Source organism: Artemia sp. Qi Xiang Cuo, chromosome 12 (assembly GCF_049724085.1).
Source record: "Artemia sp. Qi Xiang Cuo chromosome 12, ASM4972408v1, whole genome shotgun sequence".
In the NCBI taxonomy this organism is placed as follows: domain Eukaryota; kingdom Metazoa; phylum Arthropoda; class Branchiopoda; order Anostraca; family Artemiidae; genus Artemia; species Artemia sp. Qi Xiang Cuo.
In genome coordinates, this window is record NC_142805.1 from 44,696,492 (window position 1) to 44,768,580 (window position 72,089).

General features: G+C 34.9%; 1 protein-coding gene across 1 annotated transcript; it reads right to left on the reverse strand.

Moving 5' to 3' along the window:
• Positions 1-23,308: 23,308 nt before the first annotated feature.
• Positions 23,309-60,139, reverse strand: LOC148946169 (vacuolar protein sorting-associated protein 28 homolog). Its single transcript, XM_089097623.1, has 3 exons — positions 59,954-60,139; positions 42,561-42,743; positions 23,309-23,578 (listed from the first exon to the last, which is right to left on the reverse strand). The coding sequence occupies exons 1-3, from the start codon at positions 60,137-60,139 to the stop codon at positions 23,393-23,395; spliced, it is 555 nt and encodes a 184-aa protein (XP_088953749.1). The 3' UTR covers positions 23,309-23,392.
• Positions 60,140-72,089: the final 11,950 nt, after the last annotated feature.

Consider the following 72,089-nt stretch of genomic DNA (forward strand, 5'->3'; position numbering starts at 1 on the left):
GCCTGTGGTGAAAAACAGAAATAAATAATAATATATTGAAGCCTTATGGCTCTTTACTATAGGGATTGTGTTTCTTCTGATAACTACATTATGCAAAGTAGATACATAAATTGTATGCAAACTAAAATTGAAAAAAACGGATGGGTTTTAAAACAGAGAATGGAAAAATAATAGAAAAATGGCGTCATGTCACGTAAGGTTGGACCTTCTAACCCTAGCAAGCAAAGCAATTATATTGAAGTGATAGGAGAAAAGGCGATAGGAAAAGCTTCAAATTTCTGCTATTTTGTCCTGTACACAACAATTTTGCCCAAAAAGGACCAAAGTGACATTAAGACAAAAATAGGCAGCAGCAAATTACTTTTGAACTAGGTATGAGCTGTAAAGAAAAATAGTTTTTATTTCAAATGAAAGTAAAGAATAATATTAAAATATTAAAACTAATTAAGGCAGATCACTCCTGTACGGAGTGATGTTTTTCCGGGTTAAGTTTTAATTTCCATAGAGTAAAGAGCTAAACAAGTTTTCAGTTGAATCGAATATGGTCTTTGCTAGAAATGATAAGCTTGCGTGAAAAACCAAGCGCATATTACAAACATGAGTACTTTAGGGTGGCAAATTGGAACATTTCGTTGTTAAAATTTGTTACCTGAAGTGTTCCCCTCCCCCGTCGTGACTGCAGATAGTAAAATGGCAAAATACAAACCGTTCAATCTTGTCCTAGCTTCATGTCAGGGTTACCCATTACGGCTATTAAAACCACCAAAGACCAGAAAAATCAACAGGATATCTAGTCTTTTGCTGCGGTACCCACTTGGAGCCTAATATAGCTGAATCAAATATCCACAACTGGAATGACTACTTTAAAGAAGCTTGTACAAGGACAGATAAAGATGTAAATAAGGCTTTTGAAGAGCAGCACTTATTCTCTGATAATTTCAAGACTCAGAGCAAAACCGACTCATCACTACCCACTAAAACTAAAGCGCAATCCAGCCTAGCGCCATCAACTCTGACAACTACAGCAGCGTCAACTTTAAAGGAAATAATAAATGAAACCCAAGGGGAACTAATGAAAATTAATTCCAACCACATGAACGACACTTCTCGTGTCAAGTCAGACACAATGAAAGATCACCGAGCTTCAGAAATTGTCAGCGAAGATATTGTGAACGAAGTTAATTCTTTTTCTCTTGAATATAATGTCGAATTTGAAAAAATTGAAATAGCCCTTCGAAGACATAATTCAGTGAACTTGCTTGAAAATAAAATTTCTAAAATGGAACATAGGGTTGACCAGCTTGAGCAGGACACCTTACTTGATACCCTAATTTTCTATGGTGTGAAACCAAACCCCAATGTGGAATTGATGGACAATATTATTGAAGTGATAACACAAATAACGGGCTTGCAAGATTTAAAAAAATGGGCCTTTTAAAGGCTAATCGATTCCGCATGCCTTCTACTGAAACTGAGAATGTGAAAATTGCCCCCGTCCTAGAAAAATTTTCAAGCTTGGATATTACTCGAAAAGTGATTTTTTTATCAGGTGTATTTGTGTCTCAAAACCTAACTAAAAAGCGTTGCGATCTATTAAACGCGGCTTCTAGCACCTTTGGCGCAAGAAGTGTTTGGTCTGATGGTGTACAAGTTCTAGCCAAAGTTCCGGGTGAAACTCGTATACGTAAAATAAATCATTTGTATAAATGTATAAGTATGTGACTTAAATATTTTTCTTGATTTCTAAATGCCTTCCCCAGGTTACTACTTTTCAATTCTTTTTCATTTCATTTCATCTTTTATTATTTTTTGGTGCTCATGGTTCATTCCATTAATGCTTGCTGTGCAATTAGTTATTTATGTGTTTATAGTCCTATAGCAGGTTTTTCTTTTGTAATAGATTCAACTTAAGATTTGTTTTTTGTTCATCTGGTGACTTAAATGGACTCCAAGTAATACCTGCTTTTGTTTATATTAAATTTTAAAAAAAATTTGTTTTAACCGAAAGTAAGGAGTGACATTAAAACTTAAAACCTACAGAATTTACTCTGTACGTGAAAGGGCCTGTCCCCTCTTCAACGCCTCGTTCTTTACGCTAAATTTCAACTCTTTGTCACACCTCTACTTTTCAAAAAAATAAAAACTTTAGCGTAAAGAGCGAAGCATTGAGGAGGGGACAACCCCTTAACATACGGAATTTTTCTGTTCGTCTTAATTTTTAATGTTGCTTTTTACTTTCAGTGAATAAAACTTGTTTTTTTATTTCATTTCTGAACGTTTTTCAGCTAATGGAGGTTCGAATTTGGCTCACCATATATGAAAAATTAAAACAAAATTTGCATATTAATTTTGGTAGTTTATTATGTATAAGAAGGACTGCCCCCTCCTCAATACCTTGCTCTTTATGCTAAAGCTCATAGCACTTTTTGACAAAATTATTATTATAATTAAACGGCCCCCGTGTTTCAGTAGACGCTCTTAAATAAAATAGGACAAAAAGTCAAACTTTAGCGTAAAGAGCAAGATATTAAGGAAGGGGCAACACTTCATATATGAAATAATTTCTGTTCGTTTTTCAAATAATGCCGGTAGATCTGACTCACCCTTTATTAAATATACTCTTGCCCCTTACATCCAGCGTAAGGTTCACCCCACCCGTCAAATACCCTCCAGACAGTTCCATCCTCACTGAAAATCCCCCTCCCTGTAAAAGTACTTGCAGACGATTCAGCCTGAAAAAATCTCCTTAGCATTCTTTCATTCGAATAAGACTTTAACGTCTAATCAGTTTCTCGATCACTCCAGAAATGCCCCTTGCGCGGAATTATTTTTCAGAAATCAAAATACGCAAAAAAAGCCCCTTGATAATTTTCCCGGAATATCGCCACGTGAAGCATTTGGCAAAGAGAATGTAAGACAATAAAAAAGAATTTCGTACAGTAATTCTTTCAAATCCCCCTAGTGTAACATTTCCCCTGGAATATTCAGCCCAACCAGAAATGTCCCTCCCCAAGGATAGTTCTCTCTATAGAGATCCATGCTAAGCACAACCCCCCCCCCCCCAACACACACAAAAATATCTGTATACTTCCCAATAACACATTTTTTACGTAAACAATGGTCGAATTTTAGTACTTCCAAGCCTTTCCCCATGGACTGTGGGGGGTCATTTTACACTTAAAGACATAATTATCTTTTATTTATCATATTTGATCTTTCAACCATACTCAACAAAATGGCTGTCTCGAAGTTTTGACCAGATAACTTTGGGGAAAAAATAGGCGTGGGCAGGGGCCCAATCGCCCTCCAATCTTTTTGGTCACTTAAAAATGGCACTAGAAATTTTAATTTTAGTTCGAATGCACCCTCTCCTGATCTTCTAGGACGATTACTTCGACACAATCACCACTGTAAAAAAAAAAACAAAAAGAAAAAAAAAAACTCGCATCCACGATCTGTCTTCTGGTAAAAATTGCACAATTCCACATTTTTGCAGGTAGGAGCTTGAAACTTCTACATCAAGGTTTTCTGGTACACTGAACCTGAATGTGTGATTTTCATTAAGAATCCTTTGATTTTGGGGGATGTTTCCCCCTATTTCAAAAATCAGGCAAATTTTCTCAGGCTCATAACTTTTGACGGGTAACCCTAAGTTTGATGATTCTCATATATTTGGAATCAACATAATTAGCTGATTCTTTTGATGTATCTATCTCTGCGAATTCCAAAATAATCCTTTTAGTTTAATTAGTATCTTAAATAATTATGTGGTCCAGGCTAATCAAAATCCGATTAATATAAGCCTTATTTGTAATAGTAAATATTTTTGAGACTTGGGGGAAAGGAGGTTACCAATGGAAATTATTCTTTAACTGCACTCCAGCTTAACATTCTGGGTCTCTCCTCGTCAATAGATAACTTAAGACAAAATGTTTGGGATATAAAGCCTGATTTTGTTGGCTTATGTTGGCTTTTTGGATTCTGGCAATGAAATGCTATTGGATATGCAAGATGGCGAAATGAGGTCTTGCCATTTACATATCTTGTAATTTGTATTATTGTTTGCGGGATGACTTATCAAGGAATTTTGAAGGTGTTTTTGAATCAAAATTTATAGAAATTAGATCTAATGGTATTGATCTGATCATAGGCACTATTTTTCGTTTTCTTAGTGATGCCAACCCGTTGTTTCCTCGGAATCTTGAGGAAATAATTGACATAATACTGAAACGTCCGTGTTAGTATATCATAATGGTTGACTTTAAATTAAATTTGATGAATTCAAACTCTTCGGCTTCAGTTGATTTTCTTTCAACCATGTTTGCTGCAGGGAGTCTATCAACTACATCCATCCCCACACGAGTAACTAATTTTACAGCTTGTTTGATTGACAGTATCTTCTCTACGCTTAGCTAGAAGTAAAACTTAATTTTTGTTAGTGATATCTCCGATCATTTTCCAATATATTCTCGGTTCAGCTATAAACAGGGGAAGAGTAACCCCGCTCAAGTTTTTGATTCTTATTCTATTAGGTTTGATAAGAAAGAGTTATGTCTTCTTGGGTCTAAATTGGTGGATATGTCATGGAGCTTTTTTGATAATTAATGAAAAAAAACTTTTTGCGTAAAATAAGTTTTTCAAAAAAAAAAATAAAGAACTCCATTAAACCAAAAATGAACAAAAATAGAATCAAATAATCTACCGAACATACAACTACCACAAATCAGTATTAATAAATAAATGAAACCCAAAACAAACAGAAATTAAAATAAGTCCAACTAAAACCAGCAGATATTAATCTGAGTAGGGTTCTAAATTTTATGATTTCTAAGAGCCAGAATATAACTTGTACTTCACTGAAAAAAAAATCAAATGAATTTACTGAAAAAATGTGCATTTTCAGTTTAATATACATATGCTGATATTTATTCCTTAAAATCCAAAGTAATTTTTGATTTCTTAAACTTATAAAAATGAAAATATTTAAACATTTATGTCGTTGAAACTTCAAAAAGAGCTGATTTGATTGGAAATTCAAAGAGCTAGTGTCCTTTTTAAAAGTCGAAAGTGATTGGAGGGCAACTAACCCCCTCTCGCGCTCACCTTTTCCCCAAACACATCCAATCAAAATTTTTAGATAGCCATTTTTTCAACGTAGTTTAAACTTTTTAAAATTAGGTCTTTGAGGTGGACAACCCCCCCCCCCCCCCACAGCCCTCATGGCAAGAGTTATAAGTTATACCCTGGGGGCATATAAGGTTTTCATACAAAGTGTTGTCGTAAAAACTTCAAAAGGGGCTCTTTCGATTGGAAATTGAAATGGCTAGTGAACTTTTTAATGGTCGAAAGTGATTGGAAGGCAACTAACACCCCTTCCACAATCACCATTTCCCCAACCAAATCCAATCAAAATTTTGAGACAGGCATTTTGTTCAATGTAGTAGAAAGTTTAGGAAATTATATCTTTGAGCGGGAAACTCCCCCAACAGTCTTCAGGGCAAGGGTTATAAGGTATGCCCTTGGGGCATTAAAGGTTTTTATAGATAGCGTTGTCGTAGAAACTTGAAAAGGGCCCATTCAATTGGAAATTCGAAGGACTAGCGCTCTTTTTAATAGTCAAAAGTGATTGGAGGGCAACTAACCCCCCTCTCACGCCCACCTTTTCCCCAAACACATCCAATAAAAATTTTGATATAGCCATTTTTTGAACGTCGTTTAAAATTCTGAAAATTTTGTATTTGAGGAGGACAACCCCCCCCCCCACTGCTCTCAGGCCAAGGGTTATAAGTTATGCCCTGGGGGCATATAAGATTTTCATAGAAAGTGTTGTCGTAAAAACTTTAAACTGGGCTCATTCAATTGGAAACTGAAATCACTAGTGCCCTTTTTAATAGTTGAAAGTGATTGGAAGGCAACTAACACCCCTTCCACAATCACCATTTCCCCAACCAAATCCAATCAAAATTTTGAGACAGGCATTTTGTTCAATGTAGTAGAAAGTTTTGGAAATTATATCTTTGAGCGGGAAACTCCCCCAATAGTCTTCAGGGCAAGGGTTATAAGGTATGCCTTTGGGGCATATAAGGTTTTTACAGAAAGCTTTGTTGTAGAAACTTCAAAAAGGGCTCATTCAATTTGAAATTCAAAGGGCTAGTGCTCTTTTTAATAGTCAAAAGTGATTGGAGGGCAACTAACCCCCCTCTCACACCCACCATTTCCCTAAACAAGTCCAATCAAAGTTTGAGATAGCCATTTTGTTCAACGTAGTTGAACGTTTTGGAATTTAGGTTTTTAAGGATGACAACAACAACAACCCCCCCCCCCCACCTCCCTCCTGGCAAGGGTTGTAAGATATGCCATGGGGGCATAGAAGGTTCTTACAAAAGCTTTGTCGTAGAAACTTCAAAAAGGGCTTATTCGATTGGAAATTGAAACGGCTACTGCCCTTTTTAATAGTCGAAAGTAATTGGAGGATGACTAACCTTCTTCTGACGCCCAGCATTTCCCCAAACACATACAATCAAAATTTTGATATAGCCATTTTTTTCAATGTAGTTGAATGTTCTGGAATTTAGGTCTTTGAGGATGACAACCCCCACAACCCTCAGAGCAAGGGTTGTAAGCTATTCCCCGGGGGCATATAAGGTTTTTATAGAAAATTTTGTCGCAGAAACTTCAAAAAGGGCTCATTTGATTGGAAATTGAAAGGGTTAGTGCCTATTACAAAAGTCGAAAGGGAATGGACAGCAACTAACCCTCCTCTTATGGCCACCATTTCCCCCTACAAGTTCAATCGCAGTTTTGAGATAGCCATTTTGTTCAACGTAGAGAAAGTTCTCGAAATTATGTATTTGAGGATGACAAACCCCAGAGAGCCCCCAGGGCAAAGGTTGCAAGTTATGCCCTGAGGGCATATTATGTTTTTATAGATAGCGTTGTCGTAAAAACCTCAAAAGGGGCTCATTCAATTGGAAATTGAGATAACCATTTTGTTCAACGTAGTTGAAAGGTCTAGAGATTGTGTCTTTGAGGATGACATCCCTCCCCCCATGGCCCTCAGGACAAGGGTCGTAAGTTATACCTTTGAGGCATTTAACGTCTTTATAGAAATTTTTATCATAGAAGCTTCAAAAAGGGCTCATTTGATTGGAAATTGAAAGGACTAGCGCTTTTTTTATTAGTCGAAAGTGATCAGAGTGCAAATGTCTCCCTCCACGCCTATCATTTCCTCAAAAACTTCCAATCAAAATTCGATATAGTCATTTTGTTAAGCCTATCAGAAAGGTCTGTAAATTATGTCTTTGAGTATAAGAAATCCCTCCAGCCCCCTGGGCAAGGATTGGAAGTTTTGCCCTGGGGACATATAGGGTTTTTATAGAAAGTGTGGACATATAAACTTCAAAGGGGGCTCATTGAATCAGAGGACAGCAAATCATGAGGGTATATGAGACGCTCTAGTGTCCTTTTTAAGAGTCAAATTTATCAGAGGACAGCTAACTTCTCCACCCTACACACGCGTCATACGGTCCCGAAATGCGTCTAATAGAAATTTTGAGATAGCCCTTTTATTCAAAATAATCTAAATATCATATAACAAGGCTTTTGGGTAGAAACAAACCCCAGAGACTAGGGGCTAGGGTTGTAAGTTATGTCAAAGGGGTATTAAAGGTTTTTATGGAAGGGATGGTTGTTTAACTTCAAAAGTGGCTCACTCTTTCTCCCTGAAAAAGACTATGTCAATATAAAACAACCAGAAATTAATCAAAAAAGTTGTTTGCACAAAATAAGTTTTTCAAAAAAAAGTAAAGAACTCCATTAAACCAAAAATGAACAAAAATTGAATTAAATAATCTACCATGCATACAACTACCGCAAATCAGTATTAACAAATAAATAAAACCCAAAAGAATAAGAAATTAAAATAAGTCAAACTCAAAACGAACAGAAATTAATCTGTGTAGGGTTCGAATAAATATCAGCATATGTATAATAAACTGACAATGCACATTTTTTTCAGTAAATTCATTTGAATTTTTCACACTAGAACTCTTAATTTCCAATCGAATGACCCCATTTCGAAGTTTCTACGACGACCCCTTCCATATGAAGTGTCCTGCTCTAAAGGAAAAAAAGAATACATAGTACATTGTGCCAACATCGTTCTTATATGCCCTAAGGGCTTAATTTAAAACCCTTGCCCTGAGGATTGTGGGGGAATGTCCTCCTCAAAAACATATTTTCTATCATGAAATCAACTACGCTGAACGAACTGGCTATCTAAAAATTTAGATTCGATGTGTTTGGGAGAAGGAGAGGCGTGGAGGGGGGTTAGTTGCCCTCCAATCACTTTCGACTATTAAAAAGGGCACTAGCCACTCCAATTTCCAATCGAATTAGCCCATTTCGAAGTTTCTAAGACAACTCCTTCGATAAGAAGTGCCCAGCTGAAGAAAAAAAAATACATTGTGCCCACATCGTTCTTTACTTAGGCAGCGCTAGCGCACTGCCTATAAACCATATAAAAGACTATTCTTAATGTTTGTAAAGTATAACCTTCTAATCATTGGTCTAAAAGTATTGTTCCTCTAAACCCATGGATGACATCAAGACTTCCCAAAAGCTGAAGAAGGAAAAAAAATGTCTGGAAAGTTTATAAGTCCGCTACACTTTCAGCGAGTGCTGTTCCTTTTTGTCAATTCAAGATCTACCGGAATATATATAATTCCTTGTGTAGGAAAAACAAATCTGTCTATTATCTAAATAATTTTTCATTGCATAGCAATGACATTCGTAACACTTCGAAGATAATAAATCTTGTACTTAAACCCGGTTCTGAATCTAGTTCTGTACGTATTAATTTAAAAAAAAAAGTTTTCTCGAGGGATGTAAAGAGCGAAGTTGAAACTTAAAAGGGACAACAATTATTACTTCACAGCCTATTTAATACATATCAATAAAACTAGCGCAAATAAACCAACTAATTATGTTTCCCTGTGCTTTTAGGATTATACAAAATTAGCGCTTTACTGAAAACACAAAATAATATATGAGTTTTGGTACAGTAAAAGCAAACCAATCAAGGCCACTTTTTGCAAAATAAAAAAAACTATCAATCTATTTTAGGATCCATCCCTTTTAAGATAAAGCAACATTTAATTTTAGGATTTTGCTTCATTTTTTTTTTTACGTTTAATTCGGTTTCACAACTGCATAATTGCTCAGTTCAATGACTGAACGGTTTGCAAGAACAAGGGGAGTTCTGGACCATAAGTTTTACAGTGGTACTGTTTTACACTTCCAAGATTTTCCACTTAAGATGTGGCACCAAAAATGTTGTTTTCAGTGCTATTTCTCACTTACGAATGGTAGAATGGATAAAAAGATTGAAGATATGAGCAAAAGTTGTCAAATGAGCCATTAAACATCACTCTAAAAAGATCTGAAAGCCCACTAGCCCTAGCTTTTCCACTTGAGATATGGCACCAAAAGTGCAGTTTTTAGTGCTATTTGAAACTTGCGGATGGTGGAATTCATAGGAAGAACGTAAACATGAGCAAAATCTTTATATGAGCTATCAAACACCTATCTAAAATTTTCTGGTAACCCGCTAGCCCCACCCCTTGAGAAGCGGCAAAAGTGCTTTTTTCGTGCCATATGGCATTTGCACACGGCGGAATTTATATGAACCATATACATATGAGAAATAGCTTTTGAATGAGCTCTTAAGCCTCTCTCTATGATGTTCTATTATAAGGGGTTTATAAGTGACCTAAATACTTATAAAAGACCTAAATTGCTTAAAAGCGATAAAAAAAAGTTTAAAAGTGATATAAAGGGTTTAGAAGTGACCTAAAGTGTTATCAAAGATCTAAAATGCTTATAAGCGATCTAAAGAGTGTATAAGTGATATGAAGGATTAGAAGTGACCTTAAGCGTTATTAAATAAAAAAAAAAAGTTTTTTAAACTGAAAGTAAGGAGCGACATTAAAACTTAAAACGAACAGAAATTATTCCGTATATGAAAGGGGCTGTCCCCTCCTCAACGCCTCGCTCTTTACGCTAAATTTTTTTTTTGTTTTAAAAAATAAAGTTGTGAGACAGAGTCAAACTTTAGCGTAAAGAGCGAGGCGTTGAGGAAGGGACAGCACCTTTCATATACGGAATAATTTCTGTTCGTTTTAAGTTTTAATGTCGCTTCTTACTTTCAGTTTAAAAAACTTGTTTTTTTTATTTAATTTCTGATCGTTTTTTAGTTAATGCAGCTTTTATTTTGGCTCGCCGTCATTGAATAAGTAAACAAAATTTGCATAAAATTTTTACTTTTCTTTTGCTAAATGGCTGTCTCTAAATTTGGTTCTGACGTAATTTACAAATTAACTTACGTAACGAACTTCTATATTCGCATATTTTTCATCTGGCAAAAAATACAAAGTTGCAGATTTTTGCAGATATGAGCTTGAAACCTATGTTATAGGGTTTTCTGATACGCTGAATCTGACGGTGTGATTTTCATTAAAAATTTTTCACTTTTAGGGGATGTTTCCCCCCTCTTTAAAAAATCAGGTGAGTTTTCTGAGGCTCGTAGCCTTTGATGAGTAATACTAAACTTAATAAAATTCATATATTTAGAATCACCGTTATAAGCCCATTTTTTTGATACATTTATTGACATCAAAGTTCCGTTTTCAAAAGTTCCAACAACTAGTGAGCCGTATCGCTGGTTGTTTTTTTTTATTGTTTTTTTTATTACGTATATGTTATTACGTATATGAGGGGGTTCTACTCGTATTCAATAACACACTCTTTAAGTTAAAATTAAAAAAAAATTTTAATTCACAAACCCCTGAATCACAAAGGCCGTTTAATTAGAATAGATAGCTCTTTTGAAAGCACTAAAAAAAAACTGTAGCGTAAAGAGCGAAGTATTGACTTGGGGGAGAACCCCTCATATAAGTAATAATTTCTGTTCATTTTAAGTTCTAATGTTGCTTCTTACTTTCAGTTGAAAGTACTTGTTTTTTTTTAATTTGATTTTTGATCGTGTTTTAAATAATGCTTGGAAATCCGGAGCCCCCTTCATAGAAATGTCCCTTACCCCAAAGAAACATCCCCCACGGAAAGATTCTCCCGAGTAACCCCCGTCTCCAACCCCCCTCCCCCCCCCACCAGAAAAAAATTCTTCCTGAAAATGTCTGTATTCTTCCCAAGAACCAATACAATATGAAAGCAATGGGCAAAGTTCATAACTTGCAGCCCTTCCCCTGGGAACTGTGGGGGATTAAGTCATCGTAAAAGACATATTTATTAGATTTTTGACTATGCTAAACAAACCGGCAATCTCAAAATTTTAATTGGGCGATTTTGAGATAAAAATGAGCATGGGAGGGGTACTAGTTTCACCCCATTTTTTTTTGGTTATATAAAAAGGTAGATCGAACTTTTAATTTCGGTTGCAGTAATTCATACTTCATTATTCTATGATAACTGGGTCGATAAAAATAACCCTGGGAAAAAAAACAAAAAAACACACACCTGTGATCTTTCTTCTGGCAAAAAATGCAGAATTCCACATTTTTGTAGATAGGAGCTTGAAACCTCTACAGTAGGGTTCTTCGATACGCTGAATCTGATGGTGTGAATTTCAGTAAGGTTCTATAATCTTTAGGGGGTCTTTCCCCCTTTTTTTAAAAATCAGCCAACTTTTCTCAGGGGAGCCACGTTTGATGGGCAGAATTAAATTTGATGAAACTTATATTTTTAAAAACACAATTTAAACTTGATTCTTTTGGTGCACCTATTGATCCCGAAATTCCTTTTTTTAGACTTTTAGTTACTATTGAGCTGGGTTGCTCTTTACTTACAGTCCGTTACAACGAACTCTTTGATATTTTACCTAAACTTCCTATGAGTGATCTAAAGCGTTTATAAGTAATAGGAAGGGTTTAAACTAATCTAATGCGTTATGAAGGACCTAAAGTGCTTATAAGCGATCTGAAGCGTTTATAAGTGATATGAAGGGTTTAGAAGTTTATAAAAGACCTAAAGTACTTATGAGTGATCATAAACGTTTATAACTTATATAAAGTGTATATAAGAGATCTAAACCGTTATAAAGTATCTATAGTTTTAATGAGGCATCTAAATCGTTTATAAGTGATATAAAGGGTTTAGAAGTGACCTAAAGCGTTATAAAAGACCTAAAGTGCTTATGAATGATATAAATCATTTATAAGTGATGTAAAAGCTTGATAAGTGACCTAAAACGTAATGAAAGACATAAAGTGCTTATGAGTCTAAAGCGTTTACAATTGATATAAGTTTACCTAAAGCGTTATAATGGACCTAAATTGCTTATGAGTGATCTAAAGCGTTCATAAGTGATATAAACGGTTTAGAATTGACCTAAAGCGTTGTGAAAGTCGTAAAGTACTTATGAGTAATTTAAGGCATTTATATGTGATATAAAGGATTTACAAGTGACCTAAAGTGTTATAAAAGACCTAAAAGGATCATAAGCGAATAAAAGCGTTTAAAAGTGAAATGAAGGGCTTAGAAGTGACCTAAAGCGTTGTGAAAGTCGTAAAGTACTTATGAGTGATTTAAGGCATTTATATGTGATATAAAGGGATTAGAAGTGACTTATGTATGATTTAAAGCGTTTATGAGTCATATAAAGGATTTAGAAGTGACTTAAAGCGTTATAAAAGATCTACGGTGCTTATGAGCGATAGAAGCATTTATATTTTATATAAAGGGTTTAGAAGTTACCTAATGCATTATAAAGACCTAAACTTGTTATGAGCGATCTAAAGCGTTTATGAGTGATATAAAGGGTTTAGAAGTGACCTAAAGCGTTGTGAAAGTCGTAAAGTACTTATTAGTGATTTAAGGCATTTATATGTGATATAAAGGGATTAGAAGGGATTTATGTGTGATTTAAAGCGTTTATGAGCCAATTAAAGGATTTAGAAGTGACCTAAAGCGTTATAAAAGATCTACGGTGCTTATGAGTGATAGAAGCATTTATATTTTATATAAAGGGTTTAGAAGTTACCTAATGTATTATACATACCTAAACTTGTTATGAGCGATCTAAAGCGTTTATGAGTGATATAAAGGGTTTAGAAGTGACCTAATGCATTATAAACAACTAAAATTTATATAATTGATTTAAATCGTTTATAAGCGATATAATGGGTTTAGAAGTCAACTAAAGCGCTGTAAAAGACCTTTTACAGTTATAAAATATCTATAAGTCTTATGAGTGATCTAAATCGTTTATAAGTGATATAAAGGGTTTAGAAGTGACCTAAAGGATTATAAAAGACCTAAAGTGCTTATGAGCGATCTAAAAAGTTTATAAGTAATATCAAGGGTTTAGAAGAGACCTAAAGTGTTATAATAGAGCTAATGTACTTATGAGCGATCTAAAGCGTTTATAAGAGAATAAAAGGATTAAGAGTGATCTAAATTCTTAAAAAAAGCTAAAATTTTTATGAGCGATCTAAAATGTTTATAAGTAATATAAAGGGTCTAGAAATGATCTAAAGCGCTAGGCCCTATATGAGACTTAAAGTGCTTATGAGCGATCTAAAGAGTTTAGAACTTGCATAAGGGGTTTGGAGGTGACTTAAAGCGTTATAAATTACCTAAAGTGCTTATGAGAGATCTAAAGCGCTTATAAGGAATATAAAGGGTTTACCAGTAAACTAGATCGTTATAAAAGACCTAAAGTACTTATGAGTGATCATAAACGTTTATAAGTTATATAAAGTGTTTATAAGTGATCTAAACCGTCATAAAATACCTATAGTTCTTATGAGCCATCTAAATCGTTTTTAAACGATATAAAGGGTTTAGAAGTGACCTAAAGCGATATAAAAGACCTACAGTACTTATGAACGATCTAAATCGTTTATATGTGATGTAAAAGCTTTATAAGTGACCTAAAGCACTATGAAAGACTTAAAGTGGCTATGAGTTATCTGAAGCGTTTACAAGTGATATAAAAGGATTAGAAGTGACCTAAATCGTTATAAAAGATCTAAAGTGCTTATGAGTGATCTAAAGCATTTATAAGTGATATAAAGGGTTTAGAAGTGACCTAAAGCTTTAAAGTGTTTAAAGGGTTTAGAAGCGACTTGAAGTGTTATAAAAGATTCTTATGAGCGATCTAAAGCGTTTATATGTGATATAAAGGGCTAAGAAACGACCTATATGGTTATAAAATACCTAAAATTTTATGAGCGATCTAAAGCGATTATAAGTAATATAAAGGGTTTAGAAGTGACTTAAAGCGTTATAAATGACCTAAAATGCTTATAACCGATCCATCTTCGTGTTGCGGAGAATCAAACTCTGAAGTTTAGAGCGTGGAAAGATCCGGGTCACATCGGGGGAGTTAGGATGGGAGGGAAGGAAGAAAACTTGCAAAATACTTAGTACTGCACAGAGTATAGCTTTTTCACGCTAAAATCGATCAGTTAAAGAACTGGTAAATTCTTAATGCTTGCAAGTGCAATTTAAGGCAAGGTAAATCTGAAAACTAGAATAGAGAGATAATACTCCCCCTCTACTCTTGAAATCCCTCATTCGTGGAATTAGATCTGAAATTGCACTCATGGAAAAATATTCTACCAAAAAATGCTCATAAAGCTCTCCAGAATAAAAATAATCACAATCTGTATTGTTTTTTTCTATTTCTGCAGATGTGCCCTTTTTGCCATTGGCACTAGGGATTAACAATACGCCACCAGATATTCGTTTTCAGCGCTTTTTCCTGTCCTAGATTCCATACTAGAAAATAAATAACAAAATAAAAAATTAACACTCATGAAGAAATATTCTACCAGGCAATTGCTCTCAGAGCTCTCCGGAATAAAAATAATCACAATCTCGATGTTTCTGCTACAATCAAACAGGAAATAAAGTTTAAATTTGAAAAGTAGAGTGGAGAGATAATGCTCCCCCTCTAGGGGAGAGTCGGGTACGTTGGGACGTGGGTCCGTTGAGACACGTGTACTTTTGACAGAAAACTTCAAGCTAAAAATCTGCCGCTACTCCTACCTCAAACGCAACCTTTTGGACTATCTGGGGATGTAGTATAGTGTCCGCATCTGCAACTTTGTATCACAAAATTTAGGTAAGAATTTTGTATGTGGTTTTTGAAAAATATTTTTGCTTTGCAAAATTCTACGATACTCTTAGGTAAGCAGCTTCTAGAAAACTGCTTAGAGCCCATTAGATAGAGAAATTTATGAGATTTACTATGGTATAAATTTTTTTGTGTTCTTCTGCCATCTAGTGGCTGAACTAATTTATTTTCGTAAGTTCGAACTGTTAGGGTACTCTGGGACGCTTGTTCCGGGATACACTGGGACAGGTTAAAGTTCATTGTGTCCCAGGGTACCCTTGATTGCTTTTGCCTAGAGAACTTTCATGAGTATGCTTCTTGTCTTATGTTGACTTCTTTCTTTCGTTGTTTTACTCTCGATGGGCCTTGTGTTATTAGGTAGCTACAACAATCCTAAAAAAAAATCCCGAAAATCAAATATTTTACAATCCAGGCTAATTGAATCCCCCTCAACACACAAAATATATTCCACTAGTTTAAAATAAATTCCAACAATCATTAAAAAAAATTACTTCAAATCTATAATCTATAATCTAAAAATTCATAAAATCCTATACTATTTCTACATTCCCTAATAATTTACTCAATTTTTTTCATAAAATAAACTCCACTAATTCAAGTCTAAGTCTTCAAATCTAAGACCTCAAATCTTAAACCTACAATCTAAGTTTCCAATACTTCAAATCTATACTCTAGGCTATAATTTTTTTTCTCTATATCATAAAAACTCGTATTATTTCTATATTCCATAAAACTATATTCAATTAGAAGCTCCATACATTCTAATTATTCAATTAAATTAAAATTTTACCTAATATATAAACTTAGAAGAACTGAAACTTAGTATATAAACTAAAATCTCTTTCTTTCGTTTTAGAATGCCAAAAACGAGGACAGCCGATCCGTCGCTTTACGCCTGGAATGAGGAGGACATGAAGAAAGCAGTACATGTTCACCTTTATGGGATGCCACTTCGAGCAGCTGCTGAAGTTTACAATGTCAAGCGGTCAACTCTTAGCAGATTTGCAAGCACTACTTTTCGTGACAGAACGGATGAAGAAAAAGAAGAGTTTAGTTACACTCCCGCCTATGACAACAGGCGAGTATTTACGATTGAGCAGGAGCTTCAATATGAAGAGAACATCGTTGAAGCAGCCCAAATGCACTATTGTCTCTTCAGGAAGAGAGCAAGAAAGCCTCCTTGGCTCATGGTAAAACGAAACAGACTTGCATATCTATTAAGCTCGGACACAGAGAAGTCCGCAGGCAAAGACTGGTTGTATGGTTTTCTTAGAAAGTACCTTTTGATTTCGCTTGGAAGACTAGTACCTACAAGTATCCAGAGAATCCTTGGTTTCAATCGTGTTGCTGTTGACACTTTTTACAGGAATCTCGGAGAGTTGTATTCAAAATACAAGTTCTTTTGCTAGCTTGATCTTCAACCTCGATGAGACTGGGCTCAAAAATGTCCAGATTAAGTACCAAAGAGTTCCGAACCCTAATAGAGTAAAGCAGCTTGTTGCTACAACTTCCCAAGAGAGAGGAAAGCTGGAGACTTTGGTTCACACTATAAATGCCCTGGGAGGATTTATTCCAGTCTTTCTGATTTTCCCACGAGCACGTTTTGTAGAAAGGCTTCTTGATGGAGCCCCCCCACAGACTGCTGGAATAGAGAGTGGCAAGCCTGGAAATGCTTGGTTCACAAAAGATCTATTTTTGCTGTATTTGGAGCATTTTGTGTCGCATGTTCATCCATGTCCTGAGAATCCTGTATTGATTCTGATGGACAATCCTGAAAGTCACACCAGTTACGATGCAATTTTGTTGGCCAAAGAAAAGGGAATACATTTACTTACGTTCCCACCGCAAACATCATCCAGGTTGCAACCTCTCGACGTTTCTGTTTATGGACCTTTAAAGACTTACTGGTCACAGGCAATGGAGAACTGGTTGAGACTTCACCCTGGTCGAGCAGTGGCGGAAAACGAGATCGGTGAATTACTGAGGGTTGCTTTTCCTAAGGTCTTTTCTCAGACTAACATCACTAGCAGATTCTCAAAGCCTGGAATTTTTCCGCTGAATACCGGAGTGTGGCAAGTGACCTACATTTTGACGCTGTTTGGGTGAAAATGCTCGAATGTTCAGTTTTTCTAAGGCGAGATAAAAGCGTTTCTAAATGCTACAGAGGGTTTAGATGTGACTTACAGCGTTATAAGAGATCTATTAGTGCTTATGAGCGATCTAAAGCGTTTTTAAGTAATATAAAGGGTTTGGAAAATACCTAAGGCGGTAAAAGAAAAAAGTACTTATGAGCGATCTAAAGCGTTTATAAGTTATACAAAGGGTTAAGAAGTGAACTAAAGCGTTATAAAAGACCCAAAGTGCTTATGAGCGATATAAATCCTTTATGAGTGATATAAATGTTTTAGAAGTGACCTACAGATTATAAAGACCTAAAAGGTATATGAGAGATTTAAACCTAAGCCGTTATAAATTTTCCATAAGTCTTATGAGCGATCTAAATCGTTTATAAGTGATATAAAGGGTTTAGAAGTGACCTAAAGCATAATAAAAGACAAAAAGTGCTTATGAGTAATCTAAAGCGTTTATAAGTAATTTAAAGGGTTTAGAAGAGACCTAAATCTTAATTTATAATAAATAAAACACCTGATGTGCTTATGAGACATCTAAAGCGTTTATAAGAGATATAAAGGCATTAAAAGTGATCTAAAATGTTCAAAAAAAGCTAAAATTCTTGTGAGCGATCTAAAATCTTTATAAGTTATATAAAGGGTTTACAAGTGACCTAAAGCGCTATAAGAGACCTAAAGTGCTTATTAGCGATCTAAAGAGTTTAAAAGTGGTATAAGCGGCTTAGAAGTGACTTGAAGCGTTATAAATGACCTAAAGTGCTTATGAGTGATCTAAAGCATTTATAAGTGATATAAAGCAGCAAACTAAAGTGTTATAAAAGACCTAAAGTACTTATGAGTGATCAAAAGCATTTACAAAAGATATAAAGTGTTTATAAGTGGCCTAAACCGTTATAAAATACCTATAGATTTTATGAACGATCTGAATCTTTTTTAAGTCATATAAAGTGTTTAGAAGTGACCTAAAGCGTTATAAAATACTTATAGTAGCCTACTTATGAACGATCTAAATCGTTTATAAGTGATGCAAAAGCTTTTTAAGTGACCTAAAGCGCTAAGAAAGACCTAAAGTGCTTATGAGTCATCTGAAGCGTTTACAAGTGATATAAGTTTACTTAAGGCGCTATAAAAGGCCTAAAGCACTTATAAAGGATCTAAATGGTTTATAAGTAATGTAAAAGGTTTAGAAGTGACCTAAAGCGTTATAAGACTTAAATTTCTTATGAATGATCTAAAGCGTTCATAAGTGATATAAAAAGTTTAGAATTGACCTAAAGCTCTAAAGCGTTTAGAACAGACCTAAATCGTTATTAAAGACCTAAAGTGTTTATGAGCGGGTTTAGAAGTGACCTTAATCGTTATAAAAGACCTAAAGCGCTTATGAGTGATCTAAAGCATTTATAAGTGATATAAAGGGTTTAGAAGTGACCTAAAGCTTTAAAGTGTTTAAAGGGTTTAGAAGCGACTTTAAGTGTTATAAAAGACCTAAAGTGCTTATGAGCGATCTAAAGCGTTTATATTTGATATGAAGAGCTTAGAAACGATCTATATTGTTAGAAAAGACCTAAAATTTTTACGAGTGATCTAAAGCGTTAATAAGTAATATAAAGGGTTTAGAAGTGACTTAAAGTGTTATAAATGACGTAAAGTCCGTACGAGCAATCCATCTTCGTGTTGCGGAGAATCAAACTCTGAAGTTTAGAACGTGGAAAGATCTGGGTCACATCGGGGGATCTAGAGTAGGGGGAGGAGAGAGAACTAGCAAAAATACTTTGTGTTGCACAGAGTATAGCTTTTTCACACTAATGTCGATCAGTTGAAGAACTGGTGAATTCCTACTGCTTTCGAGTGCAATTTAAGGCATGGAGAAATATTCTAGCAGACAAATGCTCTCAAAGCTCTCCAAAATAAAAATAATCACAATCTTTATTGTTCTTCTCCTATTTCTGCAGATACGCCGAGCGATCTAAAGTGCTTAAATAGTGCCTATATATAAGTGATATAACGTGCTCTAAAGCGATCTAAAGTGCTCTAAAGATCGCTCATAAAAATTTTAGTTCTTTAATAGCAATTTAGGTCGTTTGTAAACCCTCCATATCATTTATAAACGCTTTAGATCGCTCATAAGCACTTTAGGTATTTTATAACAGTTTAGGTCACTTCTAAACCCTTTGAACAATTATAAAAGCTTTAAATCGCTCATTAGCACTTTAGATCTTTTATAATGCTTTAGGTCATTTCTAATCTCTTTTATATCAATTATAAACACTTTAGATCTCTAATAAGCATTTTAGTTCAATTATAATGCTTTAAATCACTTGTAATCCCTTTATATTAATTATAAACGCTTTAGATTACTCATAAGCACTTTTGGTCTTTTATAACTCTTTTGGTTACTCATAAACCTTTTACATCACTTATAAATGATTTATATCATTCATAAGCACTTTCCGTCTTTTATAACGCTTTAGGTCACTTCTAAACCCTTTATAAAACTTATAAAATCTTTAGATCACTCATTAAAACTATAGGTATTTCATAACGAGACAGGTCACTTCTAAACTCTTTATATAACTTTTAAACACTTTAGATCACTCATTAGTACTCTAGGTCCATTATAACGCTTTAGGTCACTTCTAAACCTTTTACATCACTTATAAGTGATTTAGATAGTTCATAAGCTCTTTAGGTCTTTTAAAACAGTTTAGGTCACTTCCAAACACTTTATATCACTTGAAAATTATTCTTATAACTCATAAGCACTTTAGGTCTTTTATAGCGCTTTAGGTCACTTATGAAACTTTTACGTCAATTATAAATTATTTATATTGTTCATAAGCACTTTATATCACTGTTAGTGATCTTTATATCACTTATAAACGCATCAGATCACTCATTAGTACTTAGGTCTTTTATAACACTGTAGGTCACTTTAAAACCTTTCATATGACTAATAAACACTTTAAGATCACTTGTAAGACTCTTAGGTCTTTTATAAAGGTTTAGGTCACTTCTAAACCCTTTATATCACTTATAAACGATTTAGATCGCTCATAAAGACTATAGGTATTTTATAACGAGATAGGTCACTTTTAAACACTTTAGATCACTGATAAGTACTTTAGATCCATTATAACACTTTAGGTCACTTCTAAACCTTTTACATTACTTATAAGTGCTTTAGATCGCTCATAAGAAATTTAAGTCTTTTATAACGGTTTAGGTCACTTTCAAACCCTTTATATCACTTGAAAATTCTTTTGATTATAAATTATTTATATTGTTCATATGCACTTTATATCACTGTTAGTGATCTGTATATCACTTATAAACGCATCAGATCACTCATTAGTACTTTAGGTCTTTTATAACGGCTTTAGGTCACTTCAAAACCTTTCATATGACTTATAAACACTTTAGATCACTTATAAGACTCTTAGGTCTTTTATAACGCTTACGGTCACTTCTAAACCCTTTATATAACTTATAAACGCTTTAGATCATTCATATACTTTAGGTCTTTTAGTTCACTTCTAAACCCTTTCGATTTAGATTATTCATGAGCACTTTAGGTCCACTATAACGCTTTAGGTCACTTCTAAATCTTTTACATCACTTATAAGCGATTTATATCATTCATAAGCACTTTAGGTCTTTTATAACGCTTTAGGTCACTTCTAAACCCTTTATATCACTTATAAACACTTTAAGTACATAAGCACTCAAGTACATAAGCATTCATAACCACATTGGGTCTTTTATAGCGCTTTATTATTGCACGGAGTATAACTTTTTCATGCTAATGACGATCAGTTGAAGAACTGGTAAATACTTAATGCTTGCAAGTACAATATAAGGCAAGGTAAATCTGAAAAGTGGAGTGGAGAGATAATACTCCTCCTCTACTCTTGAAACCCTTACTTTCATTCGAAAAACTAGTTGTTTTTATTCAGTTTATGTTCGTCTTAATGTATATTTATTCAAGTCATATGAAGTAGCCTACCTCTAATACTAAGTTTGAAAACACTGTCTAGTAGTTAGGAAGCAATCATTCCTTAATAAAAAAGAGAAAAGTTTAACTATTGCTCTTTAATTAACTAAAGATAAAATCACTCCTTAATAAAATGTATGGGTACTGTGGAGCAAATAAAATGTTGTTAAGTAGAATCTTAAGAGTTTTTCTTTGACCTTATTGTGCAAAATGGGATTTACATAAAAATAGATTAATAATAGTTAAAAAATATACAATAAATAAATATATTTCTTAGAGAGGTAACCATAGTTTGATATCTACTATAATGGCTTTGTTGACCGGAAGGCACCAAGTGCCATTCTGGCATCAGGTACTCACATATCTAGGTCCGTCCCTACTTCAACCGTGTCTCGCTCATTCCGCTTCAATAAAATAGCCCTCTAAAATTTTCCACTGAAAGATACAGAACAAATTTTGTCACGTAAATAGTTGATATGTTAAATAAGTAAACCCCTGCCACCCAACTCTCTTTTTGCCCTCCAGTTTTTTAATGTTCCTTTTGCAAATTATAAGTTTTCTTTTTAAATTATTTTTTACTACTGTCTTTTTTTTAGCCTCGAAACTACATTTTGTCCTTATATTTTTATTTTATCTATCCCTTTAATCTTGAAAGTTTTAATTGTTTTGATATTTTTAAATATTTTTTACAACCTTTTTGACATTTGGAAAATTTCTTTTTCCTGATTAGTCCTATTATATTGGCTTTTTGTGTTTATTGACTCGAAAGTGCAAAATCGGTCCATCTGGGGTTATAACAGAAACTCTTCTGAAATAAATCTTATCTTACTAGATTTATGTGGCAACGGGCCTTTGTGGCCTGAGCCCCGAGTCAGTTTGGGGAGACCACCCTTGACAATGACGTTTCTATTTATCTTGACATATAATATCGTCAAACATAAAAATGCATCTGTCATTTACAGTTACTACAGTACAGCGGCTGCAGCACTCTCTTCTAGAGATGGGGATTGAAGTTCGAGTCCTTGTGTAGAAATGACTCAAGACTCCCATGCTGTATCATTATTTTTCTTTTAATTCCATTTCCCTCTTTCACTATATAACGAAAAAAAAAACACCAAAAATGGGGTTTTTTAAGTCCAAACGAGAATGCTGAAAAAACACACAAAGCGAATATTTTGATAGGACAACCACCTCTTTTCTTCAGCGCGAACTAAATAGTACATTCAAGGAAATTGTCGAAAAACAAACCAACAAAACAAACACAAAAAGTCAATACGAAAAAAAAAATTAGAAGATAAATAAAATTCAATAAAAGCCAAAAATTATAAGAATTATAATCAAATACCTAACAATCATAAAGCGAGTCATTCGCCAATATCTGCGATTTGCACAAAATCCAAAAAGTTAGAACTGCCATTGACGGATACTAGCGAAAAACAGATGTTGCCAGCGACTATCCGTCGATGGCAGTTCTAATTTTTGGATGTTTTTGCAAATCGCGGATATTGGCGAATAACTCGCGTTTAAATTAGCCCTTATCAAAAATTAGTCCACTAATTTGTTAGCATGTTACATTGTTCTTGCAGCAGTTACCACTTATAATTTGAAAGTTTCCCTCTATTGCACTCTTAAGGCAGCAACTGCGCCTCCAAAGCCCTGTTACTATCTTTCAGTAAAAATTCAGTTGTAAGAAATAATAATCGAAGGAAAAGGCAAAAAGCGAAGAAAAAAACTTTATAAGCAAGGCCGCATCCAGGGGGAGCGTGACGGAGTTTGACCCCTTCTCCCAAATTCTTATTCGACTCGTAAAAAAAGTAACAAAAATTCATTTAACAAATTTTATGGTTTATAACATTTTTTGGAAAAAAAGTTTTTTTTTTGTAAACCGCCTCCCCTCCCCCGAAAGAAATCCTGGATACTCTTTTGCCTGCAAGTCCAATTTATATTATTATGGCATCATAGTACACCTTTACAGAGAAAGGGAAGCTAAAAACAACTCATAAGATAAATAGAGGACAAACGACTCAACGAAATTCAAACAAATATGAAACTGCTTAAAATCATTTTTTTAATCATCGAATACAAAGAAAACAACAGAAAAAGAAGAAAAGAACACTATGTTTGATGAAGTATCTTATTGAATGCATTATACGAAGATTCCAGGTCAAATATCAATTGTCGAGCTTGCGAGTCGGAAAGTTGATCAGCAGCCTGCATGGCAGACAGAGTTTGGACCCAGGTATCTACTTTAGACTTTCCTTCGAAATTCCCAGGTAAAATGCTCAGTCGAGCCATAGCGTCCTGCAAAAAACAGATGATGAGGGATTTAATTGAGACTCTTATCGCCAAACTAGCGACAAAACATAGTGAGCTACATTTAAATTGGTCAATTTAGTAACAAGTCTCGTAAAATATGAAGCAACTGACTATAGAGCCTGTCAGACGGCCGAGATTAAAAAAAAAACGCAATATATATCCTTTCCATCACAAAAACCGCAATTCCACGCCCCCCCCCCCCACACACAAAAAAGTTCCTAAGACTTTTAACTGGATCCTCCAGTGGTGAGATAAAACGCGGTATATTCTCTTGTCATGATGACTTAAGCTAACCGTTGTGTACTCTCACGTGATTTGGCTAGCAGTTATGGACACGTACTAATTACAAAAAGCGATACTACAATTCAAATGTGGACTAACACACTGCAGTTTTCAAGCAATCATTATTCGATCACAACTAAAAAAAGGGTGCAATAAAAATTAAATAAGAGCAGCACATACTGTAAAAATTATACTTAAAAAAACCAACGATTTGGAAAGTTTGTATATGTTGAACCGTTGCCTAACCAAAATCCTCTTTGCAATACATACGCCCTTTAACCCCTCACCAGCGAGGCAGGACTGTTCAAATGTATCCTTGTCATAGAAAGCCAAAACTGTGTTTTTCCTTTTTTTTCTGTTACCAGATGACCAAAGTGGCTTAGGAAGCATTAGAACGATAAAAATATCAAAGCAGTATGAAAAATTTTTATTATACAGTATTAATTTTAAAGACTGTCATGGGGAATGTTTGGCTGAACCGCTACAATTTGCTTTTAAGAGTGGGTGGTGCCTAACAGGCTACAGCTCCCTATTATTTGAGAAAGATGTTGAGTTTGAATAAAAAAGATTATATTTATGAACTTACTTGCAAGGGGAGGGGGGGGGGAGTGCTTCACCTCAGAGAAAAATTGTACTACCGGAAAAAAAAGTTTCCGAGATAATAGTGTTTAAAGATTTTAAAGGCGGGTGGTTTGCTACAGAAGGACAAAATTGCGGAAGTTGTAGAAGCAAAACTACGGTACGTAGAAAAATGCCAACTATACTATTCAAAAGCTCCTGAAAAATTATGATATATGGCAGAGGATATTAAAAAAACATTTCTTATGCAGTAGGACAATTTTGCTTTAATAATAATAATAGAAATAATAATTTATTTTTGCCCTCTATCGATACAAAAGACAAAAAAAAAGAATAAACAAGACAAGAGAAACAAGATGGAACTTAAATCAGCACTAAAACACTGGACCTAACGATCTACCCATTCATACATCATAAAGGTTAAACAGAAAGTCTAATAAATTCCTACATCGGTCGTCAAATGGCAAATAAATCATATGCCTCACAGAATAAATCCTATGGCTTATAAAATATACATTAAAAAACAACGAGATGAGACATTAGAGGCTTTTTTTTGCTATTGATCACTAGTAATTTCACGGTAACGTTGACAACTCGGCAATCTTGGGGCTTACTTTTCCTTACTATATACATACATACAAAGACATACATACACGCATATACATACATACATATACATATATACATACATATCCATACATACATACATATATACCCACACATACACACAAACACATACACATGTGTTACGCTTTTTCGCTAAATTAAAACACAAATGCACTAGACGAGTAATAAAGAGAAAAGAACAAAACACGAAAAATCATCAGCTATACAACAAAGTGACAACCACCACTGACGAGAAAAACAACCAAAACATAAAAGCCTGCTCAGACCGGGGACTAAATTCTATTCCACCGTATATAGAAGATGGTTAAGCGGAAAATCTGACATTTTCTTGCAACAGTTTTCAAATCGAGCCGATAATTCTTCCATCTTCTCAGATATGTCAAAGACACGGTATTTTTTTTACAAATGTATGAGTTACGGAACCATAGAGGAATAACAATAAAGTATTTAGCAAACCGGTAAAATTGAACCCTAATTTCTTTCTTTTCTGTTAACGAAAAAAGTTTCCAAAATGGATTTAGAAAAAACACGTTCGGTGCAAACATAGAGTTGTTCTTTCCTAATGTATACTTGCCAAATTGCCCTTTAACTTTTGCTAGCAAACCATAAGTTTTGCGAAGTTTCTTTTTCAACTCATTAATAACCAGAGTGCGTGTCGCTGTTATCGATGAGCCAAAATGAGCACCTAAATACTTGAGTGAATTAGACTTAGGAAGAGTGATCGAACCTACTTTAAAGGATTCTGAACGTCTTTTCATTCTGGTTTTCTATCATAAACTCAGTTTTCGACGGTTCAATAGCAAGGCCAATAGTAGACAAACTAGCCTGAAGAGCCTCAAAAGCCCTTTCCATTGATGATAATTTATCAGCAAGAAGAAGTATGTCATCTGCATACGACAGGTGACTAATATCGATATGACTATCAATAATATAGGGTGGGATATTTCTCGTCGCAGTTCTAAGTGCATTGTTGAATATTAATGAACTTAAAACTGAGCCCTGCTTTACCCCGCGCTTTACAGGAATGGGACATGTCAAACCGTCACTAGAACGGACCCGGACTATTGAATGCTGGTACCAATTCCAAAGACACGCGCAAATAAAGCCGCTAGTTCCGCTATTTAACAGAGCAACTAAAGATTGTGAATGCAAAATTGAATCAAAAGCCTTAGCTATACAAACCGCGGATACACACATCCTGTTATTCACCCTCTTGTAACTTACCGTTATAGTCAAGAGCAGACAATGTGCATTTTGGACTCCTAAACCTTGCCTAAAACCAAATTGATGATCCCCAAAATCACACTTTTCACGCAGAAACGGGCAATTATTTTTTCAAGTAACTTGCTAAGCAAACAGCATATGGTTATAGGTCTATAAGAATTGCATAGCGCGGGGTCCTTATTCTTTATAGACACACATGTAATTAGCCCTTCAGAAAAAGTCTTAGGGACACACTGTTGGGATAAAATAATCTGAAATAACAGAGCTAAGTGTTCAAACAGCACATGTGTGAGTTAATAGCATAGAAGGTGTAAAAGTGATGTAATTTTTTTTTATTCAGCTTTGACAATTGTTTCTGCAATATTCCATGGAAATCTGTGTCAATTGGTGGTGGTTCGCAAGCATATATTGACGAGAAATGAGTGTGCCATTCAGTGTTGGTAATTTGATCTATCAGGGTTGAAGAGGAACGTGTAAGTTTAGTAACCTCTTTCCGCAAAAACTGTGGATTATCCTGTATTGACTGTGATAAATTTTCAAATTGGCATTTTTTTCCAATTTTTTACAACTTTCTAAAAATTCTGCCTCGTCCATTTAACTAAACCGAAAACTATACCTGAACTAATGAAAGAAGAGAGGAAAGAAAATAACAAAATGAAAAATTAAATAAAAAACTGTTAAAAAACGAGGATTTTGTCAGCCAGTGGCGAAATATGAAGAATAAGAAATAAGCAAATATTTCGACAAGGACCTCCGCCGAGTCGTCCTCAGTGCTAAACAAAACAAAAAAAAAAAAAAAAGAAAAAAAAAAAAAATGAAAATCAAACCTTTCTAAGTTTACCTCACAACGACAGAACAAAAACTAAATAAGAACCAGGTTGAAATCAATGAAAAAGAAATCTACCAGGATGATTGAGCAATAATCCTTTGTTTTGCTACAGCCTTAGCTGGCCTACAAACTCGTTCAATATTTGATGTGCAAATAAGTTCTCTCAAGTTATACCGGGCGAAAATATTGATTGAGTCCTTCAAAATTAAACTGTCATAAATTGGGCTTAATGAAATATCTCCAGTATTTCTATTTATTGCTAAATTTCGGTTTATGTATTTTTTTTTTTATATCAATTACCTCTTTAAAAGTTAGTGGTAGGTCATTTACAGTAGATATTAAGGTTGCCTCGTCAAAAAGAACCAGGTGGGTCGGATTTTCGAAAATATGCAGTGCCAATGCCGAATCAAAGTTGTCATTGTTATTATTCAATCTCAGGAACTTATCTATTGAAATTTTGTGTTCATGCAAACATTCACCTAGATGTTGATGGGTCCTACCAATGTAAAATTTCCCACATGAACACGGGATTCTGTAGACACAAACAAGGTCAGTTTTATCCTTTCCTGAGTTGAAAAAAATGTTCAACTTTTTGTTCAGTTTTGACAGAAACAGAGAGCTTATGTTTTTTAAAAACTTATCAAAGTACATCGCTAAGTTTTGGGATGTATGGTAAATTGATGAAAGTTTTTTTCTCAATTGCCGGGGCAACTGAATCAAGGGAGACGAGTTCCCTATTTTGTTGTTTTATCTTTTTTAGTCGACTATCTATGATATTTTCAATAAGTTTTATTGGGTAACCATTGCAGAATAGAATATCCTTGACATAGTTTAATTCAGAATTTATATGATTACGAGAACAGATTTTTAAAACTCTGTCGACTAAAGAGATTATTACCCCTCTTTTCACAGAAGGAGGGTGGTGCGAAGAGAAATGTAGATATCGATCATTATGGGCCGGCTTTCTGTATATGGAAAGTTTAAGGCTAGGAGCAGTTTTTATAATCAAAACATCCAAGAAAGGCAGCTTGCCTGAATCTTCGACTTCCATTGTGAACTGGAGATTCGAATCAGAAAAGTTCAAATGTGCCAAAAAATCTCTTAGAGAGTCTTGTCCATGTTCCCAAAGAGAAAGGATATCATCAACGAAACGAACTATAGTTCTTGTAGTTCTTCAGCTACGGGTATAGGAAGTTTCTTACCCACCATTTTAAAGCCTCTTTTGAGCACACTGAAATCTTATATAAAAATTTCCATAAATCTTGTTGACAAGTTAAAAAATCAAAGTACAGCAGAAAAAACTATTTTATCTAGTTTTAATACAGTCTCCATGTACACTTCATGCGATATCCATAAATGTGAGCAGGCCTTACAAAGAAAATTAGAGGAAAATTCAGCTTGGTCGGATTACAAAACTTCAGAAATTGATAAAATAATGACCCTTGTTCGTCTTTGAAAAAGGTCCCCTCGTATTTTAAATTCCGAAAAACATTTTTTCTTCAAACCATGGGCCTATCCATGGGCACTGTTTGTCTCCTTTTTTGGCAAATTTTTACATGGATTTCATAGAACAGTCTGCGTTGAATAGTTTCCACTTAAAACACTCTATCTGGTTGCGTTTCGTTGATGATATCCTTTCTGTTTGGGAACATGGACAAGACTCTCTAAGTGATTTTTTGGTACATTTGAACTTTTTTGATTCGATTCTCCAGTTCACAATGGAGCTCGAAGATTCAGGCAAGCTGCCTTTCTTGGATGCTTTGATTATAAAAACTGCTCCTAGCCTTGAATTTTCCATATAAAGAAAGCCGACCCATAGTGATCGATATCTACATTTCTCTTCGCATCACCCTCCTTCTATGAAAAGAGGGGTAATGATCTCTTTAGTCGACAGAGTTGTAAAAATCTGTTCTCGTATCATATAAATTCTGAATTAAACTATGTCAAGGATGATGTTGACATCCTCAAAGACATAACTGCTGGACCTTTCAATAATCATGAACAAAATAGCTTTCTTAAAATTTAGAGATTCCAGACATGTTTTGGGGAATGATAGGCTTGGGGGAGCGGCTTATTGCCCTCCGTTCACTTTTAACTCTTAAAAAGGGTACTAAAACTTCCGACTTCCAATCAAACGAGCTCCATCTGATTCAAAGTTTATACGACTATTCGTTCCATAAAAACCTTAGATGCCCCGGGCATAACTTACAACCCTTGCCCATGGACTCTCGGGGATTGTGTCCACCCTAAAGACACTATTATATGATTTTTGGACTATTGGTAACAAAATGGGTTTCTCACAATTTCAGTTGAATGCGTTTTGGGAAAAGAGGATGTCAGGGAGGGGAGCTAGTTGCTCTCCATCATGTTTAACTCTTAAAGGGAAATAGAACTCTGCATTTCAAGTAAAATGAGCTTCTTCTAAAGCTCACGCGACCACCCCTTCCATAAAACCTTATATGCAATAATTATACAATATTATACAATCTTTGAACTATTTTTGGACAAGGGCTATCTCAAAATTTTTATCGGATGTATTTGTGGAAAATACGATGTGGGGGGCGGCTGTCCCCGATCACTGTGACTCTTAAAAAGGGAACTAGAACATCTGATTTCCAATCCAATATGCCCCCTCCGGAGCTTATACGACCACCTTTTCCATAAAACCTTATATGCTCTCGGGGCATAACTTATAACCATTGCGCTGAGGACTATGGGGGGATGTCATCTTCAAAGACATAATTTCCAGACCTTTCAACTACGCTGGACAAAATGGCTATCTTAAAGTTTTGATTTGATGTGTTTTAGGAATTGATGGACATGGGGGGGGGGGGTGCTTGTTGCTCTCCAATCACGTTTTACAATTAAAAAAGGCCCTTTCAATTTCCAATCGAATGCGCCTTTTTGAAGTTTCTATGACAACAAGTAGCCATTTCAAAATTTCTATCAGATGCATTTCGGGAAAATACAAGAAGTGGGCGGGGGAGGGGGTATCCACCCTCCGATCAATTTGAATCTTAGAAAAGGTTCTAGAACTTCTGATTACCAATCCAATGAGCCCCCACCAAAGTTTATACGACTACCCTTTATATAAAAACCTTGTATGCTCCCAGGGCATAACATAAAACCCTTGCCCTGAGGGCTGTGGGGGGGGGGGGGTTGTCATCCTCAAAGACTTAATTCCCGGACCTTTAACTACGCTGAATAAAATGACTATCTCAAAATTTTGTTTGGATATATTTTGGGAAATGGTGGGTGTGGGAGGGGGTTAGTTACCCTCCAATCACTTTTGACTATTAAAAGGGGTAATAGTCCCTTCTGTTTTCAATCGAATGAACCTTTTTCGAAGTTTCTACGACAACAAATGGTCATCTCAAAATTTCTATCATGTATTTTGGGAAAATACGAGGTGTGGGGGGTATCCACCCTTCGATTACTCTGAATCATAAAAAGGGCACTAGAACTTCTGATTACCAATCCAATGAGCTCCCTCCCAGGGCATAAATTGCAACTCTTGTCTTGAGTGCTGTGGAGGGTTGTCATCCTCAAAGACATAATTTTCGGTCCTTTTAACTACGTTGAACAAAGTGGCTATCTCAAAATTTTGGTTGGATGTGTTTGGGGAAATGGTGGGCGTGGTAGGGGGGTTAGTCACCCTTCAGTCACTTTCAACTATTAAAAAGGGCACAAGCCCTTCCAATTTCCAATCGAACGAGCCCTTTTCGAAGTTTCTACGACAACTCCTTCGATACAAAGTACCCTGGTCTAAAACAAACCAAAAAATAAAAAATAAATAAATAATACATTGTGACCCCATTGCTCTTTGCTTAGGCAGCACTATTGCGCTACCTGTGATATTTTACAATACGTTTTTTTTTAATTTATAAAGGCGAAGTTAGTAAAAGCTATTTATTCAGAATTATTAGAAAAATTTGACCTGTTTCCGCTAACTAAAATGAAGCCGAATAAAAGTATAATCTGAAAAATATTGACATAAAGGCATTAATTCCGAAGTCACTACTAGAAAATCCATCTACTTAACATGTAGAATCCAAGCTTCGTTTATTTTTATTTGATTTGGGATAATCAAGAAGTTAAAAAAAAGGAAAAAAAAACCTAGGAGCCAAGAAGTTTTTTATAAGTAAAAATATGTTTTGAAATACCCTATTGTTTGGGTCGATGCACACATAACAGGTTTAGAACCTGCCTATTTTTAGTGTATTTTTCTTCCCAAAAAAGAACTGAGAACTCAAAACTTGATGTATTCAGTGCAGGCTGTCTCCTTGTTTTTCCTTTGTATAGTCTAGGGGCGCCAATCCATGAAAATTTAGAGGATTTTAATTTCAAGAAGCAATTATCCCCCTCCCCCGCCTTATTGCTGTCATTGATTTATTTAAGAAAGCTCCATGTCTTAAAGCCATCAATTAAGTTAGATTGTATTTTTTTCAGTTTAGAGGTAACACATTTTTTTTTACTGAAATCATCTCTTGCTTTTACAATAGGCCTATGTCTTTGTCAAGCTTTGAAATTGTTTTTTGCAGAAATAAAATATCGAGAATTTCCATAAGTCATGTACACAAGATTTTAACTTGGAGGGGATATGCATTTACGACCCAACTTCTTAAAATGGGAATTATATACGGAATATAGTAGATATTGCAGGGAAAATCGTAGTAATCTCAGCTTCTCAGCATTTTTGAGAGACCCCTAGCCTGAATGCTTTCTTCGCGTGTACTTGATTAACAATTAATAAGTCAACTTTTTTTTTAGTGACAAACGAGCCAAATAAGGGACTAACCAATTTGTAAAATTCTTAATTTGTCAATATTTCAATATTAAAAAATGTCTCATTTCTAGCATATCTCCTCAAGAGCCACTATTCTTAACCTTAACGCAAATTTTAATCACTTAGCTTATAAAAGGATAGGATAAAGCAGGCCTAAGCATTTCCCCCCAATTAGTTACCATTTGAATAAATAGAAACTAGAGTAACCAATTAACCTGTCTTTTAAAATTCCTAGTTCTTTTCTCAACTGTTGTGTGTATTTGTCCGTGGGATCAATTTTTATTTGATTGTAAGTATTTTTATCCATTAAAAGGGTGTTAACTTTTATTTCATAATCTGCAGAATTCATAATTAAAACTCTGTTTTCTTTTTCCGCTCTCGTAATCACTGTGTTTTTGTCTTTTTTGAAGTTTCAGAGAATTTTAATTTCATCCTTTGATTGAGTTGAAAGCGACAAAGACGGTCTATAATCATGAATACTCTTTACAATTTCACCTCTGAGTAGGACTGGATTTTCGACTTCATCATGAGAGCTAAAAATAGCAGACTCCACGCCCTTAACGATTTGTGATGTATTTAAGTGTGTTTGAGCCATTGCAAGTTTTGGTCCTTTTGAAAGAATACTTAGCTCCTTCGATGTAAAAACCTTGGAGGTAGATTTTCCAAAGGAGGGCCAGGACAAAATCTAGGAAGGAAAATCCGTGTTTGCTGAAACTGTTGAAATTCCAGTTTTGAGAAAATTTCCGATAAACGAGTTTTTGCTAAATGGAATATGTGTCGGAAAGACCTATGTGAGATTTGTAAAATTTGGTGAAAATCTTGAGGGGGCAAAATCTGATATAATAAAGATTTGAAATTTAATATTTTATTACTAAGGACGTATCTTTTGGATCTATGGTCTTTTAAGATATATGTTAAAGTTTTCGAATGTTAAAAAACATTCGAAAAAAAACACAAGAAATAGACGGAACGCACCAAAGTATTTGAACTATAGTCACAAACGAAAAATCTTTCCTAAACTTGTTCTCACATACCTAGTTCATCAGCACGCACCCTACATTAATGGCGTAACAATAACAACCTACAAAACACTTGGTGATCATGTATTTTGAATCAGCATTTTTAGGTAACATTATTTTCCTCATTCGTAATAGATGAATTCATTGCAACAAACAAGACGAATGCAAATCAATCATTTATGATTATTTTTGTCAAAAACAATCGATCACACGTTAATTGAAGGTATGTAATTGGGAAACAGTTAACGTTAACCAACGTTGCAAAGCAGAGGAATGAAAAGTACTAAAAATTGATATTGGCGAAGTTTGTATGTAATCTTTCTAGATTCAATTGTATTGAAATCAATCTTATTATTTTGCCAAGTCAATGAAATATAACAGTTCAATCAGTAAAAAAAAAAGATAAAAAAGTATAAGCTTCTATCAATAAAACCTACCAAGTGTCAGTGGCACAAATTCACTAAAATACAAAATGGTAGGGGGAGAATATTTTCCTTTTTTGACGAAAATAAAAAGAAGGTTGTATTTTTCAAACCCCAGGGGCCCCCCTCCATTCAGGGTCCCCGTAAGAGCAGAGTTTGGAAGATAATAATCAAATTATGAGTTAATCATAATACCTTTATTTTAAAAACAAGACAAATCTAACAACACCCAAAATAAAAATGTCATTTTTTTGATAATAAAATATATAAATAGAACTCCTATAATTATATATTTTTGTAGATATTATCATATATACAAAGCTCAGTTTTTCAGTAAAAATTGGTTACTCTACTTTCTATTTATTCAAATGGTAACTAGTTTGGGGGAAATGCTTAGGCCTGCTTTATCCTTTCCTTTTATAAGCTAAGTGATTAAAATTTGGGTTAAGGTTAAGAATAGTGGCTCTTGAGGAGATATGCTAGAAATGAGACATTATTGAATATTGAAATATTGAGAAATTGACAAATATTGACAAATTAAGACATTTTACAAATTGGTTACTCTCTTATTTGGCTCGTTTGTCACTAAAAAACAGTTGACTTGTGAATTGTTAATCAAGTACACGCGAAGAAAACATTCAGGCTAGGGGTCTCCCAAAAATGCTGAGAATACTACGATTTTCCCTGCAATATCTACGATGTTCCGTATACAATTCCCATTTTAAGAAGTTGGGTCGTAAATGCATACCCCCTCCAAGTTAAAATCTTGTGTATATGACTTATGGAAATTCTCGATATTTTTTTATACAAAAAACAATTTCAAAGCTTGACAAAGACATATTGTAAAAGCAAGAGACGATTTCAGTAAAAAAATGTGTTACCTCTAAACTGAAAGAATATAATCTAACTTAATTGATGGCTTTAAGACATGGAGCTTTCTTAAAGAAATCAATGACAGCAATAAGGCGGGGGAGGGGGATAATTGCTTCTTAAAATTAAAATCCTCTAAATTTTCATGGATTGGCGCCCCTAAACTATACAAAGGAAAAACAAGGAGACAGCCTGCACTGAATACATCAAGTTTTGAGTTCTCAGTTCTTTTATTTGGAAAAAAAACACTAAAAATAGGCAGGTTCTAAACCTGCTATGTATGCATCGACCCAAACAATAGGGTGTTTCAAAAAAAAATTTCACTTATAAAAACGGCTTGGCTCCTATTTTTTTTTTCCTTTTTTTTAACTTCTTGATTATCCCAAATCAAATAAAAATAAACGAAGCTTGGATTCTACATGTTTAGTAAATGGATTTTCTGGTAGTGACTTCGGAATTAATGCCTTTATTTCAATATTTTTCAGATTATACTGTTATTCGGCTTCATTTTAGTTAGCGGAAACAGGTCAAATTTTTCTAATAATTCTGAATACATAGCTTTTACTAACTTCGCCTTTATAAATTGAAAAAAAATGTATTGGAAAATATCATAGGCAGGGCAATAGCGCTGCCTATGATATTTATTTATTTTTTATTTTTTAGTCTGTTTTAGACCAGGGCACTTTGTATCGAAGGAGTTGTCGTAGAAACTTCGAAAAGGGCTCATTCGATTGGAAATCGAAAGGGCTAGTGCCCTTTTTAATAGTTGAAAGTGACTGAAGGGCAACCAACCCCCTCCCACGCCCACCATTTCCCCAAACATACCCAACCGAAATTTTGAGATAGCCATTTTGTTCAACGTAGGTGAAAGGACCGATAATTATCTCTTTGAAGATGACAACCCCCCATAGCCCTCAAGACAAGGGTTGCAATTTATGCCCTGAGAGGGAGCTCATTGGATTGGTAATCAGAAGTTCTAGTGCCCTTTTTATCATTCAAAGTGATCGAAGGGTGGATACCCCCTACACCTCGTATTTTCCCAAAATACATGATAGAAATTTTGAGATGACCCTTGGTTGCCGTAGAAACTTCGAAAAGGCTCATTCGATTGGAAACTGAAGGGACTATTACCCCTTTTAATAGTCGAAAGTGATTGGAGGGTAACTAATCCCCTCCCACGCCCACCTATGCCATGGGGGCATATAAAGTTTTTATAGGAAGGACAGTTGTATAAACTTTGGAGGGGGCTCATTGGATTGGTAATCAGAAGTTCTAGAACTTTTTAAGATTCAAATTGATCGAAGGGTGGATACCCCCCCCCCATCCACTTCTTGTATTTTCCCAAAATGCATCTGATAGAAATTTTGAAATGACTACTTGTTGTCGTAGAAACTTCAAAAAAGGCGCATTCGATCGGAAATTGAAAGGGCCTTTTGTAATAGTCAAAAGTGGTTGGAGATCAACAATACCCCTCCCCCCGTCCATCAATTCCTATAACACATCAAATCAAAATTTTGAGTTAGCTATTTTGTTCAGTGTAGCTGAAAGGTCTGGAAATTATGTCTTTGAAGATGACAGCTCCCCCCATAGTCCTCAGCGCAATGGTTGTAAGTTATGCCCCAAGAGTATATAAGGTTCTTATGAAAAAGGTGGTCGTATAAGCTCCTGAGGGGGCTCATTTAATTGGAAATCAGATGTTCTAGTTCCCTTTTTAAGAGTCACAGTGATCGGGGACAGCCGCCCCCCCCCACGCCGTATTTTCCACAAATACATCCGATAAAAATTTTGAGATAGCTTTTGTGCAAAAATAGTCCAAAGATTGTATAGTAAGGTCTTTGGGGTGGACAGAATCCCCCAGAGTCTGGGGGTGAGAGTTGTAAGTTATGTCTCAGGAGCATATAAGATTTTATGGAAGGGGTGGTCGTGTGAGCTTTAGAAGAGGCTCATTTGACTTGAAATTCAGAGTTCTAGTTCCCTTTAAGAGTCAAACATTATGGAAAGCAACTAGTTCCCCCTCCGTGACATCCTCTTTTCCCAAAACGCATTCAATTGAAATTGTGAGAAAGCCATTTTGTTACCAATAGCTAAAAATAATATAAACGCCTCTTAAATGTGTATAAAATCCCCCCCAGACTAGGGGCAAGGATCGTAAGTTGTAACCAGGGCCTACAAGGTTTTTATGGAACGGTAGTCGTATAAGCTTTCAACCAGACGGAGCTCATTTGATTGAAAGTCGGAAGTTTTAGTACCCTTTTTAAGAGTCAAAAGTGAACAGAGGGCAATCAGTCCCCCCCTCCAAGCCTATCATTCCCCAAAACATGTCTGGAATTTCGAAATTTTAAGAAAGCTATTTTGTTCAGGATTATTGAAAGGTCCAGCAATTATGTTTTTGAGGATGTCAACATCCCAACAGTCCTCAGGACAAAGGCTGTAAGTTAGGCAATTCCTTCATTGTTTACACATAGCATATGTTTCTGAGAAAGGTTTGAAATAAATCATAACACGTTATAATATTACAGAACAAAAGAAGGCAGCGGAGTAAATAATCAACAAAAGAAAAAAAAGAGAACACTTCACACAACACGTTAAACACACAAAATTTAAGCAAAATCCTACATAAGCCGTGTCAGCGGAGAGAAATACAGGTGTGTCAAGGTAATGGCACAAGCACGGCTTTCAATTTCTTGGCATTTTGCGGTAGGATCAATAATCCCGAACCTTCGGCATAATGAGGTATTGGACGTCCAGGGCACGATTCCTAATAGATATTTTGCAAGCTTGAAGTATTTAGTACGAAGTTGTCGTTTTCTGGACTGTGTAAGTAGATCAAATAAAGGGGAAATGTAAAGAAAATGCGGTGTTACCATTGTTTGCATTAAAACGTCTCACCAGAATCCTTTTGTTTACAGTATTTTTCAGAGCTACCACTTTTGCATATCTGGTGCGCATGCCTCGATATGCCGAGGACGAAACCAGGCCGCGCAGCATTCTAATGTCAGATCCGTACTAGGTTCCGAGATACTTAATTGTCTCTGATCGAGCGACAGCAGGGCCATCGCAAACCGAAAGAAGAGTTCTCGTGGCATCTGGACCGTTAAATACTACAAATTCTGTCTTATAGATATTAACACGGAGACCAATATCTTTGTAAAGGTTAACAAGCAGCTCAAGATTTTCTTTTAAAAGCGACAGTGAAGAACTTAGTAGTAGGAGGTCATCCACATACGATATGAAACTCAAATCTACACCATCAAGAAAGTAGCTACCATGGATATGCTTCGTAGCGCTTTAAATTGCCGCATTAAATAAAACTGGGCTAATTGCTGATCCTTGCCTGACTCCTTTCTTGAGGTGTATTTCTTCTGTAAGAATAGGTACAGAACTTCTCCCACGTTCCATTATACCAGTACAAACACGAATAACGCTATTATTATGCCAAAAATGCAGGACCTTAACTATGCTAGGATCAACCCCATTCTCCAGAATAGCCAGAATAAACTGTGGGTGCAAAAACTGAATCAATGCTGCAGCTATATCAACACTACACATGTTGAGAGTTGTCTCTGACTCGGTTATTCGTTTGAAAATCTTTTTCATTAATCTATGCGCCGTTGCACAACCATGACAAGCCTTAAAACCGAACTGCTTAAAACCCATAACACAAGACCGGACTGGATGCGGCAGCAGAATTCTTTCGAAAACTTTAGCAAGAACCGAAGAAACTGATATGGGGCGAAACAAGGAATATATACTTTTGTCATCCCTTTTTTCTGTACATTAGTTGTTTTTCCACAACAAAAATTCTGCGGGACCATACCATATCAGTGTTCAGACACATCAAAAAAAAAAATGCAGTCAACTCAAAAAGAATCTTCGAACCTAACTTAAGGTGCTCACTTTTAATTTTATCAAGTCCCATTGCTTTTCCTTTTTTCAAATTCATAACAACAGCTATAATTTGACCAGCACTCACATTGATTGAACTACGGTGATTACGGAAAACCTGGTGAGGCTTGAAGTCCTTTTTCATATTCCGTATTCAAAGTTAGGTTCATGAATTCATACACACTCCGGTAGTGATTTTCCCACTCCTCCCTGGATATTCTCACGTCACCATCAGTACTTCGTTTCTGTGACTTTAACAGTCGCCACAGCTTTTCAGGTGAATCTGACAGAGTTTTGATAACATTTCCACATTTAGCACTTGCAGCTCATTAACTATTTGACTATATTGCTTTTTAGACTCGCGAAATAGCCGGAAAAGCGTCCCAGATCTTGGTCGACCTTCCGAATTCTATTCCCGATAGCACTGTTTGGCACGATTTTTTGCTGCTTTTACTTGTGGGTTTGACCATCCCGGCTTTCGCGTGCCAAGACGAACTCTAGAAACAGGTACAGCGTAATTCTGTGCTACTTTCATACTATTAATTAATTCCTCAGTAAATATATTAAGCCCAGTTCGGTCTTCACAACAACCGTGCTCAAGTAGCTGAAACGGGATCTTAATTTTTGAAAGCACAGAATCTAGAACCGTTCTATATAGCACAGGATCAGCTTTACCCCAATCATCAAGAGTGTGCCATTGCGACTTTCTAGCCCATTTGGGGGAAGCCCTACTTATTCGGACACTAAGGCCAAGATGGTCACTGTAAACGCATTCACTATCAACTTTACTCAGTCTATCGCAGGCCGTAAAATTGCAGAAAAATGGTCTATATTACAAGTTATACCGGAGGTATTATGGACGAACGCAAAACTATTATCTTTCGGTACATGTTACATGCCTGTTGGCAAACAGGCAAATAGTGCAGTGAGTTGTCACATGAGCAATTGGAACAAACAGATTTTACCAGCTGAGCTCTTCGGAAGAGCTCAGCTGGTTGACCTTTGGGCGGGCCTGGACGCGCAATTAGTCGAGAGCTAAATGCCTCCCTTATTGAATCATGTGATTACTTCTTAGCAGTTAAAGCTGAAGCAGCTCCGATAAACAACATTGTGACTGTTTACTTACCGATGAACTATGGAAACCAGGCTTCAGAAATAAAGTTCAATGACACCTGCCCTCGCCTTGGCCGACTACTAGCTTGGGTGTGCAATGAAAGAGCGGTAATCTGCGATAATCTCAACATGTGTAGTGTTGATATAGCTGCAGCATTGATTCAGTTTGAATTGAAGTTATCAAGTATTTTGCAATAGGTTGCATCAAGACATGGCTAATTGTAGACAGACAAAAGCCAAGACAGATAGTCCAAGTAATTGAGAGGCAAATGTTTAAATGGCTGGGGCACGGATAAATGGCAGGAGTATGCATGACTCTCTTATTGGACACATACTTGTTTGTTAGTTTTTGGAAAGGCATGCCAGCCTAGAGTCTCAGGCATGCTGACCGAGAATTTGAAATTGACATAAGACCGTTAGATTGCCTGTAATGAGAGGCAAACAAGGTACGTCCTCCTATGGTCTTAAGCGGATTGACCAAAAATTTAGAATTGATATATCACCAATAATTTGCTTAAAATTGCAGGCAAAAAATCGTTTAAAGCCATCTTTATCTTTCAAATAGTACCTATTCGTTGTCTAAGCTCAGCCCCACATTCTGAAAAAATTTGAATTTTTCACAGATTTTTCAAATTTCTGGGTCACTTGCCCAAGACTCTGTGCGGGTGGGCGCCCCCAATAACTAAGTATATTAACTTGGAAAGTTCAGGAAATAATAAGGAAGATGATAAAAAAGGTAATATTTGCATGCTACCAATATTACTACAACTATTACCACTACTACTATCACACTACTCCATTTACAGTACTGAAGGGAAATTTGAACTGTATCCAAAGATACCTTTTGTGTTCGTAATTTAAAAAGAATGTATCTCAAATGTCGACTTGAGCATTAAATTGGTATTTTCAGTGTATGCCTATAGAGGAAGATCAACTGACAAAAACGCAACTTATGCTAACTACTGCTAATACTACTGTTACTGCTACATTTACTACAACTATTACTACTTCTCTTGCAACTACTTCTAGGGCTTAGAGCATTGAGACGGAAAAATGACATCAGTAATGTCATAGCAACGGCTAGTTGTATTAAGTTGAAACTTCCAGGACTTGACGAGAGGGATTTTCTACTGACCAAAAGGCAATGGGTTAATACTACTGCTTGTTAGCAGTACCACCGCTATTCAATACTACGTCACAGTAGTAGTATCGATATTACTAGTAATATCGATACTACTACTGTGACTACTATTACAACTATGCCTAAGGGTATGAGGGTGAAATTTCAAGAAATTTAACCTCTGTGTACAGGTTGTCAAAAGGGTGTAACAGCAATATCTTAGGAAAAGTTTGGTGTATAAAATTGAAAGTAACAGGTCTTGCCGTGCGGGGTGTTGAACTAACCAAAAGAAAACATTTGCATATTAACGCTACTGCTTCTACTCATACTACTGCTATTGTTACTATTATTACTACTTCTATTGCTACTACTGCCACTAAAGCATAGGCTACTACAATTAATTCTACTGCTACTATTACTACTACTACTACTCCTATTAAAACTAAGTGATACTAAGGCGAAAAATTTGGGATATGTAAAAACTGTATGGAGCTAATTCGAAACACAGGTTTTCAAGCGGACGCATCAGAAATGCTGCAGGAATGGTTGATGGTATGTATTAAGCTGAAACTTTCATCGTGTGTTGAAAGGGATGTTAAAGAAACGGAAGGTACTATGCGCATACTGCTACTAATGCTGCTACAACTATTGCTACTCCACAAGTTAAGAGTATTAAGGTGAAGTTTCTAAGGAATATTTCTATGGATGTTGAACTAAATCAAAATAAACTATAAGCATGTGGACTTTCAAAAAGGGGACAAAGCAATATCTGAATAACAACTTATATTATTAATTTAGGCCTTTAAGGGTAAGTTGTGGGGGATTTTGTACTAGCCAGAAGGCACTATATGTGTATTTCTAATACTACCACTACAGTTCCTGTAAGTAATGACTCTAAGGGTATTAAGACGAAACTTTTAGGCTATACGAAAAATGTGGTTCAATACCGCTCTCTAGGGCTATAATGAAAGAAAAGTTGAGGCGGTTAGGGCAAGTTTTGCGAATGAAAGATGACAGATTGCCGAAGATTGTTCTTTTCGGCCAACCATCTAGGGCTAAACAAAAAGCAGGCAGTCCCCGTCTGGGGTGGGAGGACGTCATAAAGAAATATTTAAAGGAAAGGGGAACTTTGTGGGCGGGTGTAAAAAGGGAGGCTTTGAATAGATTGGGGTGGAGGAGGATCGTGCGTAGCTGTGTTGGCCTCAGGCGGCTTGGTGATGCGGTGAGTTGTTAGTAGTAGTAGTAGTTTAGGGAACGTTTGGAAGTTTTAATTAATCAATAAACTGTATGCATGGAAGTTTTCAAAAGGGAATATAAGCAATATCACAGGCAGCACCACTCTCTAATAACTAGAAACATCATTGAAACTTTTAAAAGAGCTCTTTCGATTCAAAATTGAAAGTTCTGGTGCCCTTTTTAAGAGTAAAAAGAGATTGGAGAGCAAGCAGTCCTTCTCTCAATCCCATTCATTTTCCAAACGCGTCCAGTCACAATTTTAAGACAGCCATTTTGTTTAGCATAGTTGAACGGTCCAGCAACTGTGTCTTTAGGGCTGTTAGGCATTTCAACCCCCTCCCCCACAGTTATGCATTTGGCCCATTATGCGTTAAAATAAATCAAACGGCATTGTGTTTACGGTTGCCAATAAGGCACCTCAGCAATATATCGAGAACGACTGGGGATATTAAGTTGAAACTTTTGTGGATACTACTATTACTACTTCTGCTTTTACAATTCAAATGAATAGAAAGAGTGGAAGTGTCTCCGGGTTGTCAAAGAGCAAAGATAGTATATTTTGGGAATGATATTAAGTTTCATTTTTCTGGCCAACTTCAGAAGCTATAAAATTAAGTTAAAAATATTGTTTATGTCAGGATTAAGAATGGTCGAAAAAGTTTCTCCAGTATACAAAAAGCGACCCGTACTATGGATTATTACAGAAAAAAACTGAAAAGGCTTAAAATATTATTTTTTCCATGAAAAAGACCATGTCAATAAAACACGAAAATAAATTACTTTGAAAAACGTTTTCCACTAAACAAGTTTTTAAAAGAAAATTAAAGAACTCCATTAAGCCAAGAATGAGCAGAAATAAAGTCAAATAACCTACGAAGCGTAAAACTATCACAAGTCACTATCAATAAATAAGTGAAAGTGGAGAGCATAAATTGTCAAAGAAAAGTATTTTTGACGTCTTGCTATTCAGATTACCTGTAAATCTTTCAAATCCGGAAGTAATTCATCTGTTGCTTTTTGATCTAGTCTCAGCCGATCCATTACAGTAATAAACAACGATACGATATCAGCAATACATTTGGACGTATTTCCCTTGTCATCCTTAATTGTGATTGGCCGATCTTCTCGTATCCTCTCTAAGGCAAGTGGACAATCCAACTGCAATTAAAGGTTAATACAGTTAAAACATTTTTTATTGGAGGTGCAAACATGTATATGTTTGGAGGTACAAAAATAAAAAAAAAAAAAAAAAAAAAAAAAAAAAAAAAAAAAAACCAGTGGTATGCCCTTTTTTTAGTGAGCGACCTGCCTAGATTTGAATAATTTTTTATTACAATCCAGAGATACTGAAAATGCAAAAACAGACATAACCATCATGGTTCTTTCGATTACAGAGGACAAAAAAACAATTTTTCCGGGAATTAAAGTTAAGTTTAAGTTTGTTTATTAATAAAATACAACTAAACAATACACACACATATATATATATATATATATATATATATATATATATATATATATATATATATATATATATATATATTTATATATATATTCCTTTTCCAGCGGAATCTTCGGGCCTGCCCATGATAGTGCCAAAAGAAGTTGTCCTAGGGGAGTGCCAGGAATAAAATTTTCCACGAGATTAAGTATAAACATGAACTAACTAGACAAACAGTACTGACAGGGCAAATAACTACATACATCATTCCTCGCTGAGCTACTACTGGAGTCACTGTAATAAAAAACAAACAAAAAAAATATAACAGTCCACTATACATCTCCACACACCTTAAACATACACTGAAAAGAAAATGACTCAGGTATTAATAAAACTCATAATTGGAGTACATTCTCCCCTAACTTTATTTATAAATTCTTCAAACCTTCTCCTTTTATTAATTTTTTTATCATTACTGTTCCATGATTTTATTCCTCGATAAATAAAGGAGAACTTAGACCGTACAGTGATGGCGATTGTAGCTGAAAGTTCATTCCTCATGTGAGTACCTTAACTGTGGCAATCAGACCTAACCTGAAGCAATTCTGAGAAGCAAAAAGTTAGATTATCTTTATTGTATGCAAGAATAACAAGTAGGTAATACAAATCCCGTAAGCCAGCAGCCGGTAAAAATTTTAGCCTCCCCAACTCAAATCTCACAGAATCACTTGAAGATTCACTGCAAAGTAAACAGATCGAATTATTTCGGAACCGTCGAATTGGATTCACGAGTGACGGAAACGTTACAAACCATACAGGGTTTGTTCGGAAAGTAAAAGGACCGAGTCGATTTAAAAATATTGATTGAGCCAATCGTTACAATTCTTTAAAAACTTTCAAAATAGGCTCCTTCTGCGTCAATTCAGCGCTGCCAGCGCGATTTCGAAGCATTGAAGGCGTCATGGTATGCATTCTCCAGAATAGCCTTGAGAACCACGGTGCATGTTGCTTTGGATCCCCTCTGTCACCTCAAAATACTTGCCTTTCATCGGAATTTTCAGGCGAGGAAAAAGTCCGGGGGGCCATATCTCGGCGGTAGGGTGGCTGTGGAAGCGATGGGATGCCAGCCTTGGTCAGGTAGCTGGTCACGAAAAAAGCTGCGTGAGCCAAGGCGTTGTCGTAGTGCAACTTCCAGTCGGCTGCGATGTCTTGTCGGACCCGCTTGACCGTTTGTACCAGGAGTAAAAGGCGATATATTTGAAATAAAAGATTCTTTCCTTCTAAAGATGATTCGGGCAGAAATAAAACGTCCCCTAATTGAGTTCATATACCGCTTCCAAGAGTCTAAAATTTTAATCAGCAAAAAGATTAATTGCATTCTAGCTTCAGTCAAACAACGAAGCTAGTCGTTCGAATTTCGCTAAGATAATTAGTAGCATAAAAAAATGCTACGTACGATATTTCTAAGGAAGTTTAAACGGCAAAAAAACTGTGTGAACGCCTGAATCATCTGAAATATCTTAAAGAGATTATTGGACGAGGATTCGCGTCCTTGGGGCACGTGAGCCAATGGCGAGAAGTCCTTACAGCGCAGGACGAAAGAACTGCGTTTGGTAGTGGGGTAGATGTGTTTTTAATTTGAATCGTAAGTCTGACTTGAGAAGATCCATTGAGATAGAAGTTTTAACTCTTTCATCTCGGCCACCATTATTGTCATTGAAGTGACCCGTTGCTGTGCAACTAAGCATGTAAGTTCAATAAATCTATTGTCTTTTTATCTGTGTTTATTTCATTTATATGTCTGCGTTTAGTCTAATAATAGGTAATTAGTTCGTAAGTCTCCAAGGTAAATGCTCCCAAAGGAATCTGATTGCAGATAGCCCGAGAAGAAGAGGCCACGTTTTTCATCCCTACAAACACCAAAAGTCGTTATCGCCACAGCTTAGAAAAAGCTTCTAACCCCTGCTAGCCATTAAGAATTCGTATCTCTTAAGTCAGATCTAATTGTGCCATGGAAACAAAGCTCTGAGCCGACAGAATCTATAGTTCAATGATTCTTAATTACTATTAAAACACTACATAACAAATGGCGCGAGTCGGAAATTGGAGAAAAACTTGCGAACTAGTTAGGCTATGAAACTTTGTAATTTAAATTTAATTATTGGGAAAGATACAGACATATAAGAAAAGTGATTAGGCCTATTACCGCTAAGCTACGACAGGAAAACCCTTATATCTCATAGGAGATAATAGTATCCCCCAAAATTTGTTGAGTAAAAATAAACTTCTTTTCAATTGATTCAAAAAAAATGGAAGAACTCAATGAGTTATTAATAGTGATAAAGTTAGTCGCGAAAAATATAGAGATTGCAAAATCTATACCAGAGTACAATGGTCAGTCAGATATTGACAAATTTAATATCCAACTGACCCAGTTTGTACAACAAACAAAAACGGATGCTGGAGCATTAAAAGACATGCTCCTACTACGATTAAGAGGCCAGGCCTTAACCTTTCTAAAACAGGTCGAAAATACCATAGGAAATAACGCCAACTTGCCAACAAATACGGTTGATGACTTGTTAAAAGCATTCAAAGAGAGATTTATAGAAACCAGTTCAATAAATAAATTAAAACAGGGAGTAGTGAACTTTGATTTTTCACAAAATATTAGTGACAACCTCGATAAGATCCGCATTTACGGAGAATAAAAATACGGACGTGGTCCGGGCCACCTGTACGAAAAAATCATGTTAGATTCCTGCTTTCATGTGCTACCCCCAAAACCCTCTCGAGTAGTAATATCCCAGAATATTCAGACGTTGAATCTTGCAGTCCAGGAGGTAGAGCGACTAAAGCGACTAATCGAAGTTGATAAAATGGTTGTTAATCATAGTAATGCAAAAATAAATAGCCTAGGCGACTCAAACGCGAACCTAATCTTCAAGGGCGATCAGGCATCCCCCAATTTCTTTTCAAGGAATAACTCCCCAGTAGCACAAAGAAACAAAACACCAGAACCCGCTAGGCAGAAAACAGTACGTTTTCAGCACATTAACCCCACAACAATAAGGTACCATAACTGCACTCGTGTTGGCCACATAGCGAAACAGTGCCCCTATGTCCCCAACCCAATACAAGGAAATGCTGTCGATAATATGCAAATTTATAGCAACTATGTGTTCAGAAGAACAGATTTTAGCACTAGTTGAACACGAGGCCATATCGAAGGGGGATTGTGCCAACCAGTACCATATGACTCGTACCATCCAAATCCATATAACCCTCCCCCCAACAGGTCCATTAGTTATCGGTTTGAAAACCCAAATACTCGCCAAGGCCAATATATTGCGAGAATGCAATATAGAAATCATGAAAATTTGCCGAAGAGAAATGAAAATTTTACAAGCCAACGGCACTGGCAGTCAGTGCCAGCAAACGGCACTGACACGACACATCCACATTACCATAATAATACATGGCGAAGACAGGCAGACGTAAATCATTTAAATATGCCTACGGAACCTAATACGTCTGAATATCTATTATAGGCACCGACAAATGAAATAAATTCTCAGGGAAACGCTTCAGGCCCCTCAGAAACATAAGTTGGACCCAGAGGGTGCCAGGAATATTTAATAGGTCCTAGACAATATTAGTGCCTTCTTCTAGTGATATTATTAACAAGTTACCTATATTTAATGATTTTTGTGTAGAAAATGTTTATTCTAAGGTTTTGATTGACTCAGGTGCAAATATTGGTATCATAAACTCTTGCGTATTCAATATGTTGCCTCTTCACATTAAACGACAGAGGAACCCTAATAATCCCAATTTAACAAGCGTGACAGGTCATAAATCAAATGCAAAAGGGTAAATTTGCCTAAACTTAAAAAGAGACAATAGAACGTTCGTGACAAATTTTATTATATGTGATAATTTCTCATATGAAGCTATTATAGGGGCAAATTTTCTAAGGTCTAATAGAATACTACTAGACGTAGCCAACGAGAAGCTTGTCGACCCAGCTAAGGTAGGGGAAGAAATTTCCACCTTAAGAAATCGTAACAGAGGTTACGAAGACAACATAACAGTAAACAAAATTTCTAGTGGTATAATGTCGAAGTATTTTCAACCCCATGTCTCGCAAAGACATGGCATAATTGGAATTCGTTCAATTATCCTGAGAGATATTGCAGAAATGAAGTAAATTTAAACAATAAAAGTAGTGAACCTGCGAAAATAAAAATAGGAGATATACAACAGTACAGGTCAAACGAAATTCAAAAAATAGCGGAATAATGGAAGAACATAATAAAACCCAACGTGACACCGCAAGATGCCGCAATGGCGCAGCATAGCGCCAGCATGAATCTAATAAACAATGAAAATGAAGAGAAATATTACAGATTCGCGATAAGGAAAACAGAAGTCCCTCCCAAAACGATGCAAAAAATCCAAATATCACAGATGACTGAGCCAGTAATTAGCAAATCAGAAATATGGTTTGCGACACCGTCTGAAATACCCGAAAATCTGTTATGCGAGGAACAGATTATATCATATAACAAAGGGGAAGGTTTTATTTGGGTAACAAATAATCATAAAAATGATACAATTACAGTTAAAAAGGGAACGTGTCTAGTTCAAATCCAGGTTTCAACGGAAAATGATTTAAATAGATGGAAAAATTCTAAAAAAAGCCTAGTTAACGGTATTAAAACTTCAAATAACAAATATCCTCTAAGTAAATCACAATTTTTAAACAAATTTAAAATGAATCATATTACGTATATAGAACTTAAGAAAAAATTATGCTAATTATTATGTAAATTTAAGGATGTATTTTCTGCATCTTAAGATGATATCGGGATAATTCCATTTTACGAACATTCAATTTTAACGACTGGTAATCGAGTAGCAAAACAGCCATATCGTGTGCCATATAAGCACAAAGAGTGGTTAAAAAATAAAATCCATGAATTAGAAAAAAACGAAATTATACGCCCAAGTATGAGTCCGTATAGTGCACCAGTGATCTTAGTACCAAAAAAGAATGGAGATCTTAGACTCGTAGTAGATTATAGGGCCCTCAACAAACAAGTAGTTAGCGATAAATTTCCTCTACCAAGAATAGACGAAATTCTTGACTCAATTTCAAGCAAAAACAAAATTTTTACCTCTTTGGACCTTACCCAAGGCTACCGCCAAGTGAAAATAGCCGAAAAGGATGTCCATAAAACTGCATTTTCAGCATCTGAATATGGTTCTTATGAATACTTGAGAGTACCATTTGGGCTTAAAACAAGTTCAAGCGGCTATGTAGACCCCTATTGCACCTGCTAAGAGGATTAAAGAATCTAATTCACTTTGTTGATGATGTTATATGCGTGGGAGAAAACACTGAGCAACACTTAGCAACATTAGCTAAGGTGTTCGAGAAGTTCAGGCAAGGCAATTTAAAATGCCGGCCTGAGAAAGTAAATTTATTTCAATCTAAGATTAAATTCTTAGGAGTAGTAGTAACCCAGGGATAGATATCCCCAGACCCTGATAAAATAAAATGTGTTGAAAACCTCATGCCCCCCAGAACTATGAAAGAATTAAGGGGAATTTTAGGACTTACTGGCTACTTTACAAAATTCGTAAGCAATTATGCCCAAATTGCGAAACCCCTCACAAAATGAACTAAAGGGAATTCCCACAATGTCACCTAGTCCCAGGAAACTGAAACTTCCTTAGACCATCTGAAAAAAGCACACACTTCTGAACATATTTTATCACTCCCTGATTTCGAAAATGGAAAATTCATCGTTACCACTGATGCAAGCTCAAAAGGCATAGGCGCTATCCTTTCGCAAATAATCCCGGTAGAAGACCCTAACCGTCCACAGGGAAAACCCAAAAAAATAGAAAAAGTTATACACTACTCTAGTAAAACTTTTTCAAAGATCGGAGAGCAGTTATCCCCCCACAAACTTAGAATTGTTATCTATTATTTACCACTTGGACAAATCTAGACATTATTTAATTGGTAGGAAATTTATACTACGATCAGACCATTAAAGCTTGCAGTACCTGCGCACATTTAAAAACCCCATGGGCATTCTAGCTAGATGGATTATGAAAATCCAAGACCTAGATTATGAATTTGAACATCTAAAGAGAAAACAAAACGCAGCTTGCGACTTTTTAAGTAGATACCCAGAAAATATTCCAGCGGAAGCTGAAGAAAATGAAGTTGACGCCATAATTGCTAAGAGCAATCATGGATGTAAGAAAAAGAAAGTCAAAGACGCAGTAAAAGAAAATAAGATTAACTATTGCCCTTGTCTTTGGAAAATATAAAAAGAAAGCAAAAAAAGGACGAAATGTGTGTAGCACTAATTGATTATTTTGTGAATGATGAGGCGTTACCGGATTAATTCAAAACTCTTAGAAAAGATAGATAATTTTTACTATGATCTTGATGACGAAATACTGTGTAGAATTGTGACTGCTGAGACAAACAGAAACCAAACCTCGATAATTCCTGTGTTACCACAAAACTTGATAGGGCCTGCATTTGAATATTTTCATTCGGACACGGGTGGACATTTAGGAGTTATGAAAACGTTCCATAAGTTAAAACAATACTTTTACGCACAATCTGCACTGACAAAACTAAAAGAATTTGTAAGTACATGCGAAGCAAGCAACTTGAGAAAAATCCCCCCAGCTTATCCAAATCCTCCAATGGGAAGGGTCCCGGTAGCAAAGTACCCCTTTGATATTATCTCATTTGACCTATACGGGACAAGTGGGGGCTTACCTGGTTCCAGCAAAGGTCAAACTTGTATTTTTTCGGTTATGGATAACTTTTCAGTCGGTCATTGATCGACCAATATAAAAAATCATTGTTCTTGAGCAAAAATTGGATAATTAGCGAAATTAATATTTAAACTTCGTAAGCACCACTAAAATCTCGAGTGACACTGCGATCACTTTTTTTTAAAAAGTTACAATAGATTTAACGATTTTCCTGAATATATAGAACATGGTAACCGCGCCGAAACATCCAAAAGCTAATGGCAAAATAGAAAACAGCCATAAAATATTTTCGAATGTTCTAAGTATTTATACGACAGACAATAGGAGCGACTGGGATAAATTCTTACCTTATTTAACCAACGTAATCAATACTGCTTATTCCGAAACAACCAGAGACAATTAATTTTATTTACTTTTCGGTCTTGATTTTAAAATCCCATAAGATGAGATTATTGAATCTCAGCAGTATTATAATAGCTCAGAATATTATAAACAAGAATTCATAAATAGAATGAGGAAAACTTATAAAATAGTTAGGCAAGAGCTGGAAAAATGTAAAATAAACCAAGAACTTAAAAAACAACCCAAAGTTAAGGGGGCTATAAATTTCAAAATAGGAGACTTCGTGTACTCAAAGAACGAGGCGAAAACAGAATGAAAAAAAACTTTCAAACAAATATTATGGACCGTACAGAATAGTCAAAAAGTACGATAACGGATATACGTTTAAAATTGAAAACCCCGATAGTGGAAGAAGTTACAAGGCGCATGTTAGCCGAATAAAAAGAGCCAAATTTCCAGAGAGATGGCTATCACATCCCTCTTCTACTGATTCGTCAGATTCGGAAAATGAGCCCCCTAGGTCAAGATTGGCAGAGCTAAAACCCTTTAATTTCAAGCAAGACTATTTTGAGAATGACAGTGATCAGGAAAATTTTGAAGAATTCTTAGCTATGGAAAATCTAGTTATTCCAAAGAAAAAATCCCTAATACCAGTAAGAATAAGAACGCCAAAAAGTTCAAAAAGTTATTCATCGGCGAGCGCGGGAGATTTAGATTGTACAATATCTCCAAAAACCCAATTCTTCCCCGATAGAATTTCGACCCCATGTCCCCCCAAAAGATTTCCAGACGATATGGTTTCCCCTGCAACACCAATAGAAAGGCCCCTGTCATTGCAGGAAGAATTAAACAGAGCTGTAGAAACCCCCGGTATTACTGTAAAGAAAATTCCTCCCAAAGATTTAACTAAAACAAACCTGCGAGAAGCTATGGATAGTGTTGGGCGATATTCAATATCGATATTGCTATATGGATATATCAGAGCAAATATCGAATATTGAAACGAAAATTTCGATATCGAAAACGATATTTGAACATATTCACTATTTTCGGCCTTTTCTGCTACTGGTAAACGTCCTGCAGAAAAGATCAAACACAGAAAATTGTTTGGGAAATGGGCTAGAAGAAGAACAATGATGTATTTAATCCATTGACTCATACATGCTGATACACAGCATACTTACCTGTATCCATAAGTTGGTATAGCCTGTTCTCAAACTCAAAATACGTTTAGTCAGGAGGACTTCCAAATGTTGCTGAGAACTTCCAAAAGGCCTTGGCTGTATTAATGCCTTCTAAGCTGATAGGCCTTGCTCATATAAAAGAGAATTGGCTTTTTATGCTGATTCCAAATATATAGGGTTCATTCAGTTTAATGTTCCTATCAAAAGATAAGAGCCTGAGAAAATTTCCGTGATTTTTGGGAAAAGGGAGAAACCCCCAAAAAGTCAAAGAATCTTAAAGAAAAGCGTACCATCAGATTCAGCATATCATGGAACCCTACTGTAAAGATTTTAACCTCCCGTCTGCATAAATATAGAATTTTGTATTTTTTGTCAGAATAAGAATCAAGGATGTATGTTTGTTTATTTCTATTTTTTTCGCCAGCGTGATCGCATCAAATCAAAGGCCCATTAATTTTTGGAAAGTGCTCGTTCGAAAGAAAATAAGATTTCTAGTTCCCTTTTAAAGCGACCCGAGATATTGGAGAGCCACATGCCCCCCCCCTCCCACGCCCCTTTTTACCTGAAAAAACCCGATACCAATTTTTAGATATTAATTTTTTTCATCATAGTTGAAAGATAAAAAAATGTTCCTCCGGTGATAACCTGACTCCCCGCAACCTGAGGAAAGGGCTTTAAGCTATGAATTTACCTATTTTTTACTTATAGTATTTTTTATTTGTAAGTAAACAAGCCTTTTTAGGAGAGGGGGACTTTTCGGTGGGGGGATTTTCCACAGGTAGAATTTCCCATGGGCAGGGAAGTTTCCGGGGATGAACTAACAAAAGGGAATTTTACACCGGAGAATTTGTCATAACTCCTTTACGAAATTCGTCATAATGTTTCTCTGCCGATTCAATTTTTGATGTAGAGATGTTCCGAGGAAATTGTCATGATCCCCCCATGGTACTCGGGGGAAGGGCGATAAGTTATGAATTTTGTCTGTTGTTTATATATAGTTTCTGTTATTTGGAAGTAAACAGACGTTTTTAGGGAGGGAAATTTTCCGCAAGGGGATTCTCCACGGGTAGAATTTTCCATGGCCGGGAAGTTTCCGAAGATGAACTTACAAGGAGAAATATTACACGGGAGAATTTGCCAGAACTTCTATATCAAATTTATTTTACTTTCTCTTTGCCGATTCAATTTAACATCTAGAGATGTTCCGGGGATATTGTCCGGGGTAAATTTTCAGAGAGGTTAAAATTGCCTGAGAGATTTTTTGTGAGAGGGAGGGAGTTCTCACGGGGGAAATTGTCCATGGAAAAAGTTTTCAGTGGGAGCAATTCTTCGTGGCGGAATTTTCTGCAGGACATATTCTCCATGTGGAAATTTTTCGTGGGAGAAATTCTTCATCAGAGGATTTTCTGTGGAAGAAACTTTCCATTCGGAGGATGGAATTTCAATGCAAAAATTTCCTGTTTAAGGGGCTTTTCGGCATGATTTGAAAAAGACTAAATATTAAATGAAAAACAAGTCTTTTTTTTCAAATGAAAGTAGGCTTAAGAGAATTTCCTAGGCGAAATTGTCACAAAAAAATTTCTGTGTGAAATTTTCAGCAGGGACGGATTTGTAGTGGTGATTTCCTGGCATTAAATGAAAACAACCAAAACTTAAATAAGAAAAAAGTTTTTTCAACGGAAACTAGGGAGAAATATGAAACTTAAAACAAAAAGAAATCCTACCGTATGTGAGGGGAGTTACCCCCTCCTTTAAAGAGTTCCAATTATCTAAAAACAACTTCTGAAACACAAGAGCTACTTAATTAGAATAAGAAGCTTGTTTTTAAAATACTAGAAAAAACGTATATGAAGGGCATCCCTCTCATATACGGAATAATTTCTGTTCGTTTTAAGTTGTAATGATGTCCCTTACTTTCAGTTGAAAAAACATGTTTTCTTTTTTTTTATTTAATCACTGAAAGGTAGAACAAATTCTCAGGGGAAAGCATTAACATGTTGCTGAGTTTGAATAGCCAAAAGTAGCCAGTAGGTCGTCTTTCTTTATCCTGAGCCCGAGTAATTTCAAGTCTAGATTTCTATGACATTCACTCTTGTAATCGAAGTTTGTTTTTATTGACTGATTTTCAATTATTCAAAGTTTAAAAAAATTGTGCAAAATACCCTTTTATTATAATTTTTGGTACTTTTCTATCAGCCAGTACACACTCGAGAATTTGGATCTACAGGTACGGGGTAGAAACAACCGCTATGCTTGGGAAATAGATAGGATATATATAATTTGGGCTGTATATTGGCACACTAGGGGGTGGTGGTGTGGGGGTTAAGTATAGCGGGGCTGCATGCAATAAGTAACCTAACCTAAATAAACCAAAATACCAACTAAATATTTATGAAAACATAGCTACACTGTAGTTTTCCACTGAGTCGAAGCTAATTGTCTCCGTATACAAACAGCAATAAACCAGCTGTTGTATGATTTTATAGATTCAGATTCTCGAGTGTGTAGTGGCTAACAGATAAGTACCCAATTTTTTTTAACTTTGGCAAAGCCAAGAGTTAATCTGAATAAAAACTGATCAGAAATATCGAAATCGATATATCGATTATCGAATATCGAAAGTAAAAATATCGATATTTCGATTTATCGATTGATCAAATTATCGACCAACACTAGCTATGGATTTAATAAATTTTCCCATAAAAACGAGTCAAAGTACATTGCCCGGGAATAAAACTCCAAAGGATGACCAGCAAGGTCAATATCATGATATAACTGTATCCAAGGCCAAACCTAAACAGTGGACTTCATGGAGGGAAACCCTAGTGCAAAAAATGCCCCATCCCCCTGAGGACATGGCATTCAAACAATGGAGGAACCCCGCCAAAACTATTGATTCCTCCCAAAGCTCTCAAGAATCTTTGGAATCTCCCCAGTTGAGGACTCAAAACGAGGACTTAGGGAATAAACCTTCTACTTCCAGGGGAGTAGAAATTTACGAAGGAATGGCAGGTGATACCACAAAAAGTGCCACCTCTAAAAGTTCCAATCTGGATTCGTCGGAAACTAGTTCCGAAGAGTCTGATGGTGAATCAGACCATTTAGTAGCTAAAGAAGTCGGGAAATCAAGGCCGACCTCAGCACCCACACACAGGAAAAAAACGAAATTAATAGGGAATTATTTGTTGAAAAAAACAATACAAAAAGTTTGACCTTTTTTCGCTAGAACACCCAAAACATAGAAAACTACAATAAACCGCGTAAAAAATCATGACACAGTCAGGTAGAATTGATAAAAAACCCGAAGGATGGAAATATCCCTCTTAAATGAAAAGAAAAATATCAAATATATGAATTTAACACCGTAATAAATTTAACAGTGTGCAAGTAGAATTAATTAAGTCAATATTAATTAAAAAAAAAAATAATAACACAAGTGATCTCAAAACAGTGGTGATCAGAGAGAAAGGCCCAAAGTAGGAAGCTCGTGGTCGACTGAAAACGAAAACTGATGTTGGACCAGGTATTGGGGTAAGCCTGGGGAGTAACTCAAGGCCCTTTATTTTTTTTTGTAGTTTTTTTTGTGCGTAAACGACCGTAGGAAGGGATATTTCTCAGTCCTTCAAGTGTAAGAAATTAGTATTTTTATGCCAATCAGGGCCAGTCAAAGCAATACTTAAGGGTTGAATATAATATTCAGTGAGCTAAGTTTTCTTTTTGTATCATAATCCTTTGAAATAAAAAAAGAGGGTTTACTCTCTTATAGCTCCAAGGCGAAAAAAAAAAAAAAAAAAACACAAAAGCTTTTTAATTTAATTATATTATATCTAGTACGTATGCTGTCCTAAAGCTTTGTGTTAAACATTAATTCAAAAGAGAAACAGAGGCATTAATTTCTTTAGCTCCTTGGCGAAAAATTTAATTTCATTAGTTTATATCTATGACGTATACAATAACAGAGACATCACTGTTCTATAGTTCTGTGACAAAAACGTCCTTTAATTTCATTGGTTTATCTATGACATATATTGTGCTCTAATTTTTGTGACATATTTTTTTAAGTCAGTCACGTTATATCTTACCTATACTGACTCAGGCCTCCTCGTATTTTCTATGAAAAATCGACCCAGGTCCAAACAAAGATTGATGTCATCAAAAAAAAAAAAATATTTTTTACTAATCGTTTAATTTCTACCAATAAGAAGACTGCAAGGTGATGACGGTGATATCTTTACTAATGGTTTTATACATGGATTAAGTCGAGGCGAAATCTCGTCTCTACAATGGGCATAAGATTTTTCTAAGACTTATAATCCCTCCTTAAATTGCCTTCCACGTGAAGATTGGAAAAAAGAAAAATTAAACTATGAAGTAAATTAATCTAAAGTAAATCAAATATGCCTAACTTTACATAAAAATTCAATAATCTGACACTATCCATAGCTAGAGCTTGATCTGAATCGTGTTTTGCTCTACTTTTAAGACTTTTAGGGTTAAATCTTCCTTTTTACTTGCCGTTTTGTTCGTTATTCTTGCTTAAAATATCAGTCGAATTCTTATTTAATTATTCTAATAATCAATTTCGTACTCAATTTTTACTTTAATTATTTATTAAAATATAATTACTCAATAAGTTATTAATTAAAATTTAATTATCTCAATAAACTATTTAGAACCTGATAATTTATTTAAGTTAGACTAAGGTTTATGTTTAACTTGAAAAGACTGCTTCATTTAGTGAAAAACGTTTATTTTTGTCAAATTTTTTTTCCTGTTTCTCCCTTTTTTCAGTTCATGCGAAATCTATCTGAGCAACATGTACATTAAATTACCCAATTCTGATATAGTGAATACTAAAGAAATTTCCTCCTGAAACCTATATTTCTTCACCCCCATTATACCCGTACAAATTTCCGCCAGTTTTCAGTATATTTTGATAGAGCGAATTTGTTTTTATTAACTGAAGTAAACACGACTAGTTCAAAGTGTCGGGTATTTTGAAAAGAAGTTTGATTTTTAAACTATGAAATTCAATAGGCCATACCCTCATATTGGGCAGCTTAATAAAAATAAAAAAAAAACACCAGATCAGGGCTATCATGATTTCTTTTCCAAGAGGAGTTATTAGTCCTATACCCAAACATGATCGTGTAGAGTCCTAGCATCAGCATTTCAGCTGTCTAACAACAGAATTTCAGCGAGCATTAAATCCTGCATCTAATGACCTAATTTGAAAGGCGAAGATGAGGCACCAATATTGACTCGTAATGATGGAAAATCCAAGAAAAGAACACCGGGAAACAAAGAAGAACACCTCTGCATTTCAGCCGTTAAACCCGGAGCCCCATGAGAACGTCTAAGCCAAGAAATAGGGAAGACATTAGAAAACGAGTGGATAGAGAGGTCTCCATTCGTCCTTGTTATGTCTTGTTCCCTCATTGTAGTATCGTTTCTCAAAACTGTGTGGCTATGACGCTGCAACATGCGTTTCTTAAACAGCACGGACGTGCGTGAACAATGCAGGCATGAAATATGTTGTAAAATTAGACCTCAAAAAATTAACCATATAGCATAAACTCTGTTTAAATGATTATTTTAAATCTAATTAACTAAGTGTTGAAAGAAGTTAAAATAAAGTGTATGTAGTAGTATATATTAGAAAGTATAATAAGAGACCATACTTAAAGTTGAAGAATTAATATTTTATAAGAAACTTCTTTGTATTGAACTTCCCAATGGGAACAATTATAACCCAATTAATGCGTGAATTATTGTATGGGTATTTACTTCAAAGAACTGGTGATTCTGCCGCGTTGTTTTTATTACAGGAAAGTAAATGGACACATTGGTCATTGAGTATTACAATGAGCTACCCAGTACAGATACGACCCAGTAGCATCTATTTTCATCATATCTCAACCAACGAAGAGTACTCACCATAACTCCAGGCAACATTCATCCCAGCTTCGTCTACGAGAACAACAGTTACCCTCGATCGTTGTTTCTTCGACTATGAACCATATCATGTATCAGGTAGGACTATATTTGAACCTCAGTATCAAGTGCTTTAACGAACTATATAATCACATAAATGCTGAGAACCCCATCGATCAGAACAAGATAAACAATATTTAACGATATTTGAAGTTAAATGATATTTAAAGACATTTGAAGATATTTGAAGCTGAAGTTAGAGACAATTTGAAGCTTAATTCTGAGAACCCCATCGATCAGAACAAGATAAACGATATTCAACGATACTTGAAGTTAAATGATACTTAAAGACATTTGAAGATATTTGAAGCTGAAGTTAGAGACAATTTGAAGTTTAATTCTGAGAACCCCATCGATCAATACAAGATAAACGATATTTAACAACATTTGAAGTTTAACGATATTTGAAGATGTTTGAAGTTGAACTTAAATACAATATATTAAGAGAGTCACTATAGTATGACCAACCCGTTTCAAAAGGCACAAATGAACAATTTTACTCGAGAATACATTCTCTATGTGCCTCAAAAATCCTAAAAATTATATACTGAGAATAAAAACACCAACACCTGTAGTGGGAAGAATCATTTCCCAGTTGACAATTAGAACGATATTTAATGGTCATTTCCAAGTTGACTATTAGGGAAAACTTACCGTGTAAAGACAACTAGACTCGAACTGTTCCATGAAGAAACCATAACGTAAATGCTTCAAAATTTTTCCCAAGACAAAAAGAGTGAAGGACAGTAATTTACAACAGAAGGGTGTAGTACACTAAGGACACGAAGGTGATGAATAGATGTGAAGCTACATGTATTACTTCCTAATAACTCTGACAATGCAAAAATCCCAATAGTGACAGTGTTTTAATGTTATCAGTGAATATGATGAACCCAATATTGTATGTTATAAATCATTCATGTATGTACCACAAGTAGAATTAGTTGTAATATTATCATGTTATTCACTTAACGTAGTGTAGATAGTATGTAGTACGTCATACAGACAGCAAAATCAAAAAAAAAACTAATGTAAAAGTAAAATAGCCCCAACTTTGTTGGAAATGTAAAAGTAATCAGTGCTAGATATAGAAAAAAAAAATCCTTAATATAGTAGCTAACCTAGAACCATAAATAATCTTAGTCCTGTAGATGAATTTTAGATAGGAATGTAGAATAAAATAAGAAAAATAATTAAAAAATTTTAAGCACTCCTAATAAGCAGTTACTAATGACGGGACGTCATTAATTGATGGGAAGGGTGATGTGTACCAGGAGTAAAAGGCGATACATTTAAAATACAATATTATTTCCTTTTAAAGATCATTCGGGCATAGATTAAAAGTCCCCTAATTGAGTTCAAATAACGCTTCCAAGAGTCTAAAATTTTAATCAGCAAAAAGATAAATTGCATTCTAGCTTCAGTCAAACAACGACGCTAGTCGTTCGAATTTCGCTAAGATAATTAGTAGCAAAAAAAAAAATGCTACGTACGATATTTATAAGGAAGTTTAAACGGCAAAAAAACTGTGTGAACGCCTGAATCATCTGAAATATCTTAAAGAGATTATTGGACGAGGATTCGCGTCCTTGAGGCACTTGAGCCAATGGCGAGCAGTCCTTACAGCACAGGACGAAAGAACTGCGTTTGGTAGTGGGGTAGATGTGTTTTTTAATTTGAATCGTAAGTCAGACTTGAGAAGATCCATTGAGATAGAAGTTTTAACTGTTTCATCTAAGCCACCATTATTGTCATTGAAGTGACCCGTTGCTGTGCAACTAAATGTGTAAATTCAATAAATCTATTGTCTTTTTTATCTGTGTTTATTTAATTTATATGTCTGCATATAGTCTGATAACAGGTAATTAGTTTGTAAGTCTACAAGGTAAATGGTCCCAAAGGAATATGATCTCCAGATAGCCCAAGAAGAAGAGGCCACGTTTTTCATCCCTACAAACACCAAATGTTGTTATCGCCACAGCTTAGAAAAAGCTTCTAACCCCTGCTAGCCTATAAGAATTCGTATCTCTTAAGTCAGATCTAATTGTGCCATGGAAACAAAGCTCTGAGGCGACAGAATCTATAGTTCAATTATTCTTAATTCCGCTTAAAACATTACATAACACGTTCGTTTGAGTCTCTTGAGCCTTCCGCATAAAACTTGACGTTGACGGTTTGTCAAGGAGGAACAAATTGACGGTGGACAATGCCTTTGATGCCAAAAAGATAATGAGCATCGTTTTCACTTTGGATTTACTCATTCTTGCCTTTTTTGGGCGAGGAGATGCCGACGTGTGCCACTCAGAAGATTGCCTCTTTGTCTCGGGATCTTACTCAAAGATCCAGGACTCGTCACCTATGATCACGTTATTCAAAAATTGGGGGTTACTTTCACATATGTTCAAATTTTCTTGGCGCTTTTCCACTCGCCGCAAGTTCTGGTCGTTAATGAACACTTTTGGGACCATCTTCGCGCACACCTTGCGCATAATCAAATGCACCGTCACAATGTTATGAACCACAGATTTTGGTAAATTTAACATTTAGGCAATTAAACGAATATTTAGTCGATGGTGTGAGTTCAAAAATTTGCGCACAGGAGTCACATTGTCGGTGTTTGTCAAAGTCAAAGGTTCTCCAGCCCGGCCTTCATCGACGACCTCTTTCCAGCCCTCCAAAAAGGCATGGTGCCACCGAAACACAGCACTTCTTGCTAAAGCAACATCTGGGTAAGCCTGCTTGATCATATCAAACGTCTCTATGGCAGATTTACCGAGTTTCATACAGAATTTAATCGCGTATCTCTGATCTAACGAACGGTACATTTTCGGTTTGCACCACTCACAGAAACACGTCAAGCAAAAATGCATGTCCTGACCCCAGGTGCTCGGAAACAACTGACCAGCCGCTCATCCCGTTAGCTAAAGTGCCCTCTACTAAATTCAGACGGCGCGCGCACGCTCCGAAGTATAGTCACGGCGGAAGAAAATCAGTCCTATTACTTTCCGGACAAACCCTGTAATAAGTAGCTGTTCCAGAGAATATAATAACACAACTCTCAGGGGAGAAACTTGAAATTTGTTTACACGGACCCAAGTAGAAACTCTAATCGATCATTACTCTGTTTTTGTAAGAAAAATAAGCAACGTCTCACCAGCAATTAACTGAACTGTCGCTTCTTGTAGATCATTAAAAAACTCACTAAAATTATTTTTAATATTTGGCACAGTCAGACTTAGGTCATTTACAAAAAATAAAAATATTAACTGTCCAAGAACAGAACCTTTGTTGAACTCCGCATGCGGAGGAAAACTTGATGATCGCTTTAAATCAATCTGAACACATCGTAGCCGTTCTGCTAAGAATGCACATGGAGAGCTAAGTCTAGAACCTTTTATACCATAAAACTTACACTTCACATGCGGCAGATTGTGGTCTACTGTGTCAAAAGCTCTTTTATTATATCTAGAATATATCTGTTCTAATAAGTTTCACACAGAAATCGACTACGCAATCAGAATTTTTCGGCCAGCTGAGTGATCACTTTCTAAATTTTGCTTCTTTTTTAAACCTGGGTGTTTTGAATTTTAAAGTAAAAACAGATTTAATTAGGCAGAGAAGATTTTTAGTGCAGTTTTATAAGCCAAACTAAAAATGCAATCGAACTTTTCTAGCCTTCATATTTTTAGCAACGATTTATATTTTAATTTTCAGACAGAATAAGAAATCCTTCTGGTAATAGATTGTACTAAATGGTATTAGAAAACTGTACAAGAAAAAATCTCTAAACAATTGCATTTTTTTATTTTAGAATTACAATTGTCAAATTCTACGAATAAAAATTGAAAAATGATTATGAAAAAATTGTAGGTATGAACTTTGTTCCATAGATCCGTAGGCTAGCATTTTGATTTGTTTTTGTTTTTTTGGTCGACAAATTCGTAGAGACAATTCGTAGACAAATTCAAATTAGTAAGTGAAAACCGCACAAACGGTAACCTGTGAAACCCACCACTATAATGTTCCGACAACATTTAAATAAATTGTATTTAAAACAATGGGTTTATAAGCAAGACTGGAAACGATAGAATTGTTTTTTTCAGATTTGTTTGCAAAAAATGTGTAAATTGAAAACTATTGAATGCCAACAGCCTACATTTACTACATTCTATTAAGCTTTTATCAAACAATCAAACTTTAGCGTTTAGAGCAGTGGTTTAGTGGGAGGTAGAGGTTGCCATTCTCATATTTAGGACAATTGCAGATCGATTTATGTTTTAACACCGTTGTCCACTTTCATATGAAAAACCTCTTTTTTATTCAATTTTAGTGTACTTTTCATTTTATTACATTAGTCAACTTAAAAACTGGACAATATGCGTAGAAAAATGCAGGACCGCGAGGGAGTATGAACTCTAAAACACGAGGGAGTATAGATTTCTATAAACAAAAACAGATTCACTTTCTCGACATTTGTTAGTTTTATGAAACGCGCTTTCCTATCTTTTTAAAAATGACACTAGAAATTAAAATATTCGTTCAAATGAGTCAATTCTCTATTGTCTATGATTATTGGTTCCGAACGATCACGAGAAAAATGTTAATAAACATGTATCTTAGGCTACATCTCGTGGCAAGCACAATATTGCATATACTGCTGGTTAGAGAACTAGAACTTAATCCAGAGTTTATTAAAATTGATTGATTGGTCCATAAAACTAGACTAGTAAAGAGTAACCCCCATGAAAAGTTCAAAGAAAATGTCTGGTCAGGAAAATATCTCAATTGACGTTGATCGGATATAGCAATTTTTACATAGATTCAACTGGGCAGTGACTTTAATTCCAAAAATATATTTTAAGAATTTTGAAAAAGAGCCTGAAGCCCTTCAATCGTGACCATGTGCAGCGACAGTGCCTGGCACTACATAGTGATATTTATCTTATTAAAAAAGCAATGTATTGTTTAGATTTTTTTCTTAAAAACGACTCCTTACTTTTTAATTTTAATTGGCACCATGGGATTTTGTCGCCTGAAAAAATGGTCTAGATAGGTCACAAGTTTCAGAAAATTTGTTTACAGCCCAATTTTGGAGAAAAAAAGTTCTTGGGAGTGACGTCAAGTTTACATACAGTTCAAGAATATGAATTACATCATTTTCCTTTGGGAGTGGTCGTATTGTTTTTAGTATCTATGACGTATGGTAAATTACACAACATGACAAATGACTCTAAGCAGCTAAAGAAAAAGGCATGGAACAAGAAACAGCAAAGATTTCATTGAATTGCAAAGGAAAACGCTGCACAACGAAGTCTGTTGTTAGAAGACAACACAAAATTACAATAGAATGAAGAAACGTTTTAGTTTAGCGTGAGTGAGTCTGTGAAGAAGAAACAGGAAGAAAGAATTAAATTTACGCTAGAGTTCCTTAATTCAAATAAAACTGTTTATTTTTCACCCTAGAATGAAGAAATGTTATTTCAGCGTCTGCAAGGATGCACAAGAAGAAGAAAATGAATTTATGACTGGATTTTTTAAACAACCCTGGAAAGGAGTGAAGTTATTACGGCGTCTGTGAAGGATAAAAAGAAAAGAGGAATTGAATTCATGCCGACCCTACATTTATACACATCTTTGACACGTGTGAAATTGCACAAGATGACAAACTATCGTACAGCTAAAGAAAAAGGCATTGAACAAAAAACAACAAAAAATCGAATTGAATTGAAAACCAAAATGTGACTTAAAACTAAAGAATAACATGATAATTATGCTATTGCGTAATTTAGATATTCAAGGAATTACAATGGAATAAAGAACGTGTTATTTTTGCGTCTGTAAAGGATATATCTATAAGCAAGCTAGTACACATATACACTAACATTTCCTGGTGTGAAAAATACAATCTAGAGAGGTCAAGACTTTGGTAAAATTCGTTTAGAGCTTTAAATTTGGAAAAACATTTTCATATGAATGATTTCAGATTCACATGCGTTTCTTATCATTCTGTTTCCTTTATAAGTATAATACAAGCTTGCTTAGCATAGTTGATTGCGCGACGGACTGCTAATCCGAAGGTCGCGGGTACAGCTCTTGCAGTGGTCGAACTTTTCATTGGTATATTTTTCCATGGTCGAATTTCCCAACTATTTTGTATATGAGTTTGCACAAGATGAATGTATGCGCTAAATATTTTACAAAGTACATTACAGTTTAATTTGACTGTCAATAGTATAGTATAATTTGTCGGTATAAATATACAAAAAGCTTTGCCGTGCGGAATAAAATAGAACAAAATTTAGGTTCTTAAAAATCTGTCTTTCCTTCCACCGAGCGGAGCTAAGTCCCCTGGTACATTTTTAAAGAAAAAAATCTTGGATTTTTGTTCGCCTGAGAGAAAGCAAGTCGTTTGGATTGAAGGAATTTACTAAAGAAGAAAACTTGCACTAAAAAAATCGGTTAGACTATAGCAAAAATCTGATAAAAGATTTTGAGTTATACAAATTTATTAGAATTTACAAGAGAAATCGTAAAAATTCCAAGATTTAAGGGGAATCAGTCTCCTGTAAATACATAATACGAAAAAAGAATCGGTTTTATATCTATTTTGCCATTAAATAGCAGAAAAATGTGTATGTTTATCCACGTTTTTATATCTAATAGACTTTCTCCCAGAATGCGGTTTTGTCAGGGCTATTCCTACCCCTCTTTAGCACGCCTATGTGTAGGATGATATCACGCATTACATTTCGAAGGAGAACTAATCCATTTTACAAGTGGATGACGCAATTAAGAACTGCAAGAACTGCTAGAAAGTTGGAGTGATGGCAAAGAAAGTCATCGCAACAGCAGCAACTCTATAAGAAAATTAAAATAAATTTGCTTGAGCATTATTATCGCTTTTAATCAGTAGTTGCACCAAACCAATCCTGCTCAACTCATCCTCAGGGCTATACTGTGATGTTTCTCCTCCCCATAGTATAGTGCAGACGGTTTGATATCATTCTATTATCCCTTCTTGTTTTAGTTGTTTTTTTTTGTTTAAAGCTTTTTCCAATAGGCAATGTTTAGAAGTCCTCAAAAAAAAGTCCCCCCAGATCCCAAATCAAATTCCAGTGAAAGTGCCATAGTGAAAGATACCCATCTTGGCTGGTCAAGCACACTATCTCAAAGTTCAAATGATAGCTCCAATTTGGAGAATAGGACAATGATAAGTGTAGGGGCTAATGTAACCATAAATGATGATAATGAGTTTCAAGAGGTCCTCTCTAGTAGCTCTAAAAAAAGGAAAAAAATCTCCCCAATCAAAAGCATTTCCCCTCTCCCTGCCCAAGATCCTCCCTCCAAAAACTTAGGAATTTATCTTAAAATTACTCCTACTACCCCCTTTGATATAAAAATGATCACTGCAATAAGAGTTGCAATTTTTAAATTGCTAAAATCAATGTTCTCTCTTAACATTAACCGTGATGGATATCTGCTAATAGCTGTATTAAGAAATTAGCAGATACAATAATTAACCTAAAATCCCTTCTGAATACCCCAATTATTGCATCTAATTGGAACCCAAAACAATCACCAACAAAAATAGTAGTTTATAATGTTCCCCCAGAGATATCCACTTAGGAGTTAAAAGAAGGGCTCTCAGATAGGGCTGGAAACACAATTTCAGTTGAGGATGTTACCCAACTTGGCAAACCTAACTCTAATGGCCTAAAAACTAGTAGATCCTTCTTATTCACACTGAAGGAAAAAAATTAATATCCCATAAAAATTATTCCTATTTGGGCAAATCAAACCACAATAGGAATACAAACCTAAGCCTATCCAGTGTCAGAAGTGTCTCAAACTGGGACACACAACAAACAAATGCAATTAAATTCTCCGAGAGTGTAGTAATTGTAAAGCTTTCCATCCTAAAGAGTTGACAACTTGCAACAACACTCAGCCTACATGCATCAATTGCAAAGGCCTACATGAATCTACAAATAAATCATTATGCCCTGCATACAAGAAAAGAGCTCTAACACTCCAAATATCAACAGAGAAGGCCAGCCCATACCCCTTTGCAGCAATGGAAGCAAATGCTGCCCAACAATACCAAATAAAGCCTGTAACGAAACCAACCAAAACCCCCAAGTCAAACGCCGCCAATGCATCAAGCACCCCATATAAAACACCATCTTCTAAGCCCCCTAGCTCAAATCCCTATCAGAAGGAATCACCAAGCCAACAAGCTTCCTTGTCCAGTGAGATGAGGTCAGCCTGGCCCCCCCCCCTCCCAAGAAGAAACAAACCAGAAACTCTACCAGGAATTAATCCCTTAACCGACAAACAGGATGCACAACCAAAAATACAATCCCCAAATATATGCTTATTCATTCTAAACTGTAATGCAGTTCAGGCCATGAACATACATCAACTATAGAAAACAAAAATCATTGCAGAATTGGCAAAAGTCTACATCCCAGATGATAAGCTCATTCAAGCAAAAAAAGATCTTGCTTAACTTTTAACAAAGCTGAACATTGATACACAGTCATATGAAGAATAAATCAACAACACAACATATATCAATACTCCAATGGAATGTAAGGTCACTCACAGAAAATAAGCTAAATGAACTAATATCTTTTATGAATAATGATTCCATTAATATTGCTTGCCTCCAAGAAACTCATTTAACCCAAAATCAACAAATTAAGTCTCTGGGATATACTATCCTCAGAAAGGATAGATCTTCAGAGAGAAAAGGAAGTGGGGTAGCTTTATTAGTTAAGAATAATATACAATTTTGTGGCATCAATTTTCCAGATTTTGAAAATGATGTTGATGCAATTGGTATCAGTGTTTGGCTGAATAATTTAAAAACCTACATAATAAGCTTTTATAACCCTAATGGCCAAACTACAGATGCCAAGGATTTCTTTAATTATATAATTAATTCTAATATGTTAAAAAATATCATTATTTGTGGATATTTCAATGCCCACAGCCTTTTGTGGGGGAATAAAGCAGCAAATAAAGCTGGTAAATTCATTGAGCATATGACTTCAAATAATAATGAATTAGCTGTTGCTACCCCTCCAAACCTGAATGCATATTTCAACCCCAAAAGTGGCAGATTCTCCATAATTGACCTACAAATTGTGTCATTAAATTTTTTGAATAAAATTTACATAAATAACATTTTAGAATTAAAGTGAAACTTTTTATCTTCCGGGAAAATATTCACAACCTTGGTATTATTTTTTTCCTAAATTTTCTTAAATTCAGTTCCGAATTTTCTCAAAGAGATGAAAAATTTAAAGTTCTGTTCCAAATTTTTCATAGAAGATAGGAAAAATTATACTTTGATCGTGAATATTCTTCATGAAGATATGGAGCTCCATTTTAATTCTGAGTTTTGTCAAAGAAGTGCAAAATGTTCAAGTTCTCTTCTGAATTTTCTTAGAGAACAGAAAAAAGTTAGCTCAATTCTGAAATTTACCAATGAAAATGAAAAAGCTTTCCATTTCAGTTCATAATTTCTCAAAGACATAAAAAATTTAAAGTTCGGTTCTAAATTTTTCCGTAGAAGATAGGAATGGTTATTCTATGATTGTGATTATTTTCCATGAAGATAAAAAGTTTCACTTTATTTCTAATTTTTTTAAAATTCAGTTCGTTCATCTAACCACCAAAAACAATAGGTTAGGTTAGGTTAGGTATAAATAAATATTAATAAATAAATAGGAACATTTCTCCATGTTTAAGTTAGATTAGGTTTGGTTAAATTATCATGAGCACTCATTATAAGCTAACCTAACCTAACTTAAACATGGTCGACCTGGGGGGATTTTCTGGCGAGTAGGGTTAGGTTAGGCTAGATTAAGTTAGGTTAGTTTAAGTTAGGTTAGGCTAGGTTAGCCTACGTACGCGCGCGTACGTAGGCTAACCTAACTTTTCTCTTTGAGAAAAGTCGGAACTGAATTTAAGAAAATTTAGAATTAAAGTGAAACTTTTTATCTTCATGGAAAATAATCACAATCATAGTATTACTTTTCTTATCTTCTACGGAAAAATTTAGAACTGAACTTTAAATTTTTTATGTCTTGGTGAACTTAAAACTGAAGTGGAAGCTTTTTATTTTCTCTAGAGAAATTAGAATTGAATTGTGTTCTTTGGTAAAATTCAAAAGAAAACTTGAACTTTTCTATCTTCTATGAAAAATTTGGAACAGTATTTTAAATTTTTTCATCTCTTTGAGAAAAATCTGAACTGAAGTGGAAAATTTTTATATTATTTTGGGAAAATAGAATTGATCAATAACTTATTTCTTTTCATTGAGAAAATTCAGAATCGAAGTTGAACTTTTCTTCTTCCGGGAAAATATTCACCACTATGGTATAGCTTTTCCTATCTACTAGCGAAAACTATTGATTAGGACTTTAAATTTCTTTATGTCTAGGTGAATGTAAAATTGAAGTGGTAAATTTTTATTATCTCTAGATAAATTAGAATTGAATTGCCTACTTTAGTAAAATACAGAAGAGAACTTGTATTTTTCTATCTTCTATGAAACAATTTGGAACATTATTTTAAATTTTTTCATCTCTTTGAGAAAAATTTGAAGTGAAGTGGAAATTTTTTATATTATTTGGAAAAATAGAATTGAACAATAACTTATATCTTTTCATTGTGAAAATTTAGAATTAAAGCGGAACTTTTTATCTTCAAGGTAATTATTAGTATCTAAGGTATAACTTGTTCCATCTTCTACGGTAAAATTTAGAATTGGAACTCTAATTTTTGTGTCTTTGGGGAAATAAGAACTGAAGTGGAAGCTTTTTATTTTCTCTGGTGAAATTATATTTGAAATGTGTTCTTTGGTAAAATTCAGAAGAGAACTTGAACTTTTCTATATTCTATGAAAAATTTGGAACAGTATTTAAAATTTTTTCATCTCTTTGAGAAAGATCTGAATTGAAGTGGAAAATTTTTATATTATTTTGTAAAAATAGAATTGATCAATAACTTATATCTTTTCATTGAGAAAATTCAGAATCAAAGTTGAACTTTTCTTCACTTCATTGAGAAAATTTAAAATTGAAATAGAACTTTTTATCTTCATAGCAAATATTCGCCACTATGGTATAGCTTTTTCTATCGACTGCGGAAAAATTTAGAACAGAACTTTAAATTTCTTTATGTCTCGGTGAACTTAAAACTGTATTGGGGGATGTGCATTTTCTCTGGAGAAATTAGAATTGAATTGTGTTCTTTGGTAAAATTCAGAATTGAACTTGAACTTTTCTATCTTCTATGAAAAATTTGGAACATTAATTTAAATTTTTTCATCTCTTTGAGAAAAATCTGAACTGAAGCGAAAATTTGGTATCTTTGGTAGAAAACTTGATAGTTTGAACAGAAAAAGTGTTATCACTGATGAAAAATATTATTTCTAAGATACATTTGTTTGTGTTCAGTAAAAGTAAGTTAGTATTAAGGTAAAATGTTGTTACTTTGATGAGAAGGTTTGTTAGTGTTAAGCAAGAACTTGCTACTTCTGACAGAAAAGTTGTTATCACAATCAAAAAAATGTTACTTCTAAGAAAAATTTGGTATCTTTGGTAGAAAACTTGCTAGTTCGAACAGAAAAAGTGTTATCACTGATGAAAAATATTATTTCTAAGATGAATTTGTGTGTGTTCAGTAAAAGTATGTTAGTATTAAGGTAAAATGTCGTTACTTTGATGAGAAGGTTTGTTAGTGTTAAGCAGAACTTGCTACTTCTGACAGAAAAGTTGTTATCACAATAAAAAAAATGTTACTTATTTCAACAAATTTGGTATCTTTGCTAGAAAACTTGCTAGTTCGAAAATAAAAAGTGTTATTAGTGATGAAAAACATTTTTTCTAAGATAAGCTTGTGTGTGTTCAGTAAAAGTATGTTAGTATTAAGGTAAAATGTCGTTACTTTGATGTGAAGGTTTGTTAGTGTTAATCAAAACATGCTACTTCTGTCAGAAAAGTTGTTATCACAGTCAAAAAATGTTACTTCTAAGAAAAAATTTGGTATCTTTGACAGAAAAATTGCTAGTTCAATCAGAGTAAGTGTTATCACTGATGAAAAATATTATTTCTAAGAGAAATTTGTGTGTGTTCAGTAAAAGTAAGTTATTATTAATGTAAAATGTGGTTACTTTGATGTGATGGTCTGTTAGTGGTAAGCGAAACTTGATAATTCTCACAAAAAAGTTGTTACTCCAATCAAAAAAATGTAAATTCTAACAAAAAATTCTTTGTCCCTGTCCGTTAAATTGCTAGATGGAACAGAAAAAGTGCTATTATTGTCGAAAAATATTATATCTAAGAGATATTTGTGGGTGTTAAGTAAAAGTACGTTAGTATTAAGGTAAAATGTCGTTAGTTTGATGAGAATGTTTGTTAGTGTTAAGCAAAACTTGCTACTTCTGACAGAAAAGTTGTTATCACAATAAAAAAAATGTTACTTCTAAGAAAAAATTTGGTATCTTTGACAGAAAACTTGCTAGTTCAAACAGAGAAACTGTTATCACTGATGAAAAATATTATTTTTAAGAGAAATTTATGTATGTTCAGTAAAATTAAGTTAGAATTAAGGTAAAATGTCGTTACTTTGATGTGAAGGTTTGTTAGTGTTAAGCAAAACTTACTACTTCTGTCAAAAAAGTTTTTATTACAGTCAAAAAAATTTAACTTATAAGAAAAAATACTGTATCTTTTACAGTAAACTTGCTAGATCAAACAGAGAAAGTGTTATCATTGATGAAAAATATTATATCTAAGAGATATATGTGTGTATTCAGTAAAAGTAAGTTAGTATTAAGGTAAAATGTCGTTACTTTGATGAGAAGGTTTGTTAGTGTTAATCGAAACTTGCTATTTCTGACATAAATATTGTTAGATCAATCAAAAAATGTTAATTAAAATACCAAATGTGGAATCTTTGTTAAAAAAAATCTGCTCGTTCTAACAAAAAAAGTGGTATTACTGATCAAAAGTTTTATTTCTAAGATAAATTCTTGTGTGTTCCGTACAAGTAAGTTATTATTAAGGTAAAATGACGTAACTTTGACGCGAAAGTTTGTTAGTGTTAAGCAGAACTTGCTACTTCTGACAGAAAAGTTGTTATCACAATAAAAAAATGTTACTTCTAATAACAAATTCGGTATCTTTGGTAGAAAACTTGCTAGTTCGAACAGAAAAAGTGTTATTACTGATGAAAAATATTATTTCTAAGAGAAATTTGTGTGTTTTCAATAAAAGTATGTTAGTATTAAGGTAAAATGTCATTACTTTGATGAGAAAGTTTGTTATTGTTAAGCAGAACTTGCTACTTCTGACAGAAAAGTTGTTATCACAATTAAAAATTTTACTTCTAAGAAAAAATTTTGAATCTTTGGTAGAAAAGCTGCTAGTTCGAACTCAGAAAGTGTTATAATTGATGAAAAATATTATTTCTAAGAGACGTTTGTGTGTGTTCATTAAATGTAAACGTGTTTTTATCTAAAATTATATAACTTCGGTGCGAGAATTTTTGAGCGTTAAACAAAACTCGCTACTTCTTAGAGATAACTTGTTATCACAGTAAAAAAATGTTACGTATAAGAAAAAATTTGGTATCTTGGGTAGAAAACTATTTTGTTTGAAACGAAAAAGTGGTATCATTGATGCATATTATCATTTATAAAATAACCTTGTGTGCGTTCACTAAAATAATATTAGATTTAAGGAAACATGTAAATATTTTGACCTGAACTCTCGTTAGTGTTAATCAAAGCATTCTAATTCTGTCAGAAAAGCTGATATAATATTAAAAAAATGTTAAGTCTAAGAAAAAATTTGGAATATTTGTTGGAAAACTTGCTCTTTCTAAAAGAGAAAGGGTTATCACTGATGAAAAATATTATTTCTAAGAGCAAATTGTGTGTGTTCAGTAAACATTTGGTGGTATTAAAGAAGATTGTTGTTGCTTTGATGCACACATTTAAAATACATGTGATTTTATTAATAATATTTGAGTTTTGTTCTGAAAAGATATAAAAAAGCCTTTTAAAAGTATTGCTTGGTGATGGGATATTCAAAAAGCCATAAAGTAGAGTTGTGGGTGAAAAGGATGAGTACTTAAAGTTGTAATATTGGCTTAGGAGGGACATTACGTAAAGAAATTGTTCTGAAATAATATAAAAAAGCATTTTGAAAAGTATTGCTTGGCGTTGGGTTATTCAAAAAGCCTTTAAGTAAAGTTGTGTGGAAAACGATGAGTACTTCAACTTGTAAAGGGGATTTAAGAGGGACATTACGTAAAGAACTTGTTCTGGAAAGATATAATAAAGCCTTTTGAAATGTGGGGACCCTTCTATGTGTCAAGTGCATATAAAAAATATTAAAAAATGGGGGCTCGGTGGCCTTTGAGGGCCCGGGAAGGGGGGAGGGGTCTTTGAGGGCTCGGGAGCCCTTGGAGGCCGGGGAGTTCATTCGGGGTTGGGGTAGGTGGGTCGGGGCCCTTTGGGGTTGGGGTAGAGGACCTCACAACACTGTTCAAATGGAACTTGTGTATTATAATGACCACAGAGTTTCACCCCAAATCATCTTCTAAATCATCTTCTAAAATCATTTTCTAAAATGTCTCTAACTGTTTCACCCAAATAATTCCCTAAAATGTCTTAAACGGTTTCGCCCAAATAATCCCCTAAAATAATTTCTGTGT

Excerpts from the sequence above, each read along its gene's own strand:
- LOC148946169 (XM_089097623.1), bottom strand. The coding sequence starts at position 60,139 with ATGAAACTCGGTAAATCTGCCATAGAGACGTTTGATATGATCAAGCAG. Across the intron at positions 42,744-59,953 it reads ACACCGACAATGTGACTCCT|TTGGATTGTCCACTTGCCTT; the intron begins GTGCGCAAATTT and ends CTTTAATTGCAG. Across the intron at positions 23,579-42,560 it reads CGGATTTGAAAGATTTACAG|GACGCTATGGCTCGACTGAG; the intron begins GTAATCTGAATA and ends TGTTTTTTGCAG.